Source organism: Dreissena polymorpha, chromosome 9 (genome assembly GCF_020536995.1).
Source record: "Dreissena polymorpha isolate Duluth1 chromosome 9, UMN_Dpol_1.0, whole genome shotgun sequence".
Classification (NCBI taxonomy): Eukaryota; Metazoa; Mollusca; class Bivalvia; order Myida; family Dreissenidae; genus Dreissena; species Dreissena polymorpha.
The window spans coordinates 49,310,815-49,371,762 of NC_068363.1; the positions used below are offsets into that span (position 1 = coordinate 49,310,815).

Genomic DNA, 60,948 nt, shown 5'->3' on the forward strand with positions numbered 1-60,948 from the left:
TAGTGGTAACTGTTCGCGTGTAGCTTGGTAACTAACGTGTTTTGTCACGTTTTGATTAATTTTTTTTGGTTACTGTAACCGTATTATAAGATGGGTTTTTTAGAGTTGGTCCATAGAAGGTTTCTAATGCGTGTTATGTTATGTTGGTTACTGTTAGCGTGTTATGCCATTTTTGTTACTGTTTGCGTGTTAGTTCATTTGAGTTACTGTTTTGGTTATTTTTCCCTATCAGCAGGGTTTATTTAGAAGGGTGCGTACTATTGCGAGGAGGACGGGTCTTATCAGAAAGGAGAATAAACCTCAGTGATGTTACAGGTGTGAACGAAGGACAATGAATAGAACATAGCAACGGATGGTAGGTTACACAAAAGCCGGAATGAAAATGAAAGGCAAAGACAACAGTATGCAAAATGGAAAGGGTTGAAATAACGAATGGACGAATTACGAAAAAATACGATTGGTCAAACAAATGATCTTACGAAGAAATCAATACATAAAGCAGTGTATGATACAACAAAACATATTCTTTGCCGCTATGCTGTCACAATTTTCGAGGAACATAATTGAGAATTCCTGTGCTAGCCCCCAGTCACAGTATGTTGGGGTATAATAATAGTCAAATTTTGTTTCTCTTCTCAAAAGATTGTCGTAGATTATACGTTGAGGAATATATCATCCAAGACTGCAGTAGATTATACGTTGAGGAATATATCATCCAAGACTGCAACTTTTAGAAAGCCATTTTTTTTCATTTATTTTTATTGATAAACAAGGTTTTGTAACAATCTATACTATACATAGATAGCTTTAACAGCACAATGTGGCTCACCTGAAACTGATTGTTTCCTAGTGGTGTTATTTAATTTTTCATGAAGATCTAGAAAAAAGGCATTGTGAGTGTGAACAAACTATTTGCGTCTATCCGATCTAGTTGAGCCTTGTTACCGAGTTCCTACTTTTTTTATTTGAACATTCTGATCAACTGCCATGAAGATCAGGTAAAACATGTAAGTTTTAACATAGATTTTAATGATTTTAGTTATTGATAAATGCTTGGAAGCACATCACCCAATTTAGAACGTGACCTGTTAATCACTGAGACTAGACCTTGTGACCTAAATGTTGAATATGCTACTTTCAAGCTTGAAATCATTTAAAATAATGTTCTAACCAATTTACAAGTGGATCAAAGAGAGAATGTGACCACTAAAGTATTAACAGACCTTTTCTTATATTTGACCTAGTGCCCTAATTTTTGATAGAATATGAAACCCAAAATGACATAGAGGTGACTAGTTTCATAAGAATCTGGCAAAGAGGTGACACCCAAATTTAAACATTGTAAAATGATATCTTATGTGTTCACAATAAACTTTGGATAAAATACAACAGACAAAGAGTGATAACAAAAGCTCACCTTGTCACATCATAACAATTGAGCAAAATAACCAAAACTATGACATCATATAATTGCTCAGTTACTTCCAATAACAATAAAATGTTACTTTTGAAACAAATACAACACCTTCCCTTTCTTACTACAGGCTGTTCTAAAACAAGATAGCCCTGTATCGCTTACCCAAAACTCCTTCTATAGTGTCAAAAACTTGTGTATGATTTGACTAAGTTGTAAGCTAGCTTTAGCCTGCACATGACCAACTTGCAAATTCAGCTTTTGATTTGATTAAGATGGACATTGTAAGCAATTTTCATGAAAATCAGGAAGATAATGTGACCTGTAGAAAGGTAAAGGAAGTTTTCTATATTTTGACCTAATGACATAGTTTTTGACAAACCACCAACTTTCAAACTGACACTTTATTTCATCGAAATAACATTCTGTCCAATTTTCATGAAGATCTGGAAGAAAATGTGATCTCTGGAGTGTTCACTAACCTTTTCTGTGATTTGGTTTGTTGACCTAGTTTGGACCACATATGACCTACTTTCAAACTTAACCTAGAATTAACCGAGATGAACATTTACCAACATAAGACAAACTAGGGCTGTTTGTAAAACATGCATGCCCCCATATGGATTGTCAGTTCCAGTGGTAGCCATTGTGTGAATACATTTTTTGTCACTGTGACCTTGACCTTTGACCTAGTGACCTGAAAATCAATAAGGATCATCTGCCAGTCACGATCAATTTACCTATGAAGTTTCATAATCCTAGGCCTTACTATTCTTGAGTTATCACCGGGAAACCTTTTTACTGTTATGAGTCACTGTGACCTTGACCTTTGACCAAGTGACCTGAAAATCAATAAGGGTTATATACCAGTCATTATCAATGTATCTATGAAGTTTAATGGTCATAGGCGTAAGCATTTTTGAGTTATCATCCGGATACTATTTTACTGTTTTGAGTCACTTTGACCTTGATATTTGACCTAGTGACCTAAACATCAATAGGGGTAATCTGCAAGTCATGATCAATGTACCTATGAAGTTTCATGCTCCTAGACGTAAGCATGCTTGAGTTATCAACCGGAAATCATTAAACTGTTTTGACTCACTGTGACCTTGACCTTTGACCTAATGACCTGAACATCAATAGGGGTCATATGCCAGTCGTGATCATTGTACCTATGTAGTTTCATGATCCTAGGCCAAAGCATTCTAGTCACTGTGACCTTACCCTTTTATCTAGTGACCTGAAAATCAATAGGGTTCTTTTGCCAGTCATGATCAATGTACCTATGAAGTTTCATGATCCTAGGCCTAAGCGTTCCTGAGTTATTACCCGGAAACCATCTGGTGGACGGACCGACTGACGGGCTGACCGACATGTGCTAAACAATATACCCCGAAAAAGCCACATAAAAAATGCAGCAGAACACATTCTAAAAGTAAAAGACATCTGTGCAATGATATCTTTTCTTAAAATGGTAAGATGAACAAACAAGAGGGCCTGAAAGGCCCAAACTCGTTCACCTGAGATAACAAGATATTATTGGGACAAATATTGTGACCAAAATTCATGAAGATCGGAAAACAAATGTGACCTCTCGAGTGTTAACAATGTTTTACTATAGCAATATAAGGAAAAATGCCCCACCCCCTAGCAGCCATGTATTTCAACCAATTGTAACCATTTTCGAACTTATCCAAGATATCATTGAGACTTTTATTCTGGTCAAATTTTATGAAGATTGGAATATAATCGTGGCATCCACAGAGTTAACAAGGCAAATGTTGACGGCTCACGACGGCCATAAAGCGATCACAAAAGCTCACAATGAGCACGTTGTGTGATTACACTCAATGCGTTCAAATTTTTCTCACAGGCTTTGCCATTGTCCTTTATAGTATGGATGGCTTTGTTATTATTTATTGCTATCATGTACCTGCAATATTGTGTGTATGTTTACATTACACAAAGCATATGACATAAATAGACTAATTGAGCTTATAATAATCTGATTACTATAGCCAGGTCAATTAAGGACTTCAAAACAGTTTTGTTGTCTTGATTTCATAAAGACTTGATATATTTATGCACATAGAGATTCAAGATATGGGATAATCCACAAATAAAAAGTATTTTTGATCTGTGTTGTGCAGGCTCTTTTTCCATGACTGTCAAAGTGAAATTTCCATGTGAAAAGGATGTCAATTTTTTCATTCAACCATTGTGTATTAAGAACGGTTCTGCATATAATTTGCCATTTTGATAGGAGATGACCAGGGTGACAGAGAAAAGGGATATGCATTTGAGATCTGGTCCGGACTACATATAAAAGCGGTTATATTTAAAAATGTTTAATTACCACATGACCGCGGACTCTAGATCTCCGTGACATGACTAAGGTTCTTAATTAATCTAGTTTGAACATTTGAACTATATCTTTTAAAAACAATTAAAAAATAATATTTGATGTACAAATTTAATCAAGCAATGTGTACAGATGCTACTTAACATATATTTGACTGTATTGAATGTAGGAACTAGTTAAAATATACATTAGAACAAGAGGGCCAATATGGCGCTAGTTCGCTCACATGAGAGGAGTCGGTTCATTCAATCTTTACCAAACTTGACCAAGATATTGTCCCGACGAACATCCTGGTCAAGTTTCATAATTATTGAACCAAAACTCCGGCATAGAGTGTTTTTGTTTTTGTATGAATCGACCTGGTGACCTATATTTTGAGTTGACCCCCCTTACCAGACATCAAACTTTTGCTTACAAAAATAAATATTATGACCACGATTCATTAAATCTTAAACAAAATTGTGACCTCTAGAGTGTTTACAAGGATTTTGTATAATATAATGAAAATTTTGACAATCTTATGGCAATAATTATGGCATTAATTATGTGATATATATAAAACCAATCTTTTCACCAAGTTTCATGATGATTGGGCAAAAGATGTGACTTCTAGAGTGTCCACAAGCTTTTTTTACTATGTATAAATATAAGAAATCTGCCTCCCTCCCCGGCAGCCATGTTATTCAACTGACCGGAACCATTTTTGAACTCAACTCTCATATCAAGGAAACAAATGTTCTGACCAAATTACATGACAAGAGCACTGCATAACGGGTGCCACGCTCGGCTGCGAAAGCTTGTCAGAATATTTTTTTAGAGATCACAGTGACCTTGACCTTTGACCTAGTGACCCAACAAGAGATGTGCAAGAGATGTGTTTGTCAGAAAAGCAATGCCCCCTACTGCGCCGAATTGAAATAAAATTTCTATTTAAAATATGGCAGGTATAGAAATCATCTCCCTTTAAAGGTTATTACTTCCCTTGAATTTTGTCCAATCCAACCGGGGGGGGGGGGAGAGGGAGGGTCTCACAGTCAATTATGACCATGTCAGACATTACTGACAACCAAGGCCTGTGGTTTAAAAGAGATCATAACCAGAGTTGATCATGTATCTATGGACATGAGTCCAGAGGTATGTAATGAACATCAAAGAAATTATAAGTATATCATTTAAAAAAAACTTTGACAAATCAATCATTTGGGTAATAAATAATCAAAATAATAAATCTGTACAGTAACTGTGAAAAGAACTTCAATTCTTGGTAAGGAAATATATAATATGAGATTTATAATTATATTAATTACTTGCCTTGAAAATAATTGTCTGTAACAAATCTCTATTTTTAGTAGCAAATAATTAAAAGCCACTACTGTGACTGTAGATTCACCACTCAAAATGTGCAGCTCCATGAGATACACATGCATGCCAAATATATAAAGTGGCTATGTTCAATATTGAATAATTTTCTCCCTTTTTAAAGCTTATTACTTCCCTTAAATCTGTATTTTTTACCATAGACCGTAGAGGATGACCTTGACCTTTTACCACAATGTGTTTGTCAGAAACACAATGCCGCCTACTGCGCCGCTTTGATTTATTTAACAAAAGAGGGCCAAGATGGCCCTAGTTCGCTCACTTGAGAGGAGTCGGTTTATTCAATCTTGACCAAATGTCGAACTTGACCTAGATATTGTCCCGACAAACATCATGGTCAAGTTTCATCATTATTTCATCTGCGAGTCATGATCAATGTACCTATGAAGTTTCATGATCCAAGGCGTAAGTATTCTTGAGTTATCATCTGGAAACCATTTTTCAAAGATGAGTCACCGTGACCTTGACAGCCATTGTGTAAATACGTTTTTTGGCACTGTGACCTTGACCTTTGACCTAGTGACCTACTAATCAATAGGTGTCATCTGCGAGTCATGATCAATATACGTATGAAGTTTCATGAACCAAGGCATAAGCCTTCTTGAGTTATCATCCAGAAACCATTTTACTATTTCAGGTCACCGTGACATTGACCTTTGACCTAGTGACCTTAAAATCAATATGGGTCATCTGTGAGTCATAATCATTGTACCTATGAATTTTCATGATCCTAGGCATAAGCGTTCTTGAGTTATCATCCAGAAACTTTTTTACTATTTCAGGTCAACGTGACCTTGACCTTAGACCTAGTGACCTGAAAATCAATAGGGGTCATCTTCGAGTCATGATCAATGTACCTATGAATTTTCGTGATCCTAGGCATAAGCGTTCTTGAGTTATCATCTGGAAACCATTATATTATTTCGGGTCACCGTGACCTTGACCTTTGACCTAATGACCTAAAAATCAATAGGGGTCATCTACGAGTCATGATCAATGTACCTATGAAGTTTTATGATCCTAGGCCTAAGCGTTCTTGAGTTATCATCCGGAAACCATTTTGCTATTTCGGGTCATCGTGACCTTTACCTTTGACCTAGTGACCTGAAAATCAATAGGTCATCTACGAATTATGATCAATGTACTTATAAAGTTTCATTATCCTAGGCCTAAGCGTTCTTGAGTTGTCATCCGGAAACCATTTTACTTTTTCGGATCATTTTGACCTTGACCTGTGACCTAGTGACCTGAAAATCATTAGGGTTCATCTGCGAGTCATGATCAATGTACATATTAAGTTTCATGATCCTTGGCATAAGCGCTCTTGAGTTATCATCCGGAAACCATTTGGTGGACGGACGGACCGACATGAGCAAAACAATAACCCCCTCTTCTTCGACAGGGGGGGTGTAATGAGAAAACTGCCCCCCTCCCAGCAGCCATGTTATTCAACTGACCTGAACCATTTTTGAATTCAACTCTTGTATCAAGGAAACAAATGTTCTGAGCAAATTTGATGAAAATTGGGCCAAAAATGTGACTTCTACTTTGTTCACATGTTTTAACTATATACATATAGAGAAAAATGCCCCGCCCACTGGCGGCCATGTTTTTTCACCGATCCCGACCATTTTCAAACTTGTCCGAGATATCAATAAAACTAATGTTTTGACCAACTTTCATGATGATTGAGCAAACATTTAGACTTCTAGAGTGTTTACAAGGTTTCTCTATAGATAAATAGGGAAAACTGCCACAATATACATATAGAGAAAAATGCCCCGCCCACTGGCGGCCATGTTTTTTCACCGATCTCGACCATTTTCGAACTCGTCCGAGACATCAATTGAACCAATGTTTTGACCAACTTTCATGATGATTGGGCAAAAGTTGTGACTTCTAGAGTGTTTACAAGGTTTCTCTATAGCCAAATAAGGAAAACTGCCCCGCCAAATGACGGCCATGTTTTTCAACGGATCGGAACCACTTTTGAACTCAACCAAAATATCATTAAGACAAACATTTTGACAAAGTGCAATGAAGATTGGGCATGAAATGTGACTTCTACAGTGTTTACAAAGTTTTTCTCTTTTTTTGTCATAGTGACCTAGTTTTTGACCCGGCACAACCCAGTTTCGAACTCGGCCGAGATTTCATTGGGACAAAGCTTCTGACCAAGTTTCATGAAGATGGGACAAGAAATGGCCTCTAGAGTGTTTACGAGTAAATGCTAACGGACGGACGGACATACGACGGACAAAGACCGGTCACAAAAGCTCACCTGAGCAATCAGGTGAGCTAAAAAGAGATCGTGATATGAAATATTCATTGCCTGAAGCAAAGACCCTGGAGCTATGTTTATATATCTTTAAACACACTGATTAAAGAAGTAAAACAATACATTGATACAACAGAGGTAAAATCATCCCCTCTGAACAATATGATACATAATTATGTATCATTTCTTTTTATCTGGATCTGGATAGGTACACAGCAGGATGTTTAGGTGTGCGCGCTGCGGGAGAGATATAGGAGTTACTTATATTTTGGATTTAATTTAATTCACTGAAATTCATCACTGAATTTACAGTATGATCTCATTTGATATAGATGTACATGATTGTATCAAGCAAAATATATTAAATAATTATCAGTATTAATTCACAGTCATGATTTCGGTATCATTAAAATAATTTCAGTAAAGTCTATCATTCATATGCATCAATTTTGTAAATATCAATATAAGTATACTACATGAAAACATTTTTGAAACAAGGGCTGTTTGTTAAACATGCATGCCCCCCATATGGGCTGTCAGTTGTAGTGGCAGCCATTGTGTGAATACGTTTTTTGGCACTGAGACCTTGACTTTTGACCTAGTGACCTGAAAATCAATAGGGGTCATCTGCGAATCATGATCAATGTACCCAAGAAGTTTCATGATCATAGGCGTAAGCATTCTTGAGTCATCATCCGGAAACCATTTTTCAAAGTTGAATCACTGTGACCTTGACCTTTGACCTAGTGACCTGAAAATCATTAGAGTTCATCTGCGAGTCATGATCAATGTACCTATGAAGTTTCATGACCCTAGGCATAAACGTTGTTGAGTGATCGTCCGGAAACCATTTTACTATTTCGGGTCACCGTGACCTTAACCTTTTACCTAGTGACCTGAAATTCATGATCCTAGGCATAAGCATTCTTGAGTTATCATCCGGAAACCATCTGCTGGACGGACATACGGACATACGGACCGACATGTGCAAAACAATATACCCTCTCTTCTTCGAAGGGGGGCATAATAATATTATACTGTGATATACTGTAAATAATGTAACTAAACATCCAAGTAGTGAGTCCATCAAACTTTTGCAACCGAAACACCTGGCGTTCCAAGGCACCAGCCGAAGTCAAATGCCTTCTGACTTAGTGCATTTTACTATTTATATTTGTATGCATTTGTATGTGTTTGAAAAAATGTATAATCTTAAATGACATCTTCTGACTATGCATGTCCTAGATTTTAAAATCCAGGCCCTGGTCTGACACATTGGTAACATTAAGGTCGCGGTGGTGTAGTGGATGAGGTGTGATCGCCTAGCGATCGGGAGTTCGTGGGTTTGCTCCCTACTCGGGGAGCAATCTCATTATCTCCTCCAGAGACACCAAGTACTGGTTCTTCCCAGGAAACGGACTCGACAATGTCCACATCTGCCTATAATAGGCAGTCCTGTAATAGTCAGCAATTGACTGTAGGAAGTACGAAGTAGAAGTTAACGTTAAACTGTTACCAGGCTTCTGAATGTAATTAGCCAGGTCACAGGAAAATGACAGTCTAATCAGTATCCAATTAAACTATTTGTCATTGTCAGAAAACCGCTCTTAAGCAAACAGCTTTCAAGCAACTGCAGGCTGAACTGGATCTTAACTGGCCACAATCGCCTTAATGTCTCTTTTACTGGGATACAGTTCATTTAAAGTGATATTATGGGCATCTAACAGTTTATAGGTGTCTATCGCAACCGTTGTTTATTTTTGGTGTTTTCACTTCATATTCACTTATATGTTAATGCAGCATTAACATACTAAAACAATATTCCGGAAAGAGAAAAATAATGCATTTGAATATCGACCGTACTTTCATTTGACAACTGATCATGCATGTACGTTTTGAAACTAAATTTAGTTTTGGCACAATTCGTTCATACTTGGCAGAATAGCCGAGCAGGCTAATGCGTTTTTACTCCAGGACTAAGGGGGTCACTGGTTCGAGCCCTGCTGCGGACTACTTTTTTTTTAAGAATTTTATTCTGGATTTTTTACTGGAGCTTTTAAGATCCAATGTTTACATTTATCAATTTATAGCATTTAATGACTAACTTAAAAACATGTCAAAATTTGTGAAAAGGCCCCTTTAACATAATATCTACTCCTATAAATATGAGGTCGATATACATGGACTAAACGGTAAATTACGTCTAATTATTTGGACTATAATGATATCAACTACTTAAATAGAAAGAAGAAAGAATTCATACAAACCAGAAGTTTGAGTAAAGAGTTTGTAATCAATGTTGTATTTCAGGACAGCTTGGGGATATGCAAATCCCATATGACATGTTGATATCGGGTATCATAGCCATTCAATAAGTCGCAAAATGCTCGAACAAAAATTATAAAGCAAAATGTGACTTAAATTGATAACTAAAATTACCAGTATCATCAGTATGCCAGTTTGCCTTGTCAAGCTGTCGAGAAAAGTGCTTCAATCACATTGAATATATCCTTCGAATTCCATTTATTGTTGCATTACTAAAAAGCGAAACAAACCGATTTAAGCTGTAAGAAAGTTTTGACACCAGTGTTATCAACTTCAAGTCTCTCATGGGCGAAGCCATTGTTGTAGAAAGTGATCCATTCACATCGAATATATTCTTCGAATTCCATCCATCGTTGTCATTAGCGGAGATTTAGTGAATAAATAATTCATATATCATTAATGACAGCTTCTAAATAGCGAAACAAGCTAATTTATGCAGTAAGAAAGTTTTGACTCGAGACTCTCATGGGGGAGGCCATTGTCAACAATTGAATTGTTGAAACACGAACGACAACTCTGCTAGGACAATGTTATCAATGAAAATCAACGAGGTCGAGGTATTTCGAGTAGAAAAATCGAGTTACCTCAATCGGACTGGCTCGGTCTTTTACATAGGTCGCCATTATGAAGAAGTTTTTGAGGGTTATCATACCTTAGACGATGCTGTTCCACCATCGTCAAAAATTCGAATATTCTTCACCATAGCAGGCCGTGTTCTGCTGTTTAATCGTGTCTACACAGCATTCAAACCAAATCCCAAGTGTGTTCACTGCATGAACACTTCGATCCATCCGTGTTCAAGTGTCGGCAAAGTCACTGCGTCCACGCAGCGTTTTGTGCGTGTCTTGTACGACTCTACTGTATTCATGAATCTGCTGTTTGCTTGGCGTTTGTACTGCGACTGTTCTACGACCATAAACTCGACAGGTCGAAAAAACAATCCGGTAATAAAGGAGTAGTGTAAAAGTTGTATGGTCGCCGCAGAGTCTCCGGGCGTCTTTGAACTAATTCATTTGGTTTCCACGGCGACTATTTTAGACTGTACAACGTCCTTCTGGCGTTCTATGTGTTGCTATCGTTTTGCTGCTGCCACTATAGCGTCCTCGGGGCGATCTTACTGCGTGCAAGCCAAGACGCCATTAGAACGCCGAGCTCTTAGTCCCAAGTACTTGCCGTTTGGTCTCCGCCTTCTGCGTTATTGGCGTTTGAACGCTGTCTTCTTGTGTTATTACGACGACCCCCACGGCTTCCATGGCTTTGTTATTGCCTCCTGTGTCGTCCCAATGGAAAAAAACAGAACGTTGTGACGGTGTAATAAAATGGGAAAACATTCGTCCATACTGTTCTGCTCGAGGTAGCTGTTATCATACCTGAGCATGAATCATGTAGTTCCGTTCGTGGAGTAAACATTAAGTTTATAAAGGTAAAGGACAAAAACTTACGTGCAATAAGGAAACTAGGTCGTAAATAAGGGTTTTATTAAGAGATACAAATAATATTTTAAGTTCATATGAATAAACCTTAATTAATGTTGGTTTGTTTGTGTGTTCTAGTCTCTGTTAAATAAAATGGGTATGAACAATTAATATGGAATAAATTTACATTTGTCGTCGGTCTGATCTTGTATGTTATCATATTACAACAAGGTAAGAAAGAACTGCTAACACAGACATTTATATTTGACTTGCTATCGGGATATATATTTAAAATAATTTGTCAAACATATTCTACTATCGACATGGACGTAAATGAAATGGATGTATATTTTAGCGGTATGTTAAATATGAGAAATATTAAAACATTATGTAAAAATGTGTAACCAGTTCTCAGTATGCAATCAAGGTAACGTTGACAAGAGTTACTTTTATGGGAAATTGACTATCAAAAAGATGCCTGTATACTCGTATACCTCTCTGATGCGCTGTGTTTAATGTATTTCTAGGCGTGCAATGTGCAGGTGGCTCAAGCGGAGGCGGGGGTCGGGGTGGCTCGAGCGGAGGCGGGAGTCGGGGTGGCTCGTCGAGCGGAAGTACGTGGCGGCTACTCGTACGGGGGAGGCGGAGCGGCAGGAATCAGGTAACATCCGAGACTTAAAGGAAGTCGCACAAATGTTAAGTGTTCTCGCATGTTTTTAACAGAAATGTCATCAAGCGTAGTGACTGTTTAAACTAGCAACACAAACTCTCTATGCATGATTTCTCTTATTATGTAAATGATTAAATGGACTTCTCAGTTTGGCAAAATGACGACTTTAACACAAAAATCTAAGTTTCCAGAAGCAATGACCCTTTATTTAAACAAATTTGATAATATGGATTCGGGAAGCTTGTCATTGAGATTTTTTTAAATATTTTTATATCAACCACAAGGAAATTTTTACGTATAGTTTTCGAGGCCTGAATGGTCAAGTGTTGAAATGTTAGATTTTTCGACAAAAGTTCCTGAGTAAAAAAACAACAGGTAAAGTTAATATTTTGTTACTCTACAAATTTCTTTCTTTTATACTTATTCCGTATAGAATAGTTTTGCTAGTGAAAACATATATTCGTCATTTGTTATAAAATACCGAAAATCTGTGAACTCGTCTCTGGAAATCATTTGTCAAATAAGCTTCAGTCGTTTAAATGGTGCTAATTTCTCAATGTCATCAAGTATTGTTTTTAATATTCTCAGATACTTCAAAGTATATGAACATCATTTTGATTTCAAGGTCAACGTCATTGAAGTCTCTTGTCAGGCAGATGTTAATGTACATCACAATTTCCAGTATATGATATTCTAAGTCAATCAAAACTGTTCAGCATATAATATTCCTTTTCATGTACATGTACAATGTAGGCCCATCTTTGCTATCTAACTGATGCATATAACAGATGGAAATTACTATAACATTACGTTTATATACCGGGCACCTAATGCTCACTGGATAGAGTCTTTGTCACATTTTCATCATTTGTGTCTTGTTCTGTGAAAATTGGGCAAAATGCATGTGCGTAAAAAGTGTCGTCCCAGATTAGCCTGTGCAGTCTGCAATGGTATTTTTCGTTTAAAGGAAGTACCTTTTTACCGAAAATCTAGTTTAAGCGGAAAGTGTCGTCCCTGATTAGCCTGTGCGGACTGCACAGGCTAATCAGGGAAGACACTTTACACACATGCATAATGCCCAGTTAAGAGGTTAATAAAGACGCATTATCAAGAAACCTTATTAATTTAAGTTAAATCCTTTTGAAGATATCTTAGACAAAGAACAAGACGCAGCCTTCTATCAATTGTAATTGGTCAATGCTAAGTCCGACATTTGTGACAGTCCATTAATTTCAACAAGGAACCACGATGGGCACTGTTCACTGTTTTAAAACTTGCTAACACCCATTTTATTTCACAAATATTTACCTATTTTCACTTGAAAGCTGTTTACCAACTTTACATAATTTCTTTGCAGCGATTCTTCAAGTAGCGGAGGAGTTGTTACCGAAGCTGCGTGGAGTTACATAGGTGCGGTCACGGGAAGCATGGTAATCATGTTTGTCATGGCGTGCACGATACGGATTTTAATTCAGCAAATGAGGGCGAATCGGGAACTTCTGAGGCAGAGGCAATCAGGAGACCCTCACCAGAATTACCCTTGTGCGATCGAGGACAATCCGAATGGTGTTTACTGGATTCGATCGACTAAATTTTAAGAAATACGTTTGGCGTGGCTGTTGGTGCATGTCATATAGACGTTCAATGCGTGTGATACTGTTTTATTTTGTAAGCCCTGTCAAGAATCATGTGGAATTTAAAAATCCACGAAACGTGTTATTTTTTTGTAAAAATATTGAGATGAACCCTTTTTAAAGACATTTTAACGGCTTAGTACTAGGGTGGTTGTAGTTATATCAAAACGAACCGACTGCAACACCAACACATTTTCAAATTAGCTGTTCCACATATTGCTAAAATGACAAGTATCGCATAAATATTTCATTCCAAAATTAACGAATACATTACATCGATAATTTGGAAGGTATGCCTGTTGCCAGCATACAGCGTTTATTTTCATATAAACGTAAAGATATTTAATAATTTTAAGTCTGACTGACCCAGTCGAATCAAGCTACATTTACGCAGCCTTGACTTCAATCTTCTTTTGATTATTTTAAATAAATGTGTTAATCGACAGGTGAACTTTTTCAAAAACTTTATGTCGATGAAACAGTTACCGTAATGCAAGTCTAATAACTGTTACTTTTCTATGAAAGCATATTTGTGCCACTATTTAATTGATGAAATAACGTGAAAATAATGGCGGATTTCGCGGGAAAAAAAATTTCTCGATAACAGATATATTTTCACGAAAAGAAAATAAATTATGTTAACACGAATTTTTCCCTGTTAGTGCTCTAAACTGCCACCACATAAAGATAAATTAAAGTTTTCACGAAAATAAATCACTTTTCTCGAAAACAGATAACTTTTCATGAAACCTTGGAAATAATACATTTTAACGAAAAGAGTAAAATAACGGAAGACTTTTCTTGAAAACTTTTCACAAAACCTTAAAAAAATCGCGAAAGTTGCCAGATCTAAAAATAGATGCACTTCAGAGCCTTTAACGTGAATACCTAACGTGGTGTTCTACGCGTGGTCTGTAAGTATGTTTTAATTAACTAATACAAAGTAGATCTATTAATTGTATAAACGAATGATATTAATTGTTATTAAAAATGTTTGAAATGTTTTTGATCTACACTTCTTTTATAAATATAATTTGGGAAGGCAGGTATTCATAAAAATCAATGATTTCAGTGGTAAACTTTAATTTTTTGTTACAGCTGTCCCAGAGCTTTTTTTTACTTTTTGCTGTGTCGTAAATATACTGCAATAGAGGTTACCAGTGGGGAGGGGGGGGGGGGGGTTATCAGGCCGAACTTTGGTCTTTTGTGAGTGTTTTTCGTTTTTTCCTTTTCAAAGTATTACCTATCCTAGAATTCCAACATGCCAGATTTGCAGAGATATATATTGCGATACCTTTTTAGCCTGTGGACACATACTGTGCTACGTTTGCCGCTGCGAATTGGAAGAAAGGGGTTCGGTATGCCCCATTTGCAGGTGTCAGTTCAAAATGTCAAAAAAACTGTTTTACAAAATAAAACTATGTTTCTTGGACTGATTTATGGCGAGGGAGTAGTTGGGTACGATTGATTAACCAATGAAAACCCAGATGTGATTTGTATACAACCGTAACCAAGCTCATACTATGTAGTTTTAATCAATATTTAATGAAAAGTATTAAGAAATACCCAAGGAGGGTGACACTCATGATGTTATGATGTTTTTTCATTATTTTGGAAATTAGGTTTTACTCACTTGAGCGCAAAGTATTTATTCTTTTGATTTCCTTGTTGTTCTGTTGGTAAATAGTTTTACATAGACTTATTAAGAGCCATCTTGGCCTTGTTTATTTGACTTGAGTGTTTAAAACATGAGATACCAGCATATATGTTCATGTATACTTGTGTACTGTTGGATTGTGTTTTATAATTGCTATGTTTTTACAATTCTTATAGAGCACTTATTAAACCAGGGTATCTTAAGTGTGGATATTAATTGGTCAAATCAGGATATTGATTTTAAATTTCTTAATGTCAGATTGACATTACATGTGTAAATATTTGGATATTTTTATATATAACATAGTTTGTTTAAATTTTTCCAGATTTCATTTCTTACACAATGAAAGTGTATATTTTAGCAATAGTGTCAAAGGAACAAATATAAGACAATTGAAGTCATTTTTGATAAGGCTGAAAATAATAAATATTGTAAAATTACCTATAATATATATATATATATATATATATATATATATATATATATATATATATATATATATATATATATATAACAAATTTCGTGTCTGGGGTGAATTAAAAATGCATTTTTAATTCACCCCAGACATTGCTTGATTGCTGGTAAATATTCCTGCTAATGAAAGGGAAACTGTGTCCCTTTATGTAAAACGGTATTTTTTAAAGATTTTATCCTTGAGAACAAAGTTAAAACTTAAGTTTTCTGATAAAAAACGTATACTTTTAGTAACATTTAATAAAATATTAATGTATACTTTTAGTAACATTTTAATAATAAAATAGCAAATACCAATGAACATAAATGTTATACATTGTCATCTTTGAGATTATTATTTAATAAAGCTTACTCAGTTTAAAAGGCCTGTCTGTGAAGAGTTTGAAATAGTTCTGTATTACACATATTTTAAAGTTTTTTTTGCATTTTATATCCTTCAGTTTAAGTTGTTATACCCCCCCCCCCCTGATAGGTCGGAGGGGGATATGGGAATCGCGATCGTCCGTCCGTCTGTGTGTCCGTCCCCTTTTTGTCCGGATCATAACTTTGCCATTTATCACTAATCAAATTTCACTCATCTTGCTACAAAGGCTCCCTACTATTAGACGATGTGTCTCGCCATAAATTAAGATTGCTACCCCCAAGATCAATGTCACACTTATAGGTCAAATGTCGGTATATGACAATATGATAGTGTTTCGCGTCCAGAGCATAACTTCGTCATTTATCAAGCAAATTTATTTAACTTGGCACACATGTTTCCCATCATTAGATTATATGTTGCTTTTATACCCAGGTCCCTACCTCTAAGATCAAGGTCACTCTTACAGGTAAAATGTCCATATATGATTATATGGTACAATGTTTCGTGTCTGGAGCATAACTTCGTCATTTATGAAGCGCATTTCATTTAACTTGGTACTAATGATCCCCATCATTAGACGATGTGTCGCGTTAAACACCCATGTACCTACCCATAATGTCAAGGTCACACTTATAGGTCAAATCTCCATATATGATACAGCTTCATGTTTCATTCGTGTCTGGAGCATAACTTCTTCATCTTTCAAGTGAATTTCATTTAACTCGGCACAAATCTTCATCATCATTGTCCAATGTGTCATGCTGAACAGCCAGGTCCCTACCCCCAAGGTCAAGGTCACACTAAGACTTATAGGTTAAATCTCTATTTATGGTACAATGTTTCATGTCCTGCCTGCGTCCGTAGCACAATTTTGTCCGCGGAGTTCTTGTTTTTTTGTGTTTTTTTCTTATTTTCTTAACTTTTTGATAACATTGTTTTCACATTGATTGCTATGCTGTGATATGACAAAAAGTCTGTCTTATTTTTAATAAATGATTTCTAAAAAAAACAATGTCATTATTAATTTTATTTGCCCTTGCTTGACTTAATCATGTCAACGTGTTTTAGCTCTACTTTTCGACGCATGTTGAGTTATTGTTGTCAGACCATTGTAGTTGAGGACATCAGTCTTGTTTAAGTGTGTGACTGGTGTCCATTTTTCAACAAATATCAAAGGTTTTCACCTCTAACTTTGAACACTTGCAGCAAGTTGTGTAAACTTTGATAAAGGTTATCATTGGTTATCTTTTTCAATATCTCTGGTTTTTGGATAATTTAATTTGGATTCCAATTGTATAAAAAGATTAACGAGACCATCACATGCTTTGGATATTGTTTTGTTTTTTGGTTAAAGTTAACCAAGGTCTTAACCAATTTGGACAAATTTAAGCAGTGGACAAAGATAACCGGCGGATAAGATATCCAAGTTTTATACAATTGGCTGTTGTTAACTATCAAAAGGAGAACACAAACTTGCAAGACAGATAACCCAAAAAATATTTTGGCAGAATTATGCCCCATGTTCAACGTATATTTTTCAGTTAGATTTTCATTTTAAAATAATAATCTAGTACTGCCCTGAGAAAAGTCGAGTGTGTGGATGTCGAACGGTTCTTGTTTAAATATCATCTTGATTACCATCAAACAAATTCAACTAATACAGCCACCTCTGACTTACCTTTGCACTTTCGCATTCTCTGTGTAGTTGTACCTTAACAAATAGTTAGTTGTACATAACTATTAATGTATTTATCCATATATACTGGTGTGTTTGAGGTATGTTACTCAAAGGTCAAGGTCACATGTAGACTACTGCATAATGAAAATTAGTTTGGATATGAAACACTCTTATTGTATGGCATAAAACTGCTATTCTCACCCCACATTGGCGTAACAAGGCAAGACTAGAAGTGCCTTATGACAACCCCTGCATTCAAGGTAACACGAGAAAATGACACCTGATAGCCCTCTGACACGATTGCAAGACACAATGATATCAAATTTGACAGTCGTAATGAGTCAGTTTCTCTCGTTTATCTTTAGTCTTTACAGAACCGTCTCAAGGCGCACCTTGTGTTGCTACACACAATCATACATGGCAATGACAGCGCATACAAAGCCAACAGCTTGTTTACACCTAGTACTGGCTCTGCTTTCAGACACAATCTATATCTATTAATTGACATTTTGTCAACCAATGCACAAGTTAGCCAGCTTGCAAGAAAGTATCATTAAGTTCATTTTTGTTTCATTTCCGTGTTAAACGAGGCGTTCAATGTACATGGTTATTGCAGCAAAAAGCTCTGTTCCTTCTTCTCTGTTTCTATGTGGGTATTGAAGATTCAAATCTCCGACAGCTGCTCTTGCAATTGTCAGGAACTCTTGTGATACATCAAGTTCTGGAGGGCGTTGAGAATACTCCCGTTCCACATCATTTAATTCCCTATTGTCAACCAGTGGTATATTACAATCTCTTGCACCATTTACTTCTGGCTGAAAGAACAGCACCTCAGATTTTCCTGCAGGACATGAAATTCGGTTATTTCGACGAACACGATGAGTATTCCAAATATTGCAAACTTCATTCATGTCTTTATTAATGACAAGAAGAAAACAGTATCTAATGCATTCTAAGTGCACACTATCAGATGTGTCCAGTAATCCGAAATCACTCATATCTTTAAAATGGTTCATCCAGACATTTCCACACATTTCTCTAAGACTTCGCCAAAACCTCTCAATTCTGACATTTCTGGTAGATGAAACATAGACGAAGCTTAGGATCCCCTGGTACTGATCTGCGTCTGTCCATCGTAATGCTATTTGCACATCACGGACAATAGAATTTTTTGTACCGCGGTCATAGTAAACCCGAACTGAAATGCCATTAATTTCCCTAATGTAGTCTAAATAAAAGCTAAATATGTACTTCGGCTTTTTGTTAGAATCACAATATTTCAGCCACAATACTCTACGGGAAAATCCATCCACAGCTCCATGGATTGACAAACCGTATGGCTTCAATTTGTCCCAGCCATCTAAATGGATTGCAAAATTGGGTCCATTGTTTATATAAATTCTCCGCCTTAACCTTCCCGCCTGCCTTAATGCAACACCTTGTGGATCAATAAGTCCTAAAATTAGACGAACCATCTCAAATGTAGCTGCAAGTCATTGATTAATTAGGAGTCTTTGACGCATTTGCCGGTAACCAGCATTTTCACCGGAAGCTGATAACTCACGCAATATTCATTGAATAATTTCTTCGAGACTGTGCTGACTTGGGCCTCTAGTCAGGCGGTAACGTCTCAAGACTCGGAAAATTGATCGTTCGCTTGTTATTTTTCCATGTCGTATGGCCATAACTCCAAGAATTTTACGTATAGAATAACCTCTCTGACGATACAAAAACAATAAGCTGTGATGATGACATACCCTGAAGATCGGCGTCCTGAATATCGTATGCGGGCATGATCTGGAATTTCCATGAGAAAATTAGAGATCTATTATTCAAATAAAAAATCCAAAGGCCTAACAAGTGGCTTTCCAAAGGGGGACATTGGTACTGTACCGTGTTCGACCTTTGAACTCTAAATGTGACATTGACACTGTATAGACTGTTGCATTAATGAATACAGAAAAATAGCACATCCATTTCTCACCCAGTTATTTCCATGTTTGTGTCTGAAAATAAATATGTAAAAACAGCTACATGTATTTTCGTCAACAAAGATGCATTTACATTAAAAATAAAACAATAACAGAAAACTTACTACTTGCTATAGTATGCACGTACACTCCAGTTCTTGGTCTGTAGGATAAAGACAATGTTCACCGATTAAAGAGCATCTATTTTTATATAACTGGCATCTTTCGCGAATTTATATTCATAATTTCATGAAGTTATCTGATTTCGAGAAAAGTTATTTGTTTTCGCGAAATATTCCATTATTTTCACGAAAATTGTATCTGTATGTGTTGGCAGTTTAGAGCACTAACATGAATAAATTCGTGTTAACATAATGTATTTATTTCCGTGAAAATTGATCTGTTTTCGCGAAAAGAATTTCTTTTTCGCGAAATCCTCCATTATTTTCATGTTATTTTAAGTTTTTAAGTGGTGGCACAAATATGCTTCCATACTATCTTTTCAGACGAGTAAAATATTGTCTTACTCTTTGCTTTGAACCTGCGCATGTAACACCCGTATTGCATTACGGATGGCAAACGACCAATACGTGCGATATTTTGACAATATTGAACATGACTAGACGAATGCCAAGGGTAATCTCAAGCGATGATTTAACCCTTTGCATGCTGGGAAATTTGTCGTCTGCTAAAATGTCGTCTGCTGAATTTCTAAAATAAGCATTTTCTTCATTTTATTTCAAAGAATACTATCAGAATAGCAAACAGTTTGGATCCAGATGAGACTGCCACGTTCTGTGGCGTCTCATCTGGATCCAAACTGTTTGCAAAGACCTTTAAAATTCGGTTCCCGCACTGAAAGGGTTAAATAGAAAAAGATTTAAAAATTTAAATATTTTAACACCTTTCTTTTGAAAATATATGTAAATATTTCATATGCATTATAATTTACAAAGCTCTGCACAATTATTTACCTCTATTTATTGACGACCTAAAATGTGTAAGTAGCACATACTACAATTAAAGATCGATTGCAAATAGCGATATAACGCATAAAAACACCTAATTCAAATTTTATGAAAGGGCGTTTTGATACTTTGGTATGAAAATATGGAGAAAAACATCCAGTCTGTTTCAGTCTGAATAATTGTAACTGTACAATCTTTCAAATGAATCTTAAAAAATATTGTATTTCTAATGCGCAAAAGAATTTTCTGAATTAGGTTACCTCATTCGAGTGTAAAATACTTAACACCAGCAATGTTTTTTATTGTATTACATTTACTATAGATTGTCAATGATATAGATAGTCCGATGAAAGTTCTTTGACCGTGCTTGATAACTAAAAACACATTGGTACACGAACGCTGTAAAAAATATTTTAGACATTTTAAGACAAGTATATAAATCTTGTTTGCCGTCTACTATGTACAAGTTCCTAAACTGAATTTGATTACCGATATAATCACGATTTCATTACACTAAAAATCTTTTTATTTCAAGTTGTTTATGTTTCCGATAAAAATCATGCATTCTAATTTCTATCTATATAAATTGTAAACATGTGTATGAACAATTCAAATAACCAATACATAGTAGTTTATTTCATATAGGCTCCGGAACTGTTGTAGACCTGGTGGAATGTTATGATAAGTTCTATGCAGAAACAGTTGAGTTTATAAATTTAATCCGTTTAATTGGATATTTAAATTGTATTGTAAAATTGTAAAATATATTTAAAAATAGTAACTTTAACCATCGAAGTAAGTGCTACAGAATAAATACTTGACTGCGTGACAGTTGTTTACGTATTATACCCGTTTTTAATGCACTACATATATACATGCACATTAGTATTACTGTTCCATGTCTATTTGTCCGTTTTTCACAAAAACGACATTATTTATGCACGTCTGTAAACAATTATTGCATCACACAAGGCTTGTTGCTTATTAGATTTTATAAGTTCAAACATTGCAGAATAAATGTAATTATGACATAATTATATACCAAAGGCGATGGAGACTGTTTTTGTTTTTTACATGTAATGAATTCTGTATCGAACTCCACGTTCTATGCGCTGTCGGATGTGTCTACAACATTATTTATTATGATGCCACATAAAACTATCACAAATGTTATTTTCAAAAAAGGCACTTTTCGAATATGTCGTCACTGCCAATGAACATAACCAATGGCTTATTCCGAACTATTTTTGCATATCAAGGACATGCTGATAAAGTACGACAATTTGCCCGCACTCGGATTCATTAAATATTAGCTGTATTTATTTCTAATATACGCAATACTATTGTTTTTATCATTAAACGTCTTAATCGTCTGAATGCCGGGCTAAGCCTTTATTTGTCAGTCAGTATTCCGCTGAAACATGACTGGCCTGTATGTGCCCCGACCCGGGATCGAACCCGGGACCTCTGGAATTTCAACGCAAGCGCCTCATCCACTGAGCTACGGAGGCCACAAGACCTGCGTTCGTAAAACACAATGCCCCCTACTGCGCTTTGAAGCCGCAGAGCAGCAATTGTATAGCTGTTTTATAGCAAATTTTTAAGTCAAGGGCCCATAAGTTCGCAAAAAATCAATGGACCGGAACGAAACTCACACATCATCTGTAAGTCATGTAGGCAGACTCGCATAACAAATATCCGGAAAACGTTTATTATTGAGAAAATGTCTAAGTCAAATGCCCTTAACTTCGCCAAAAATCAATTGAAAGAAACGAACATCACACTTCATCTGTGAGTCAAGTAGGTTGGCTCACATACCAAACATCAGCTCAATATCTGAAGGCGTTGGGTAAAAAACCTTCGGAAAACGGAATGCCGAACGGACAGACGCACAGAAATACGTACGGAGAGTCCGACTGCTATGTGCCACTTTACAGGGGACATGAAAAACAATCGAACACATCGGAAATGATCCTTTTAACAACAGTTTCACTCGAAACAGACGTCTTTGATAAGGTCGTTTACCACGCTCTTCGTGTGAAAACGTCGACAGCAGATTTCGCAATAAATGAACTGTATGTCGCACTACACTTCTCAATTGTCGGCAGCAATTGCAGTGGAGTCATCTCTATCAGTCTGCAGTTCTGTTAAAAGTTTCTTCTCAGTGACCGTGTTTCTCCTCTCAATATAAAGAAGTGAAACTTCAGCTGCTGGAGCAGTATTGAATTTTCATTAAAACAATTAGTTGGTCCTTTATTTAAGGCAAGTGACCGATTGCCCAAACAGTACAAAACAGCACAATACAGCACAATACAAACCAACATAAACACAAAATATGAATAAAGCTGGGGTCACCGCCTTGGAACGGTCAATGCAAAGCATCGGGGGTTTAAACCTGGTTATAGAGCGCTCAACCTCACACTTGGCCCAGCAATATTCATAATACATTTAAGTGTAAATAAAATTTAACGTCATAGCAATGTAACTCAAATTAAACAATAATAAAAGGGAATTAAAACGCATTCAATTTAATTACTATTTAATTACTCAATTGCATTGAAGATACAAGAGTAACAGAGTTACAACTTTTTGACGAACGATCAAATAAAACTATTAACAATTGTCAACTACATTCCTTCTTTATAGAAAAGATTTGAGAATATAGCATCATGGAGTTAATATCTCAGATAATCATCGCGCAAATACAGGAAGAAGCAGCAATAATGGGTGTAAAAATTCCATATTACATAGCTTGGTTGTTTGTGTGACTGCTAAAAAAAAATTAAAAAAATAAATTAAACAAGAAACGCCTATCAGAGAGAAAATATAAATAAAATGGAACGTTATAAACCCAATGACCTATGCATGTAGATTACAACTGGGAAAGTCGGTCGTATGACGTCACACAAATCCATAATGACATAATGACGTGAACAAATTCCAGGGGTAGTACTAAATAAAAATATTAATGGGGCTGTGCTACTAATAAAACAAATTTAGGTGATTTAATATTAAGAAGCAAATGAATAAAAATGGTAATTCCATTAAAGCGACATTATTAGAATCAAATAGTATATAGGTGTTTTGACAACTGAAGACAGAAATGATTTGATGTACGATTTGAGTCCAAATGTAGTTCACATGAGATTTGTTCATACGACACAATGACACAATTTTATTCAACAGTGAAAAATGCCTATAATGTAGTATTCATGCAGATTTGTTCATACGACACAATGACACAATTTTATTCAACAGTGAAAAATGCCTATAATATCACTAATGATTCCAATTTTAAGGGAAGAAAGATATAGTGAATTGAAAACCATCAAACACGTGTTTGTAAGTACATACGCATCGTATCCTTTTGATAAAAACAAGTTAAATAAATTGAAAAGTTTAATATGAACATTTGGTTTAACATATTTTAATTTTCGGACACGCTTCAAAACATCTCCGTAAAATGATGGATGGGAGATTCCATTATTTAAATGCCATTTTGAAAAACATTATATTTGAAATTAAATCACCATACTTAGAGTAAAATCTAGCAAATTTATTTCTTAGGTTATGATACAAAAAGCCTTGTTTTAGCAATTTTTTAGTTAATATTAGATTACGATCATTAAAATCTTTAATACACGAACATGCTCCGGCATAACGTACCAACTGCGAAATGTAAATACCATAGGAAGGTCCTTTAGGGATGTTGCCATCTAGAAACGGAAAATTCACAATTTCAAAGTTAAAATCGTCCCGTTTGTCATATAAACTAGTTTTGATCAAATTATTATTAATAGTTAAATGTAAGTCGAAATACGCAGCGTCTGTATTGGATATACACGATCTATTTAAGACTAGTTCTTTTGGGTAGATTTTGTGAATATATTGTTCAAATAATGGATTATCTAAATTAAGAATGCCATCAATGTACCTACTAGTAAGGTTAAAACAATTAATCAAATCTACTTGCTTAGTTTTAGATAATTCTAACATAAATTCTCTTTCATAACAAATTAAAAAAAGGTCAGCTATAAGTGACGCACAATTAGTACCCATAGGAACGCCAATAATTTGTTTAAATATTTCACCATTAAATTCAACAAACAAGTTATCTAAAAGAAAAGTAAGTGCTGCACAAAAGTCAAGACCCGTCCAAATGATGTAATTATCTAATATCTGATTAGTAAAAAAAGCTGTTTTAGTGTTTAAAGCTAGATACAAACACTTCTCTCTAGCAAAAGTTTTTTCAATCAAAGAAACAAGTTTGGATTTTATTAAAGCGTGAGGAAGCGTTGTATATAGTGTAGAAAAATCATAAGTACTTACCTGTGACACCTTATATTTTTTATTTTCAATTTTATCAATAACTTCTAAGGTGTTTTTGTATTGACCAAAATAGGTTAATATTACTATTTTCATAAACTTTATTACAAAATTTAGCTATATGATATCTAATAGCACTCAATGCAGATGTAAGATACACTGATAATTGTTTGGTGGTACAAGACACTGAATTAGCGATAAAACGACTTTTATATGGCGTCTTATGTAATTTAGGTATCCAGTAAAGTGAAGGCAATTTCTTGTCAGTAATATTAACTATTACATTTAACTTTATGCATTGGGCAATATGGTCGGTAATAATATCATTAGGTTGCTTATTGTACTCACAATATGATGTAGTTTGTGAAAGTTCTTGTGAAATTGTTTGAACATAAAACACTCGTTATATTATGATAGCATTATTAGCAGCCTTATCAACAGGAACGAAGACGAATTTAGATTTTAAGTCATAACAACATCTGAGCACGTTTGAACGACATTGAAGAGAAGGCCAAAGCGACTGTTGCAATCGACGAAGAGCAGGATGCGAAAAAGCGTAAGAAACGGCAGAAACTATTTCGTGACGAGAGTACGACACCAGATGCGAATTCGGAGCTAAGTGCACGCGACAATTTTCGAATTCACACATTCTACAGCTTAGTTGATTGTCTCACTGTTGAACTTCCCAAGCGGCTGAGCGCATAGTTTGGTCTTCACAAACTGGTTTAATGACAGAGCTTGAGTCTCTCACCATGGATGATCTACGTAAATGTGCAACGCATTTAGTGGAGTCTTATCCAGATGACATTGAGGCGTCTTCTGTTGACGTGCTCGTTTAGTTCAAAGTCGTCTTAGACGCGGACCAATACAGAACCATCACCCACATAAGTGAACTGCTGAAGTTAGATGGAGGTCAACTACAGACAACTTTTCCAAACGTTGCCATCGCTTTACGAATAATTTCAGTTAATAACTTTCAAGGTAGGATGTCATGTTCAATATTATCACGCGTGAAAAACTATCTATGGAACATCATGAGTCATGAAAGGTTGACAGCATTTGCTACTGTCTACTGAATGTCAAGTCCTCTGAGAACTAGACGTCACACAGCTGATCGATGACTTTGACCAGCTGAAGTGTCGTAAAAGATACTTATAGGCTGGACTCTGTTACATGTAATATGTATTTTAAATTGAGGTAATACAATTGTTATAAGTTGTTTAACTTGTTTTTCTCTATATATAATGTAACTATCAACTGTGTACAAATGCAAGTTTTCTGATCTTTGTAGTTGTAGTATCAAGTATAATTTTCAATATACAGAAGCGGGCTAGAGGAAGGGGCCCCCGTAACATATGCAGCCTTGGGCTTAATCCGGCCCTGACAGCAACTTCAAAACCCTCAATTGGCTTATTCCAAATATCTGACCTGGATAAACAATCATGAGTTGACGAAAGAGCCCTGAAGCACTCGCACATGCCATCACAAAAAGCTATTCATCGCTGCTGTTCACAAACATTGCAGTACTTTTGCAACAAATGACCTTTTCCGAGGTAGTACACAAACTGAAGACAGAGATGTCGTCGTTGATGTTCTAATGTTATCTTATTGTAGTGTAGAGGTTTGTAATACAAATGTATATTAGTCAGATGACATAATAACAAGTGTGAGGTTATATATTTAATAGCATTCTAATGAAGCTTAACTCTACAACCACTATAATGATGTTACCCCAAGCAATACATACAAGAGACTAAATGTGCGGGCTGCCTGCATCTACGTTATGACTATCCCTTCGGTATGTGAATTAGCTTTATCTGAATCATGGAACAGTTGAAAAGCCGAGAAGGACCATTTAAGACGCTCTCGCCATTCACCCAATCCGTGTTGTATTCAATGCTGTAAAAAGCGAACCTAAACGGGAGTGTTGTTATAGTGGTAAGTTGTAAGGGGTGAGTAATGAAGCCGTTGAACAGGCTTTCCCTGGTGTATTAGTTTTTAAGGGGGTATTCATCGTCATAAATCTTTTTAATAATCTTTACCAGCTCATTTCTCCTTCAACCATATCGAATCCATTTAAAATACATGGCCCAGACAGTATTACGCTGCTCTTCTGCCTCAGACAGAGTTCTTCTTGGACCAGGTCTACTAGTCTAATACATGTCGTGGACATGAGAAAAAGTCAGATCGTTAGACTGTTATTTGTCAATTATAAAAAGACAAAATATACTAACCTGAAGTGGATATTTGGACCATTTAGTGGCTTAGATCTTTCAATATAAAAGTATACATGTTCGACCCTTGGTGAAACACATGGTTTACATGTACACATATATTTTTATTGAAAACGCAATCGTTATTATCTCCATAATCGCAATTGATATTAATGAATTATAATTATCTATTGATCATCAGAACAATTATTCCAGATTTTAAGGCCTCTGATAAGGAAAAAGTATTTTAATCTCGCCTTATTTTTTATGTTCATGATTAAGAGATCTATAAGGTATCTTATCTAAAAAATCGATCAATAAATATTCATTGATAGATCATCGGTTGTTTCATTCCGAGTAATCAAATCAAATTTTCTTATCAAGTTCTTGTACGAAATGATTTTGAAAAAAAAAAGAAAGTTATCGATCACAACATTCCGTCAACTAGCTGTTACTCGTGTGCTAAATGGATCGTTCGTTATATGTACTAGCAATCAATTGTTGCAAAGCATCAAAGGGCGTCAATTAACACATTATAATAAAATACAAAAAAAACTGTGTACATGTTATTGTATTTGCAAATACCTCCGGGATAAATATTGTTTGAGCGCAACAATAAATCACTTTTGTAAACTGAGTTACCTTAAATCATTTATGTTGATATTGACAATGCCATAAAGACGTGAATACTCGTCCTATCATGTCAATTTATATTATGTTAATATGAACAATAGTTCTGTTTATGAATGAATTGGAAATCAACACCTCGAAAGAAGCCATCAACATTACGTTACTAGGTTTGACGATCAATAAAAGAGTATATATGCTAACATCCAACCATTTGTAGTAACATACCAATTCAAATCATATCTGTTCTTGTCTTCAGCAAATTTAAAAAAAATACATCGATTTCATAACAAACAGGATAAGGAGCCTGGCGCACTGAAATTATTAACGATTCGGAACTATTTGTAACGATGAATTAACAAACTGGGAAAGTAAATGTCCAAAAACAACAAACTTCATAAAGAAAATTACTGAAAACTATCTATATATGTGTATATATAAAACTCATTAATTGTCGGCTTTCTATTCACGCATTCTTTGTTATTTATAAAGTTGATGTTATTTAAAGTAATTAAACGAAATGATATTCAGTCTTTGCAAACGTAAGGTATAGTATTGTGTGTTTTTTTAATTAGAAGATTGAGTCCTGATCAATACGTTAATGTAAGCCATTTAAAAGCTGAATACTACTTTGTTACAATAACAATTATTAGCATGAATAAACAGGTTTCATTTTCTCTTCACAAATTGGAGAGCTTAATTATTGATATTGGAATATCGGTGTGCAGTATACAATTCACATTTTCTAAAAACAAGCGAATATGTTACTTGATATTACATGTATAAGGTTCCCTGTTAGCTACTTATCTGGTATACATGAGCAAAACATTACTCAACATATTTCGCTTTTGATGAGACGGTTGGTTTGCAAATGTCGCGGAAAATTCTACACTAGTGATCGATACATAATTGTATTTTTGTTTCATAAGAATCCTAACCACAGACTGATTGCGTACCATGCAAGTGCATGCTTGTCCATAAATCTGAAAAAGCTCTAGATTGTGACTTTTTATACCAAATATGGTGTTGATTTTGAACTTCCTAAGGTACCGGGTACTTCCGCGACTGAAGCTGAGATATTTGAGGTGTGTCCTAGCACTTCGTATTAATTTACCAGACTTATGAAAGTTGGGACGACTTTGAAATGATCTCTGCAGCTTCCAGTTATTTAGTGTTAACCGAAAGATATTCAACCTTGGTGTGTTTTTGGTTGTGGTGGAGTCGAAGGAAATCCTCAGGGCACTCCGGCCTCCTGATTGAGTGGCCTCATGTCTGGGTGGGAAGTTAATAAAATCGAAAGAAAAAAACTTACACTTCGATTCAGTTGCAGTTTCATTTCATTTAGCTGCGTATTAACAAACTAGATAGATTTATCTGTTAACTTCATTCAAAACAAAGATTTATAAATATATATATATATATATATATATCGATTTTTGTTCAACACTATAGACAAAAAGTTATTTTTACAATAAATAACGAAGAAAAGTCCGACTTCAAAATCGTTTGGTACGAAGACAAACTGAACAATATATTTAATTTGGTACCCCGCTTTCTTTCATTTTTGAACCAAATATTAGTATCAGAACGGATATCAACGTTCACTTCCTGATTCCGATTCAGATAAGGAAGCCGGCAGTTTGCTGCTTATTATATCGAAGGTAATGCTGTTTTTACTTGTTGTCTCGCATTGTCAATAGCATAACATGCTTCTTCTGTACATTATACGATACTAGATTTGTTTCGAAAAACTTACGCAAAAGTAATATTTCAAGGCGATTTTCAAAGCTGTCAGAACCGGATTTTCCTCCTGGGGCTGGGTGCATATGATCATGATGATGCGTTGTTGCAAGCGCATAATTTAAATTTTTGTTATTATAGGCCTTTTTGTATAATATGATTTAAGCTTAATCGTTTACATTATACTTGTAAAATGTTATAAAAGGTTTATTAGGTACTTCCGATTTTTACGTGCATAATGGACTGTTTACGAGACGGCAAAACCGGCGTTTTGCAAGGTTGTCTTAAAATAGCATTAACGTGAAGGTGAAGGTTTGTCTATACATATATGATTAGCAAAACGGCCTTGACAGTGATCAAGGACAGTTCAGTTAAAACAAGGCTTTCCTAAGACAAACAGCAAATTTTGTAAAAGCATTGGAAAGAAGTGTGAGTAGATTCTTTTTTATATTTTTTATTTGTTTATGTGAATCTAGTTTTGTTTTATTTATGGATGTGGCTATGAATCAGCTGTTTAAACCAAAGCTACTTAAAACAAATGGTTGGTCCATATATTTTTTCAAGTACCTGTGGTTTAAAGTTACAGCTTGAGTGTGGCTGCTGCAGATTATTTAAGATTTTATTGAGGAGTAATAATGCTTAGATGTAAATGATAGTAGCTTGGTGAAGCATAATAAATTACTAATGATTTATTTAGGAAATGTGAGACTCTGTTAATAATCTTAGTATCAAAAATTATGTCTTAATGTTAAGCATGAACTACTGAACTGTCTGCATAATTCAAGGTAAATGTTATATGTTCTTTAGTATTTAGTTGTTTTTAAAGCAGACTGTTATTTTTATCAAATAAGTTTTTACTTGACTTAAGTGTGTTTCATAAAAATAATACACCTAGTTAAATCATTTGAACACATGAAATGCCAGTTTCATAATTGTCCTTAAAACAACTGCGTAACAATGATAAAACCAACATAAATGAAGCCATAACAGGGCTCAACATTAACCTAAAAATCAACTTGCCCTGCCATGGAAGTACTTAGAAAATCTACTTGCCCTGGACGTAAAGCCACTTGCCCAAACTGTGAAACATGAAATATCACATTAACTGTAAACCTCAATAACGATCAAAATGATACACCACAAAACCTTTTTTATTTTTGCACATTTAACAAAATTATTACAGCAATTAAAGTCTAATTAAAGTCTAAATTAAATGCTTTGTTATTTTTTGCACTTGCCCGGGCGGACAACTAGATTATAAAGTAACTTGCCCGGACCCAACTTTTACTTCCCAGGGGCAATAGGACAACCGTTAATGTTGAGCCCTGCATAAACATTCTTGGCAATCTCAATTATATGACACTCTTCAAATGCATTCTACAAATTTATCTAAAATTGCAGTTAATTCTCACAGTGCAGCTCTTTAGGATTTGGTGGTACATGATTCAGTATATTATTTTGAGATTTTCATGATCATGACAGATGCTATTCCTATGGCTTATTGTCCCCTACCGGTGAAACCGGACGGGACTTATGGTTTGTGCTCCGTGTGTCGACCAGTCAGTCTGTCGGCCCGTCACACTTTTCTGGATCCTGCGATAACTTTAAAAGTTCTTAATATTTTTTTATGAAACTTGAAACATGGATAGATGGCAATATGGAGAGTATGCACGTCATTTCATCTCGTTCCTATGTCAAGAATTCTGGTTGCTATGGCAACAAATAAAAAAAATAATTTACTGACAATGGTGGAGTTTCACCGGTAGGGGACAATATTGTTTGGCAATCTCTTGTTAAGGTGTGAAATTATACAGTATTTAAGCATTTTTAATGAATGGTCAATGGCATAGATTTGTAACCAGAAATATGTTGGAACATTTGCAAAACTCTTTGAAAACAATTTAAATTAAAATGTGTAGGGCCTGAACTGGGTCCTGTATGTTAAAGCTGGATGCTGTAACAGCATCACTAAAAGTTAAGATTGTGTTTAAACGAAGGGACTGCCAAGGGTAGACGGTCTTGCTTTTGTTCTGTTCGGTGATCGAAGATGTCAAAGAATTGTAATTTGATTTAGGTTGCGCTTTGGTTATGTTCAGTGATGCAAGATGTTAATGACTTTCTATTTGATTAAGGCCATGCTTTTGAAATTTCAGTGATCAAAGATGTCGAAGACTCGCCACCAGGAGGAGATTGAGGAGGAGGAGAACTTGTTCTACGAAGTTCATGAGGTTGTTGTCCGCAAACTGGGTCATGTCCCCATTGCCAAGGGTGATTTCCACTACCTCCCCAAAAAAGTACAGAGATACGTCGCCAAGTGGGTAAGTCCCTCATCATGGCAATCCAGGGTTCCCTCTGGGCTTTAAAAAGTTGTCGCCACTTATTTTCACCAAATTCAAAAAGTTGTCACCAAACAGGGGCCATATTGGGACAAACAAGATTTAAAAATACCAACAACAAATAAGCATTTCACAATGTTTAATAAGTTGATTTAATAACAGAACATTAAACAATCTGATTTTAACAGCACATTTTACAATTTTATTTTATATCTGCATATTTAATAAGACATGAAAGAAAATTATACAATCATTGTATAATGTTCTTTCATGCCTTATTAAATTTGCAGATACAATACAACAGTTAAATGATCAGCATATTTAATAAGGCATGAACTAATACAATACAACAGTCCAATAATCAGCATATTTAATTTATTTTGAAAGGAGTTTCAAAATCATCTGATTCTAAAGTTCGCTTTTTTCTAGGGGTGATGCACTGTGAATTTGCCATTTTGACGAGTGAAACTGAGAATATTAGGTCACGTTTATATAGCACTAATAAATCATTTTTGGTTAGCCACGCAAGAAGGGAAGAACTACTTACAAAACAAACAGACTAGCCAACCGCTGTTTGTTTCCCTGCATCCGTACATGTTTTTTTATTATCACCACAAATCAAGCTGTGTTTTGATGGGCGTTTCATCCTTCCAGACTTGGTTATTAAGATAACTTGCAACAACACCCCAGATAATGGCAATTATCACCATAACATGCCACTTTGAAGTAGTCTGCAGTCAGCACCACGCTCCTTTGATTACAGGTGTATCGCTTACATCATGGAAATCTATAGTATTACGACTGCTGTAAAGCGGCTGGTAAACACAGCTTCTTTTGTCATTTTAAGAAAATATGAACGCAGAAAAATGCCGATTTTTTTTAAATTGCCATTACGAAATTTTGTCGCCAGATTTTTTATTTTGTCGCAAATGGCGCCAATGGCAATCGACAGCGGGAACCCTGGCAATCATTATTTCAATGAATCAGTTGTTTTTAGTGTGAAATCTGATCATCTGGTAGGCAGTATTTAAAGTATGCAGGCTCCTTTTTTGGGAAATTATTAGGTGATAAGGGATGTTTGAAAAAAATTAACACTTGTCTCCATATTTTATACCGATTATAAGTTATTTGTTTGAAGTGGTCTACTTTAATAAATGAGATATAAATTTGCAGGTTTGTGCAGTTGTAAAGCTCCCTCTGTATATATTACACTTTTCTGAACATAATTAATATAGGCAGGGATCATATTTTTGTCGGTTTTGTCGGTCCTAGACCGATTGAGGTCATGAAAGACCGATTGAAAATCTCAAACAGTCGGTCTGATTCTGTTTGCTAAAATTCCCATATCATGAAATCGATTACAAAGTGCACACCCTAATAACCTTCTTATCTCGATTAGGTGTGAAAAACCATTCGCTGCAGTCTCTAAACCAGTCAGGACCAGATTATTGCACGTCAGCCAACTAGTATCAGAGTATGGCCCCAAGCAGCGAAGATTCGCGCGGCTGTGTCCGTAAGGTGTTCTCGTCCTGGATAAAATCGTTTACAGTTACTTCGGAGATACAAAGCTCGATGTTATCCTCGTGGAAATTGTGCATTTCATGCATGATAAAGTAAACTGTCATATAAACAAAGAAGAAAATCGGATAGTCTGCAATAATTGTGAGCGGACCTTATACACTGAAAGCACGCGCTGTAATTAAACAAAATATGCCGATACATTTTCCACCAGCGTAATAATTTGGCAATAAAAAAATAAAAGTCGTGGATCTGATCGACAGAACAGCCGAAAGTTATTTTTATGGGCGGAACTTCACATAAAATAGTACACAAGAAAAATAATATACATTGTATAAATCTTCAGTAAAAATCGTGTTAGAATCGAAATAATTTGTGTTCTCTATTGTTTGTTGTTGAATAACCCACGACCGAAAGTTTAGATGCGTGGTTTCAAATCAATTAATCCCTATGCATCTTTACTATCGGCCGTGGGTTATTCGACTACAAACTATACCGTACATGAATTATTTCTTAACTATTTGGTTTTGTTATTGTCAGTAACAAACCTACGCACAGACATTTGTATGGTTCAATGCATGTTTGTAAGCTATTATCGAGTTGACAACGATTTAAAACATCGGTATAGATTTACACAGACTAATAATATTGACAACGATGAAAAACAGTCAGATAAAACAGAACACGAAACAACCAATGTCAATGAAATAGCAAATGATAAAACGTTTTAAAATAAGGCCTAACGGAATTTAACTTGTACATTTATTATACCATCTTCATGAATAGCAAAATCAATGGTATATATTTTAACGTAATTTTTCATGATTTCGGATAAAAATTTTCGGACACTTTTTCCCCATTTAAATCCGGACCGATTGATGTTGCGGGAAAATATGATCCCTGAATATAGGACATAGAGGCTCACAAAAATATCTATGAACTCAACTATGATTAAAGCAGCAAATTGTATCAGGCCCAAGAGATGATTTTTTTCAGTTTTTAGTTCTTAACTAATCATCATGCAATGATCTTCTGTAAAAAGGTTCAAATCTGCAAGCCAAGAGCTATCTACATCTGTGACGGGTCTCAGGATGAGGCCACAGAAGTCATTCACAAACTGGAGGAACGTGGAATGCTGCACAAACTCAAGAAGTATCAGGACAAGTAGGTCTCACGAAACCAGCAAAATTTAAGTTCCCTATATACTTGTTAGCTCAACTTGCCATATGTGTTTTTTGGTCAAATTTCTGCCTGAAATTTCAAATGAAGGTTTTTAAAATGACAACTTAAACAAGTTTCAACATTGAGTTCATTTCCCTATACAGCTCTTTAAGAACCTAAGTAGATGTAGTATTGAAAACATGTTAAGTTACGATTTTTTAAAGTATTTGTTTGTAAATTGAAGGTTTAAAACAACCTAAAACAGATTTCAGCCTTTAGTTAATTTCTCTATCCAGTTTCATAAGTACCTAAATACCTTATCATTTTGGAAGGAATTTGACTGCAACCAATTTTGGCCGTTTGTCTTTTTGTCTGCTCTTGAATACAGTATCTAGTGGATCTGTGTGTGTCCATATATGCTATGTAGGGGCAACAGTGTAGCTGTCTGTGACTCATATATGCTATGTAGGGGCAACAGTGTAGCTGTCTGTGACTCATATATGCTATGTAGGGGCAACAGTGTAGCTGTCTGTGACTCATATATGCTATGTAGGGGCAACAGTGTAGCTGTCTGTGACTCATATATGCTATGTAGGGGCAACAGTGTAGCTGTCTGTGACTCATATATGGTATGTAGGGGCAACAGTGTAGCTGTCTGTGACTCATATATGCAGGGTTCGACATTAACTTTTTTTACAGCCAGACCATCGGACCAGCTCCTCTTAAAATGTACTAGCCCGAATATGATGTCTACTAGACCATAAATGACATAACAAATAAACACAATTGTGTCGTGTAACTGTTTAATCAATTATTTATCAGTAAATAATTAGTGAACACAAGAAAGTCATTTTGATGCAAAGAGTAAAAAATAAAATAAAACTATTTAACAACATAAATTGTTTGTTATAATTTCACTGTTTATCACCAGTTAAATAAATGATGTCTGTACAGCAGGTGACATTTATTCAAGGTCCTCAAATTCTGGCCTCCTTGACCGCTGTGCTCCATGCAACCACAGCTCCAAGGCTCTTTTTCCAGCATAATCTGTGTCAGTTTTACCGTCGGATTCTTCTTTATTAACTTATTTGTCGGATGAAAAATCTTGAACAAAGCCATTCTTTAAATAACATTCTCTCGTCTGCTACGCCAAAATGTTTACATTGATGATACCTATTGTCAATAGAAGTCGTAAAAACATGATGTTAAGTTCTAAGACATTTCAGAAAATCATTAATATTCATGACAACTTGACCAATGGAAACAAGCAATTTCTGTGGGAAGCTCTCCTTCGCGTCTAAAAATAGCGATGAATCATGTGAATTCTCCGCGTTTATTTATATACGCTAGTTTGGTTCTGATGTAAATAACGGATATGAGAGTTATTTTACACATTAAGAGAAAAAGGTTTTCGGTTAGGTATAGTTATATGAATCAGTATAGATTTGTTATGTACGACCAGTCGGACAAGCTAGCCCACAGTTTTACTAGCCCGACCACCGATCTTACTAGACATAGACAATGTCTGTCGGACGTGCCTTAGTGTCGAACCCTGATATGCTATGTAGGGGCAACAGTGTAGCTGTCTGTGACTCATATATGCTATGTAGGGGCAACAGTGTAGCTGTCTGTGACTCATATATGCTATGTAGGGGCAACAGTGTAGCTGTCTGTGACTCATATATGTTATGTAGGGGCAACAGTGTAGCTGTCTGTGACTCATATATGCTATGTAGGGGCAACAGTGTAGCTGTCTGTGACTCATATATGCTATGTAGGGGCAACAGTGTAGCTGTCTGTGACTCATATATGCTATGTAGGGGCAACAGTGTAGCTGTCTGTGACTCATATATGCTATGTAGGGGCAACAGTGTAGCTGTCTGTGACTCATATATGCTATGTAGGGGCAACAGTGTAGCTGTCTGTGACTCATATATGCTATGTAGGGGCAACAGTGTAGCTGTCTGTGACTCATATATGCTATGTAGGGGCAACAGTGTAGCTGTCTGTGACTCATATATGCTATGTAGGGGCAACAGTGTAGCTGTCTGTGACTCATATATGCTATGTAGGGGCAACAGTGTAGCTGTCTGTGACTCATATATGCTATGTAGGGGCAACAGTGTAGCTGTCTGTGACTCATATATGCTATGTAGGGGCAACAGTGTAGCTGTCTGTGACTCATTTCAAGATTTAATATAAATGAATTGCGCTCTGAGTTAAATGCATTTGCATTAAGTGTCCTCCCAGATTAGCCTGTGCAGTCCACACAGGCTAATGAGGGATGACCCATTAAAGTTTTAAAAGTGCTGTTGATGATAGCACAGGCTAATCTGGGAGTGAGAAAAAGTGAGGCTCAAATTACATTTCCTTCCTATATATGTTGTTTTTGTTTCATAAATTCAGCTATATTGTCCGCACTGATCCGGCTGATGTTGCTCGTGTCGAGTCGAAAACCTGGATGTGTACGGAGCAGAAATATGACACAGTGCCCCACGTACAGCCGGGTGTGGTAGGAATCCTGGGAAAATGGATTTCCCCTGACGAAGCCGCAGAACATTTGGAAAACTATGATGGCTGCATGGCGGGTACGTTTTTTCCAATGGCGTTTAAGCCAAAGTTTAAACCCTGTGCTGAAACTTCTAAAGCAATGGCACCCCAGTGTCTGAATATGAACACACCTAAATGTTTAAATATCTGTGTTACTTAAGCTCTGGAGTAATATAGAGTTAATTTAGTACACAGTAAATTAAAACAAGTTAGCCAATTCTTTTGTCCAATCTTCATGAAACTGTCTAAGAAAAATTCTTGTTATTATATATTGATGTGTTCAGAAGTGTATTTTGTAAAAATCAATAAATGTGATCAAAACAATTCAGTTCATTTTGGTTTCAGGTATGCGACCTAGAGACTTTGGTCCTCTTGTTTCAAGTTATTTGTTGAGGAAATGTTTTAATATAGTGCTTTTGTATATAAAGCAGTTTGCCCCACTACCAATTTAACTGCACATCATTTTACAAGCAGTAATAGTCATACATTTAAATGGTAACAACCTTCTCATAGATTTGTAAACATCTTTGGCATAAATACATGCTTCCTTCTTCTAGAACAGTATAATTATTAAATAAATGTATGTGATCAAAATACCATGAATATCCGTCATGGCAACATAAAGAGTGAGTGAATCCAGGGCCCGTTTTTACAAACCAATTCTTAGACTTAATAATAAAAATAGCCATAGACTTAATAATCAGAGTTTGCATATATACAGTCTAAAATGGTGCTTATATCTTAATTGTATAATCCTGATCAAAGAATAATGTAATAAAAGGTTTTAATTGCCACGCCAACCTTGACTCTCAAGTACTTTAACTTCATTAAAGTTTTAAAATTATTTTAGATTTTTAGGCGTAAGTTTAAGAATCAGTTGGTGAATACAGGTCCAGATGCTTGCTACTACTTTCAGGACGTATGCTGTACGTGATCCCGTTCAGCATGGGCCCTATCGGATCCCCCCTGTCCAAGATCGGAGTCGAGCTAACGGACTCCAACTACGTGCTCCTCTGCATGAGAGTTATGGCCCGCGTGTCCAATGACGTCTGGCACTTCCTGCGGGAGGGAGACGGAGAGTTTGTACGCTGTCTGCACTCCATGGGTTGTCCCAGACCTGTACAGAGTAAGCCTGGGTCAACTTGGCGTAACGCGTGTGTGTAAAGTGTTGTTCCAGATTAGCCTGTGCAGTCTGCACAGTCTATTAATCAAGGATAACACTTTCTGCCCATTCAGGATTTTGGCTTAGAAGGTACATTCTTAAAGTCCATAAAAGCTAAAAGTGTCGTCCCTGATCTGTGTGTGCATACTGCACAGGCTTATCTGGGAACATACTTTACACACCAGGGCTTTTTTTCCTTCTTTGGGACCCGCCGAAAAACGGCCCTTTCCCCTCGAATTTTTTTTTCCCTTCAGCAGGTAAATTTTCCCCCAGACTTCATTTTTAACTTTAAATACATAAGTTAACCTTATCCAGTGTAGAAAATATAACATATTGCATTAAATTATCTGTTGCCTTTAATTTGTTTAAAAAACAGCAAAATATGTTAAATTGATTATTTAAGACTTTCCTTTTTTTCCCCAAAATCCGGCGTTTCGCTTGATTTTTTTCCCCCAAATCAGGCATTTGCGCGATTTTTTTTCCCCTCGGAAAAGGCCAGGCCCATTCCCCAAAATCAGATAAAAACCCCTGCACACATGCGTGAAGCACCTTTTTCTCGGAGCGCGTTTCATATGCTATTTTCCATTATACCTTTTAACTCCCCTTGATCTGTACATTTTACCAAGGGTTTGTTGAAATAGTTTAAACATATGGTATTCTGTTATTTATATCAGATGGTAATACAAAAAAATAGTAAACTATATGCAAACAGATAATAGTTTTATATGGACTATTTTTGAGATAATAGAGGCAGGGATTTAACTGCAAAGATTTTAGTTTATACAGGGGTTTTTTTAGAAAAAAGGGAAGATGCTGGACGCTGGGTGAAAGTGGAAAATAGAGTGCGAAAGAGACATATTTTGGGAAAAAATTAAAACAGTTTTAATCAATGTCTATATTATATCTATATACTGGTTTATTTTTCTTTTAATGACAACAAGGGCATATCACATATCATAATATAACATACAGTTTTCAATATAGAAATAATGATTATGGTACTTGTCAAAGTGCAAACATAAGTTATTTTTATGCATGTTCATTTAACAGTGGTGTCGATTGTCTCAAATTTTAAATCCTGAAAATTAGGCCGGGGGTCTAGAAACCACAGCCGTAGGAACCCATAAGAAATAAATGGCAAAGCCCCCCACCTCACCCAGAGCCCTTACTTATTGTTTTTTAATAGTATTTCCAATTGAAATTTCAGGTTAATACAATTCGAAATATTATAAACCACACCGTCCGTATCACCGCATGTTTATTCATCATTCTATTTCTTCTATAAAGAACTTCGAAAATAAATTATAATCGACGAAAAATAATGTATCCGAAAACGACCGTCTGAAAAATTGTGTGCGTTTTGCAAATGAAATAAAATGTGCATATTGTTTGACTGCAGACAATGAAAACCAGTTACCTTGAAGATTCGTAATTAATATACAATTTTATTGACATATTGCTTTACAATAGCATAGTTTGTGAGTAAAAAAACAACTTAATTATCACCTTTTAATTAAAAAAAAATAATCAGCAAAAACTGAGAAAGGTGTTACATCATCAACATAGAACTAATTATTAACCAGGTTTTCCGAAGGAAAAAACTGGTTATTAGATTGGCGAATGCGGGCGGGCTGTCGGGCTGGATGGCGGGCGGGCGGAACAAGCTTGTCCGGGCCATAACCATGTCGTTCATTGTCAGATTTTAAAATCATTTGGCACATTTGTTCACCATCATTGGACAGTGTGTCGCACGAAATAATTACGTCGATATCTCCAAGGTCAAGGTCACACTTCGAGTTCAAAGGTCAAAAATGGCCATAAATGAGCTTGTCCTGGCCATAACTATGTCATTCATTGTGAGATTTTAAAATCATTTGGCACATTTGTTCACCATCATGGGACGGTGTGTCGCGCGAAATAATTACGTCGATATCTCCAAGGTCAAGGTCACACTTTGAGTTCAAAGGTCAAAAAAGGCCATAAATGAGCTTGTCCTGGCCATAACTATGTCATTCATTGTGAGATTTTAAAATCATTTGGCACATTTGTTCACCATCATGGGACGGTGTGTCGCACGAAAGAATCACGTCAATATCTCCAATGTCAAGGTCGCCACGACTAAAAATAGATTTTTTTTTAAACAAACTTACAAAGGGGGTTAATTTTGTTTGTTCATTTCAAAAGTTCAGTTTGAGTTTTCTCCCTTTATCAGATTTTTTTTCACAATGAAAACCTGGTTTTGTGACAATTTTGTCCCTTGTTTATTTATCATCCTTTAATTCAGATCGGAAGTCGGTAGAAAGGTGTATAAGTGATCAGCTTAGAAATTATTTATTTATTGTTACGCTTCTTTTTCATTTGTTTATCTTTAAAAACGAATATTGCCATCAGCCGCTATATTGTTGGCAGACGACAATATAAACTGTGTATTCCATGTAAACATTGTCTGCGCATGAATGACCCAATATTAGACTATGTGTGAGTGAAACTCAATGTTGATTGTGTGCTTCATTTACAGTAAGGTAAAGCGATGGCTCATGTTCTGGTGCAGACCGGTTTTCGTTTATTGTTCAAATTGCGAACAATTTCATTGAAACAAAGAGATAGATAGATAGCAAGGAAGTACAATCAAGTATATACATTTACAGCGATTAAGTGCGAAATGTTCTGCATGACTTTGCAAAAATTAACAGGAACTGCACACTACACATTCTAATCCAACTCAATAGACGCTTATTTCTATTTTAACGTATTTTCGCGACCACCGCAAATGAGCTAGTATTATGATGGATAATTAAGCAATCAAAATTAACGATATTCGATTTAAAGCTTAAATAAATGTTAAAAAAAGATGTTTTGGTTAAAAGTGATATTCTTGGAGGGGAAATTGTGTTTTGAGGGGAAATAATTCTGGTAGGGGAGACGCCGACTATCGGTGTCACTTTCTTAGTAAAAAAAAACACCCAGTTATATAAATTATTACTGTTGGCCTAGAAACAGTTTATAAGCTATTTGCTGTTCATTACAAACATATCCATATATAAATAAACAAAACTGGCTAGAACTTCAGAAAGAGTTGGCAATAATGTATCAAAACTTTTGTGGTTAATAAACAAGATATATGGGACATAACTGCAACAGAGTTGTGAAATGAATTATACTATTTGCCTCCCTTGTTAACAGTACAGTTAAGACAATATGTAAGAATTGGAATACCTTATGCTTTATCATTTTAATGTCAACGTTAATTTTGGAAGGAAATTCCAGACACTTTGTACAGATTTGTTTATCCATGCCAGTAAGTTGAGTAAGGAAAAAGAAGACTGACTGTAAAAATAAGCTCAACTGTTTTCATCAAAATTTCCAGGAAAAACAATCAATCACTGGCCATGCAACCCAGAGAAGGTTTTTATAGGACACTTCCCGGATAAGCGTGAGATCTGCTCGTTCGGTAGTGGTTACGGTGGAAACTCAATTCTTGGCAAGAAGTGCTTTGCCCTCCGAATTGCCGGCTGCATTGCTAGGGATGAGGGTTGGCTCGCTGAACACATGTTGGTAAGTGATAGCCACAGGCCCCCGCTAGAATGCGTGCGGGGCCACTAGATTTTGAGAGAAAAAAATGTGTTCTCATTACATGACAAAACAAAGACGTAAGAATTTTAGTGACATTCAGGGTGGATGGTGATGTATTTGTTTGTAACTGATCAAATATATTATTTTGTTTAAGACATTTCATAACACACTACATGTTCACACCACTCATTACTGATAAATTTGCAGTAACATTGCTTTAGATTATTTTATCTCTTCCCTTGAATTGAATCTTTTTAAAAGTACTAATTTAATGTAACCTTCAAACAATTTGTATAAATTGTGCAACTCATAACGTTTCTTTATTTATTCCTGGAAATCTTTTTGCCTGAACTTTAAGCATTCTATCAGTATGCTAAAATAAAGAGAACAATTCATTATTGGGCACAACTAGTTAACTTTACTTGTGATGATTTTTTTTATAAGATGGACACATTGTCCCAATACAAATAATCTTTCAGAATTTACATTTTAACTTTAATTTACATGGGTGTTGGATGATTTGTTTTCAGATCATGGGGCTGACAAACGAGAAGACTGGAAAGGAAACTTTCTTGGCCGCAGCTTTCCCGAGCGCCTGTGGAAAAACCAACATGGCCATGTTGACGCCATCCATCCCAGACTATACAGTTCGATGTGTCGGTAAGCTGTAGTTGCTGTTTTAATTTCAAGGAGCATCTTCACATATGGATCTTGATACAGTTTAAAACATTTCGGAAGGTGTGCATACAGGAAGAAATTAACTGCATATATTTTTAAAAAACTTGAATATCATTTTGTTGAGGAGTTAGTTGAAATGAAAAAAACACAGAATGTAATCTTCTGGTTTAGCAAATAGATGAACAATAAAGTTAAAAATGCAAGGGAAAATGAGTATATCATTTTGTCATGCAGAAATGGGTGTTATGCCATATGCGACCAGCTATAAAGTCACGCAAGGTTTTGTGGTCTTATAAGCAGTCATAATGATTATGCTTTCCATATTGTTAAATAGATATATTAAAAATAACATTTTTTAAAAGACCATTATTAGTATTTCTTTACCGCTGTATCATAATAGTCGAGAGGTAATCATTTCTCTTTGTAATTTGGAGGAGTAAAATTGTTTTTGAAATTGATAAAAACCTGAGTATCTTAGAATGAGGGTTAAGTGTGAAACTGTCGCACCTTCTTCACATTTCTATGATATATACAATAGTTTCACTCTCAAACCATGAAAACGTAACAAATGAACGACAATTATGTCAAATCAGAATGGTAGAGAGGTTCAAAAAATTTCCCTTGTTTTGAAAAAGCTGGGTATATTGCATGTGCTAAAGTGTTGTCACTGATAAGTCTGTGCAGTCCACACAGACTGATGAGGGACGACGCTTTCCGCTTATTCCACTTATATGGGTTTTTTTTCATTTAAAGGAAGTCTCTTCTAAGCGAAAATCCAGCTTAGGCAAAAAGTTTCGTCCCAGATTAGCCTGTGCAGAGTTCACAGGCTTATCTTGGGCTACACTTTATGCACATGCATTAAGCCGAGATTTTCCAGAACAGAAGGCTCAATTCAGTGCTTTGTCAGGTGATGACATTGCCTGGATGAGGTTTGACAAGGACGGAGTCTTGCACGGCATTAACCCCGAGGCCGGGTTCTTTGGCGTGTGTCCAGGGACAAACATGAAGACAAACCCCAACGCCATGCTGACCTGCATGAAGAACTCGATCTTCACGAACGTTGCAGAGACTGCGGACGGAGGTTTCTTCTGGGAAGGACTGGAGGATGAAACTGACCCTGTGAGGCTAACTGGACTTTTGTCTACCAATTGCGTTTTATGTTTGAGTACTTGGGGTTTATTATGCTCCCCCTAAAAATTTTTGGGGGAATATATAGTCGCTGCTTCGTCTGTCCGTGTTTTCGTCCGTCCGTGCACAATTTTTGTCTGGGCTATTTCTCAGCAACTAATGACCAGAATTCAATGAAACTTTATGGGTAGCTTCACTACCAAGAGGAGTTGTGCATATAATCAGCGGGTTCTGGTCAAATGATTTTTCACAGAGTTATGGCCCTTTGAAATTTTCCATTAACTGTACATGTAGTGCAATTCTTGTCCGGGCTATTTCTCAGCAATTAATGACCGGAATTCAATTAAACTTTATTGGAAGCTTCACTACCAAGAGCAGATGTGCATATTATCAGCCGGTTCTGGCGGGATGATTTTTAGCTCTACTGGACGAAGGCCGGAAGAGCTTATGTCATGGCGTGGTTTCCGTCGTCCGTGCGTGCGTTATTCTTTTTCTTGTTTACGCGATAAAGTCCACAGTTTTCATCCGATTCTTTTCAAACTTGTTCAGTGTCTTTATATTAATGAGGACTGGAACCCTATTGAAAATGGGTTACATCAGAGTAAAAAGTCCAGAATTATCTCTCCTTGAATTTGAGAAAATTGTGAAATAAGGCTTGTTTACGCAAGTAAGTCCACAGTTTTCATCCAATTATTTCCCAACTTGCACAGTGTCTTAATTTGAATGATGAGTCAAATCCTATTGAAAATGAGCAATATCGGAGTTATAAGTCCAGAATTATCTCCCCTTGAATTTGAGAATTAAATGAAAATTAAGTTTTTTTATGTGGTTAAGTCCAGAATTTTCATCCAATTCTTGGCAAACTTGCACAGTGTCTTTGTATCAATGAGGACTCAAACCCTTTTTAGCGAGGCTGTTTTCGGAGAAAACCCGAGGTATTGTCATAGCCTGCTCGCGTGGCGTCGTGCTAAAACCTTTACATTGGCTCTAAAATCAAAGTGCTTCCTCCTACAGCTTTGAAACTTCATATGTAGATGCACCTTGATAAATTCTACATGCCACACCCATTTTGGGTCACTAGGTCAAAGGTCAAGGTCATTGTGACCTCTAAAAAAAAATAATCTGACAACAGGGCTATAGATAATTTTTTGGGTAATTGGGTTTTTCACCCCCTGTTTTGACATCAATAGGGTTTTTGTAAATTCAATAGAGTTTCAGCAAAAAAAATTACCCCCTACTTTTGAGCTTAATTGGGTTTTTCGATCCCGGTTGTTAACTCAATTGGGTAATTTAGGGAATGACATATATAATATAATAAAAATCTACTAAGATTATTATATTATTATGTGTATGTGAAAAATAAATCAACATTAGTTTTAATTTACTTTTCATGTTTGTGCATAATGTACATTTCATAACTCCACTTTCCATATCCATCACCAGCCACGGGTGTTTGTTTCACCACTATATTAAAGTTTTTTTCACTTACACTCCCCATAACATCCATTTTTGGGGTTTAAACTTAAATCTCCGATAATAACGGGCAAACTAAATTCTCGGGAGAAATGATCACATCTTGCAACAGATCGTTCAGCAAAGCAGCCCAGAAGCTTTCGGTTTCCCCAATATTCTTGCATAAATATCTGTCCAAATATTTGTTTGTGTGAGATTCTCTTTCTACGGCTTCGAATGGTCAGTTTGATATATTAAGAAAATAAAAGTATAAATCAGACAGTTCCAGGAATAATTACAGTAATTTACCCCAAAGATTGATAAGCACTGGAAAGACTACCTTCTTTTCTTCATAGGACGGCATTTAAACTATTTGGTACATTTTTGTACGGGAAATAACCAGTCTAAAAAATACGCCCGGTGTTTTTAAGAATTGCATTTCGCAAGGTTTTTTATGGGAATTACGTTATTAAATTTAAATTTGTGTTTTTGTACGCTTGATTGTGAATTTTATTACGTTTTTGGTTGTTTTAATTGCGTAATAACGCACATACGCTTGTTATCTATAGCCCTGCTGACAAGCTTTCACAGCCGAGCGTGGCACCCGTTATGCGGTGCTCTTGTTTAAAATTAGCAATATCGAAGCAATAAGCCCAGAATGACTTCCCCTTGAATATGAGAAAAATTTTAAATCTCGCTTGTATACGCAATTAATTCCACAGTTTTCATCCAATTATTTCCAAATTTGCACAGTAACTTAATATCCAATGAAGACTTGAACCCTATTGAATATGAGCAGTATCGGAGAAATAAGTACACAATAATCTCCCCTTGAATTTGAGAAAATTCTCCTTGTTTGCACGATAAAGTACACAGTTTCCATCTTATTCTTTCCAATCTTGCACAGTGTTTATAGCAGTAGAGCAATTCAGGCCCTCATGGGCCTCTTGTTCAAAGAGTTATGGCCCGGCCCTTTGAAATTTTCCGTTAACTGTACATATAGTGCAATTCTTGTCAGGGCTATTTCTCAGCAACTAATGACCGGAATTCAATGAAACTTTATGGGAAGCTTCACTACCAAGAGGAGATGTGCATAATATCAGCCGGTTCTCGTCGGAAATTTTTACAGAGTTATGGCCCTTTGAAATTTTCCATTGTACATATAGTGCAATTCTTGTCCGAGCTATTTCTCAGCAACTTATTACGGGAATTCAATGCAACTTTATGGGAAGCTTCACTACCAAGAGGAGATGTGCATATTATCAGCCTGTTCTCGTCGGATGATTTTTCACAGAGTTATGGGCCTTTAAAATAATTTTCCATTGTACATATAGTGCAAATCTTGTTTGGGCTATTTCTCAGCAACTTATTATGGGAATTCAATGAAAGTTTTTGTGAAGATTCACTACCAACAGGAGATGTGCATATTATCAGCTGGTTATGGTCGGATGATTTTTCCCAGAGTTATGGCCCTTTGAATTTTTTTTTAAACTGTACATAAAGTGCAATTCTTGTCCGGGCTATTTCTCCCCAACTACTGACTGGAATACAATGAAGCTTTATGGGAAGCTTAACTACCTTGAGGAGATGCGCATGTTATTAGTGGGTTCTGGTTAGATGATTTATTTTTATAGAGTGCAATATTGTAACACAAAAAAACTTTGGGGAGCACCACCCGTCTCCGATAGGATTGAAACTTGGATTTCAGCACAAATTATTAATTTTTATAAAAAAAGTTTTTTATCCACTTAATTGCTCACATCACAATTTTTATCTCCTCCGTATTGCAAACATAACATTAATAATTTTTCTTTTTTATGTTCACACATTTAGTTGTTACATTTAGCATATCACACCTTTGTTATGAGATTATAGTTTTTAGTATTGATCCTGATTTTAGTATTTTATGACTTGTTAGTACTTCATACACTTTACTAAAAAAACAAGAAGTCAATATTTTGAAAACAAGTATTTGTTTCAAAATTCTGTACATTTGACCATGATTTTACATTTTACAAATGGCTGTAAACTTAACAATCATCACAGCTAAACCCTTTCCTACTCAGAATCAAAATGAAAATGTCTATTGCGCAACAAGCAGAAAAGCAGAACAGCCTGTTAGTAACTCACAGACTGTTGAGGTTTTATGCTGTTTGCTGCTCATTGGTATCTTATGCTTGGAAATGGAGCCTTTAAATCATGATCATGAATCTATCAAGAAAGGTCTTTAAGTTAATATAATCCTTGTTTCAGCATGTCACGATTACCGACTGGCTGGGCAACAACTGGAGGCGTGGTCAACCCGGCAAGGCAGCGCACCCTAACTCTCGCTTTACCTGCCCTGCTGGCCAATGCCCGATCATCCACCCCAAGTGGGAGGACAAGAAGGGCGTGCCCATCAGCGCCTTCATCTTTGGAGGACGCCGACCCACAGGTGAGTGGTTAGTGACCTGCTGGTTAGTGGTTGGTGACCCACTGGTGACAGGTTGGTGACCCACTGGTGAGTAGTTGGTGACCCACTGATGAGTGGTTGGTGACCCACTGGTGTCAAGTGGTTGGTGACCCACTGGTGATTGGTTGGTGACCCACTGGTGAGTGGTTGGTGACCCACTGGTGATTGGTTGGTGACCCCACTGGTGATTGGTTGGTGACCCACTGGTGATTGGTTGGTGACCCACTGGTGAATGGTTGGTGACTCACTGGTGATTGGTTAGTTACCCACTGGTGATTGGCTGTTGACCCACTGGTGATTGGTTGGTGACCCACTGGTAAATGTTTGGTGACCCACTGGTGATTGGTTGGTGACCCACTGGAGATTGGTTGGTGACCCACTGGTGAATGGTTGGTGACCCACTTGTGAGTGGTTGGTGACCCACTGGTGAGTGGTTTGTGACCCTCTGGTGAATGGTTGGTGACCCACTGATGAGTGGTTGGTAAGTGGTTGGTGACCGACTGGTGTCAAGTGGTTGGTGACCGACTGGTGATTAGTTGCTGACCCACTGGTGATTGGTTTGAAGACCCACTGGTGACTGGTTGGTGACCCACTGGTGATTGGTTGGTGACCCACTGGTGAATGGTTGGTGACTCACTGGTGATTGGTTGGTGACCCACTGGTGATTGGTTGTTGACCCACTGGTGATTGGTTGTTGACCCACTGGTGATTGGTTGTTGACCCACTGGTGATTGGTTGGTGACCCACTGGTAAATGGTTGGTGACCCACTGGTGATTGGTTGGTGACCCACTGGAGATTGGTTGGTGACCCACTGGTGTCAAGTGGTTGGTGACCCACTGGTGATTGGTTGTTGACCCACTGGTGATTGGTTGGTGACCCACTGGTAAATGGTTGGTGACCCACTGGTGATTGGTTGGTGACCCACTGGAGATTGGTTGGTGACCCACTGGTGAATGGTTGGTGACCCACTTGTAAGTGGTTGGTGACCCACTGGTGATTGGTTGGTGACCCACTGGTGAGTGGTTGGTGACCCACTGGTGAGTGGTTTGTGACCCTCTGGTGAATGGTTGGTGACCCACTGATGAGTGGTTGGTGACCCACTGGTGTCAAGTGGTTGGTGACTCACTGGTGATTGGTTGGTGACCCACTGGTGATTGGTTGGTGACCCACTGGTGATTGGTTGGTGACCCACTGGTGAATGGTTGGTGACTCACTGGTGATTGGTTGGTGACCCACTGGTGATTGGTTGTTGACCCACTGGTGATTGGTTGGTGACCCACTGGTAAATGGTTGGTGACCCACTGGTGATTGGTTGGTGACCCACTGGAGATTGGTTGGTGACCCACTGGTGAATGGTTGGTGACCCACTTGTGAGTGGTTGGTGACCCACTGGTGATTGGTTGGTGACCCACTGGTGATTGGTTGGTGACCCACTGGTGAGTGGTTTGTGACCCTCTGGTGAATGGTTGGTGACCCACTGATGAGTGGTTGGTGACCCACTGGTGTCAAGTGGTTGGTGACCCACTGGTGATTGGTTGTTGACCCACTGGTGATTGGTTGGTGACCCACTGGTAAATGGTTGGTGACCCACTGGTGATTGGTTGGTGACCCACTGGAGATTGGTTGGTGACCCACTGGTGAATGGTTGGTGACCCACTTGTAAGTGGTTGGTGACCCACTGGTGATTGGTTGGTGACCCACTGGTGAGTGGTTGGTGACCCACTGGTGAGTGGTTTGTGACCCTCTGGTGAATGGTTGGTGACCCACTGATGAGTGGTTGGTGACCCACTGGTGTCAAGTGGTTGGTGACTCACTGGTGATTGGTTGGTGACCCACTGGTGATTGGTTGGTGACCCACTGGTGATTGGTTGGTGACCCACTGGTGATTGGTTGGTGACCCACTGGTGATTGGTTGGTGACCCACTGGTGATTGGTTGGTGACCCACTGGTGATTGGTTGGTGACCCACTGGTGAGTGGTTTGTGACCCACTGGTAAATGGTGACCCACTGGTGAGTGGTTGGTGACCCACTGGTGAGTGGTTGGTGACTCATTGGTGAGTGGTTGGTGACCCACTGGTGAGTGGTTGGTGACTGACTGGTGTGTGGCTGGTGGATATTGCTGAGAGGGGCATATTGAAAAGCTGGTTTGTTTGTTTTCGGGTTAAATAAGGCTAATCAGAGACGACACTTTCCGTCAAATCTGGATTTTCGCTAAGAAGAGACTAGCTTTAAACGAATAAAAACATTAAAGCGTAAAGTGTCGTTCCTGATTAGCCTGTGGGGACTGCACAAGCATATGCTTAAAACCCCCTTTTCCCAGAGAGCGGATTATGTTTATTGTTTATCAGGTGTTTCCCAGAATACATCTGTTTGTGAATGTTCTTAATTTTGGTAACGTTAAATGTAAGTTCAAAGTATGAAAAATGCAATTTGATTAAATACTTGAACATACATGTACCATTACCAAAACACTAACAAAAAATAAGATTGACTTAAATAATTGGTTTTGTTTTTCCATGCAAACAAAAAAAATCTGCTATGCTCCAATATTTCATTTCAACTGCCTTGTTGCATGCTACAGGTGTGCCACTGGTGTATGAGGCCTTCAGTTGGCGACATGGAGTCATGATCGGTGCCACCGTCAAGTCCGAGGCAACAGCAGCTGCTGAGTTTGCAGGCAAGAGTATCATGCACGACCCCATGGCCATGCGCCCGTTCCTCGGATACAACTTTGGAAAATACCTTGACCACTGGCTGTCCCTGGAGAAGCCACCCCACAAGGTAAACATGTTATTATTTAACTCATGGCTCTAGGGCCTGTATCCATAGAAGAATTCTAATTCTTAAGTCTAAGAATATACTTTGGAATGTTCAAGACTAATCAAATTTAGCATTAAGCCCATCTACCTACACCATTTGTCATAAGAACATTTTCTTAATTACATAATTACCGGTTGTAGCCTGTATATGTTCAAACACTTGACGTATGTGTCTTGGTGCAAAGTCTTTTCTTATTTCATAAATCTAAGAATGGGTTGGTGAATAGGAGCTCTCACCTGTCATGTAACAGCCACAAGATGGATGCTCACCAGTAGAATCAGTGCGAATTTCCTATGCAATCGCCAAAGTCCCTATCATCCTCAGAGATTAACATCTTTTTGTGTGTCGTCAGTCATGCGCAAACTTTTTATTCAAACAATGTCTCCTCCTTAACTGCTTGGCTTATTATACCCTCATTACCATTGGTAATGGGGGCTGTATAGGAGTCACTTTGTCGGTTGGTCTGTCTTACCTGAAAATTTCATCCGATTTTCACCAAACTTGGTCAAAAGTCGTATCTAGATGGTGTCTAGGTCAAGTTTGAAAATGGGTCATTCCGGGTCAATAACTAGGTCACGGGGTCACTAAGTGCCTTTTAAACCGAAAGTTTGTCCGGACCATAACTATATCATTTATTGTAAGATTCTTAAGTGACATGGTACATTTGTTCACCATCATGGGACAATGTGCGAAAGAAGAACGTCCATATCTCCAAGGTCAAGGTCACACTTGGAGTTGCCCATAAATGAGCTTGTCCAGGCCATAACTTTGTCATTTATTGTTAGATTTTAAAATGAGTTGGTACATTTGTTCACCATCATGGGACGGTGTGTCAAGCGAAAGAAGAACATCGTTATCTCCAAGGTCAAGGTCACACTTTGAGTTCAAAGGTAAAACATGGCCATAAATGAGCTTGTCCGGGCCAAAACAATGTTGTTCATTGTGAGATTTTACAATCATTTGGCACATTTGTTCACCATCATTTGACGGTGTGTCATGCAAAAGAATTACGTCGATATCTCCAAGGTCAAGGTCAAATTGATTTCAAAAGTAAAAAATGGCCATAAATGATCTTGTCCGGGCCATTAATATGTCATTCATTGTGAGATTTTGAAATAACTCATTGTATTTGTTTACAATCATTGGGCAGTGTGTCATGCAAAAGAATTACGTTGATATTTCCAAGGTCAAGGTCACACTTGGAGTTCAAAAGTCAAAAATGGCCATAAATGAGCTTGTCCGGGCCATAACTATGTCATTTATAGTGAGATTTATAAATGACTCTGTATATTAATTTTGTTCACAGTCATTGTACGGCGTGGCATGCGAAAGAATTCAAGAGTTCAAAGGTGAAAATGGCAATAAATGATAATGGCATAATAATTGTTAAAAATCGCCATAAATTAGCTTCTCTTGTTTTGTGAAGACAGCATGCAAAATAGTCTGTATCAATGCAGCATGTGGGGGTATACTGACGTCACGTCTGTGACAAAGCTCTAATTTTAATCTGACTTCATATGAATGATTGGCTTTCCTCTTTCAAAGATGTCAAAATAGTTCTGGTCAGCTGCATAGATAGATCAACAGAGTTACAAATATTTTATTTTATTGTATGTGTATAGTGAAGTGGTATTAAGTTTGATGTTCAACATCTTTAAGGGTTCCTTAACTAAGTTTGTTTCAATCATGCCCCTGGGTTCAAAATTAGCCTTTTTCTCTCTACCTCCGATTCAAGTGAGGCAGTTGTCAGTTCCTGGCATAAGTATGTGCTCTTAAGTACTGGTAAACCATCTAACTCAGGACATGTGTGAGCAGATTAACTGACTGCAGTGATATCACTGAAATACTGTTGAAAACAGCCAAAATTCAAGCAAGCAAACCTTATTCATAGAATCATTTGATGGAAAACAATTATATTCCCAGGAAAATTATAATCATAAATGGAACTTGACAACACTTCAAAGTCTTAGTCACGTGTCTTAGTAACGCTCTGGGTAACCAGGTTAAGCAGTCCGCATTGACTAATCAGGGACAACATTTTCCGCCTTAACTGGATTGTTGTTATTAAGAGTCTTCCTTTAAACCAAAAATACAAGAAAAGCGGAAAGCCTCTTCCCAGATTAGCCTATGTGGTCCCTGATTAGCCTATGTGGTCCCTGATTAGCCTATGTGGTCCCAGATTAGCCTATGTGGTCCCAGATTAGCCTATGTGGTCCCAGATTAGCCTATGTGGTCCCAGATTAGCCTATGTGGTCCCTGATTAGCCTATGTGGTCCCAGATTAGCCTATGTGGTCCCTGATTAGCCTATGTGGTCCCTGATTAGCCTATGTGGTCCCAGATTAGCCTATGTGGTCCCAGATTAGCCTTTGTGGTCCCAGATTAGCCTATGTGGTCCCAGATTAGCCTATGTGGTCCCAGATTAGCCTATGTGGTCCCAGATTAGCCTATGTGGTCCCAGATTAGCCTATGTGGTCCCAGATTAGCCTATGTGGTCCCAGATTAGCCTATGTGGTCCCTGATTAGCCTATGTGGTCCCAGATTAGCCTATGTGGTCCCAGATTAGCCTTTGTGGTCCCAGATTAGCCTATGTGGTCCCAGATTAGCCTATGTGGTCCCTGATTAGCCTATGTGGTCCCAGATTAGCCTTTGTGGTCCCAGATTAGCCTTTGTGGTCCCAGATTAGCCTATGTGGTCCCAGATTAGCCTATGTGGTCCCAGATTAGCCTTTGTGGTCCCAGATTAGCCTATGTGGTCCCAGATTAGCCTATGTGGTCCCTGATTAGCCTATGTGGTCCCTGATTAGCCTATGTGGTCCCTGATTAGCCTATGTGGTCCCAGATTAGCCTATGTGGTCCCAGATTAGCCTTTGTGGTCCCAGATTAGCCTATGTGGTCCCAGATTAGCCTATGTGGTCCCTGATTAGCCTATGTGGTCCCAGATTAGCCTTTGTGGTCCCAGATTAGCCTTTGTGGTCCCAGATTAGCCTATGTGGTCCCAGATTAGCCTATGTGGTCCCAGATTAGCCTATGTGGTCCCAGATTAGCCTATGTGGTCCCTGATTAGCCTATGTGGTCCCTGATTAGCCTATGTGGTCCCAGATTAGCCTATGTGGTCCCTGATTAGCCTATGTGGTCCCTGATTAGCCTATGTGGTCCCTGATTAGCCTATGTGGTCCCAGATTAGCTTATGTGGTCCCAGATTAGCCTTTGTGGTCCCAGATTAGCCTTTGTGGTCCCAGATTAGCCTATGTGGTCCCAGATTAGCCTATGTGGTCCCAGATTAGCCTATGTGGTCCCTGATTAGCCTATGTGGTCCCTGATTAGCCTATGTGGTCCCAGATTAGCCTATGTGGTCCCAGATTAGCCTTTGTGGTCCCAGATTAGCCTATGTGGTCCCAGATTAGCCTATGTGGTCCCTGATTAGCCTATGTGGTCCCTGATTAGCCTATGTGGTCCCTGATTAGCCTATGTGGTCCCTGATTAGCCTATGTGGTCCCAGATTAGCCTATGTGGTCCCTGATTAGCCTATGTGGTCCCAGATTAGCCTATGTGGTCCCAGATTAGCCTATGTGGTCCCAGATTAGCCTTTGTGGTCCCAGATTAGCCTATGTGGTCCCAGATTAGCCTATGTGGTCCCTGATTAGCCTATGTGGTCCCAGATTAGCCTATGTGGTCCCTAATTAGCCTATGTGGACTGCTCAGGCTAATCTGGGACAACACTTTACGCTCAAGCATTAAACCCTTGTTTCACAGAGCTAGTGCTCATGTCTTTTCCTGTCCTTTACAGCTTCCAAAGATCTTCCATGTGAACTGGTTCCGAGTAGACGAGGAAGGTCAGTTCATGTGGCCCGGTTTTGGTGACAATGTTCGAGTCCTGGACTGGATCATCAGGCGATGTGAGGGGGATGACAGCATAGCCATCAAGTCTCCCATCGGCTACTTGCCAAAGAAAGGTATGCTTAATCCTTCAGAAACAAAGTGAAAATGTCCATATGCAACCAGTAACTTGCAGTCTGCAAAAAATCCAAGTACTATATTTAACTGCAAACATGTAAAACGTGTCCCCTGTTTTGTTGTCAAATTGGAGAAAAAATATTTCATTTACTAGTAAACTAGCAAATTACACAAACAATGACAGCCATTTTAATGTTGCACAATCAATTTATCCACGTTTTGGAAAGCTTTACTTTCTGTTCAAAGATGGGAGTGTTTTTATGATCAGGAGCATGGGTTGCAAATCACCAACTAACAACATACCATTTTGCAGGCTCGATCAACATGGACGGCCTTGGCAAGATCAACTGGGAGGAGCTGTTCAGTCTGCCCAAGCACTACTGGACCTCGGACATTGAGGAAAACATTCGCTTCCTTGACCTGCAGGTATGTACAAACATTACAAAGCTTTACAGGCTTAACATCGTTTCATCAGTCAATTTGAAGCTTTTCACATATTCATACTACATTTATTTATATACCGTAATTACTCCTAGAAAATTTAGATACGAAAAATATTTAAAAATTACGAGCGTCCAAAATTTTAGAGACATACATGTTATGGTTGTTTGTCAATTATTATAATTAAATAAAACTAATTAATATATGTGCAATAATTTTATTGTCCTGTGCTCTCCTTTCCCTGCTTTCAATAAAGTATAACTTCAATTTCTTACCTGAAATGGTATAAAAAAAACATACTGCTTCCTGAATACGAAATCATTTCAAATGCTGTTGGGTGAAACCATTGTTTATTTTACAGGTATACATGGTAATCTAACCAATAACGCAATTGTAATGGGCCATTGCCATCAGGTTATTCTTTGCCAGGTTTTATTACGATAATCCGGTTGTAAAACTTCATGATGGATAAGCGAAAGCAGAAATCTAGTAAACTAGCGCTGTAAAATATACTGTCCAAAAATTGGAGTCATTAATTATGGACGAAAATCCGTATGTCTGAAAATATAGAGTCATGAAAAATAATTATTTTGGCTAAAAAAGAGGGTGTCTGAGAACTTAGTGTCTGAAAACTTAGAGTAATTACGGTATATGACGCAAACCATGGCATGTATTTTGTTCTTTCAACACATTGCCAGTCCTGTTGGGCAGATATATCTGCGGCAAAAATTGAGAGTGTCTTGACAAATATTATGATTCCTAATTCATTTATGAAAAGTTATTCACACCAAAGAAAGGGTTTATATTGGAGTCACTGTATATCATTTGGTCAGTCCAAATAGAAGGTTTGTATTTTTCAGATACAGTACAAGACTTCAACATAAAACTTCATGAGTGTATTGATATTAATGATGAGAAGTGCCATGCAAAAAAAAATAAAAAAAAATCACTTTATTAAATTAGAGTAATTGCTAATGTGTTGTTTTTTGTATTGTGTCACTTTTTAGGTCTATATCATAGATATGCTACAATATTTCAATATGAAACTGCATGGGTGTATGGATATCAATACGGAGACTTGCATTTACAAACATTTACACTACACTTAAATATTTTTTTAGGATTATACCGTATATCAAGAGATTTGCAACCATCCATAAAAAAACTTGATATGGCCGGGGATATCTATTCAAAGAATTTGCTTTTCTTAATATGTAGTCCAAGTTTAATTCTGAATGTAGAAGGTAAAAAACTTGATCACCAGGTCAGGTCTTCAACAATTGGTGTATTTTGAACTCTGATGAGCGCTTTTAGGCCATCATGGACTTCTTGTTTTTGCACATAATTACCTCCCTTTTTTATTTGCAGCTCATTAGTTCAATGAGTAACCCTTTCTCACTCAGAAGCAAAGTGACAATGGCTATATATAAACAGCATGAAACCAGAACAGCCTGCAAGTAACTCTTAGTCTGTTCATGTTTTATGCTGTTTGCTGCTCATCAGTAACTTAGTGTTGGAAATGAAGCCTTTTAAACTTAAATATTAAGATAGCCTGCAAGTAACTCACAGTCAGTTCATGTTTTATGCTGTCTGCTGCTCATCAGTAACTTAGTGTTGGAAATGAAGCCTTTCAAACTTGAATATATTAAGAAAGGACTTAAATTTAATTTGATTTTGTAAGGGACTTCAAAAGCGTCAAAGTGCGTTTCTAAGTGGTAAAGGATTAATTCATAGGACCAGTATTTGCTAGTATTACATTCAACTGTTCTAAATCTTGACTGCACTGAGTTACCCCCCTTTATCACCACTTGCAGGTTGGTGAGGATCTTCCCCAGGCGATTCGTGATGAGCTTGCCGTTCAGAAGAAGAGAATCGAAGAAGAGCTTTTCGCGTAAGGGGGAATGTGCTTGTATTTCACAAGATTCTTGGCTTTGAAAAAGCCCTATTTTCAAGGACTGACCTGTTTAACAGAAGTTCAAGTTATTTTTGACATTTTTTGTGAGATTCAATAAAAATTACTTATTGTTCAAGGGGTGACTTTTTAAACAGTTGTTGTTATTAGGAATGTACTTTTTAAAGATGATTAAATATTTTCCATGCTGTTCTTTTGTTTTTTAATCTTCTTTTAGTGTTTTGTCTGATGTTAATGTCAGGATCATATTTTATTTTGCAAATATGGCGGTTTTGGTGCAAGTGATGTTACCAAATACTAAGTTTATATGTTTTTCAATGTAACCTATTTACTACTATGATTAGCATAGTTAAGGTATAAAAAATTAAGAACTATTGTAATTCGGTAGATTGTAGATTGGCAAGTTGTTGACTTTTGTGTGCTTATGTGTTTATAGTATGTGTTTTACAGGTAACTAAATTCTCCTATAATTTTATTTCAGTGATGATGGCAAATAAAAAATTCTGAGGACTAGCTAACCGATTTGTGTATCAGTTGATTTGCGTAAGAAAAACACATATTGATTGGGTCGAAAAGAAAGCAGTTTTTTAACATTTTATGTCACAGTGTGCTATAAAAATGCTTCTTTCATTGCCAAACTAAAAAAACATAACTATAATTACCAATGAAATTATTGAAAGTGACTATAAATCAACATGTGTTTCTGTAATAAAGACTAGATGCTTGTATCTTTGCCTATTTATTATTAAATAGAAGACTTCCAACAGAAAACGTATGTAAGGGCTTTAGTCGCCCAGTTAATTTGCATTTAAAAGCCTCACATGTGGACAGTGTTTTAATTACTTGTTAGGTGTGTTGATGTTGTTTTGTTTAATTTAATGTAAATGATCTGTTCATATATATGTATAATATAATTTCACATATTTACGGACGCATTCTACCATTCAAATGCAAGGGTTAAAGTATTTTTTCTGACTTTGACAGGTTTATGTTGATGTTCTTCTCAATCATTACTTGAGGTGTATCTATTAGTAAACAGAATGCTATCTTTTTTTTTCTTGACTATTGTTTCTTGTTTTGTTTTTACAGCTATCAACATTGATTTCATAATATTTCAAGTGTGACATTATACGCATAACTCGCCTATTGTAGCTGTTTATAGAGTGTGTGAGGGTTTGTATGTAATAAAACATGTTAGTCATATATTGCCTTCTTTATATTGGTTTATATCACAACACAAACTGTAAAGATTACTATGTTCTACTGTGTTATATAGCTTTTCATTCAAGACTAAGTTGTTTAAAATTTCAACTGTTTCTAAAATTTATCATGGTTAAAATTTGGCGACATTACTCTGTACTTACAAACATGAACTTTGCTCTTATTAAGGCTCAGATTTGCTATGAAGTTGCAATGTTAGACAGTGACACGTTTACAGAGGATTGTCAAATTCATGTGCCTAGAAAAATTAAGCATGATGCGGATTGAAATTATGTTAATGGGTATATATTCCACCGGTTAAATTGAATTTCAATGTATTTTGTCTGTCCTAAATAATTTTTGGAAAACAATAAATAGCGGCTTTCTGTGTGTTCCGGCGCGCACTATTGCATTCAAAATTAAAAAACAATATACAAGAACAATGATATGAACTACGGAGACATTTTTAGCTCACCTAAGCACAACCTTAATAACTCTAGAGGCCACATTTATTGTCCAATCTTCATGAAATTTGGTCAGAAGATTGGTCTCAATGATATCTTGGATTACCTTAAAAAAGGGCTACGTTTGCTTGAAAAACATGGCTTCCAAAGGGCGGGGCATTTTTCCTTATATGGCTTCAGTAAAATCTTGTTAACTCTCTAGAGGCCACATTTATTGTCCAATCTTCATGAAATTTTGCATCAGAAGATTAGTCTCAATGATATCTTGGATGAGTTCGAAAATAATTATGTTTGCTTGAAATACGTGGCTTCCAAGGGGTGGGGCATTTTCCTTATATGGCTATAGTAAAACCTTGTTAACACTCTAGAGACCACATTTACTGTCCGATCTTCATGAAACTTGGTCAGAAGATTCATCCCGATAATATCTTTGAAGATTTAAAAAATGATGCCGGTTGGTTGAAAAACATGGCTGTAAAGGGGCGGGTCATTTTTCCTTATATGGCGATAGTAAAACCTTGTTAACACTCTAGAGGTCACATTTATTTTCCGATCTTCATGAAACTTGGTCAGAATATTTGTCCCAATACTCAGGTGTTATCTCAGGTGAGCGACTTTGGGCCTTTCAGGCCCTCTTGTTGACGTTACAGTATCCCACTAGAAAAACAAAGCCTGAGCGCCAAATTACACGAGTCGAAACTTGTAATAGCAAGCTTAAATGACAGCAGTTCGTAACTTTTGAATTACAAACAAGGCATAAAACTGTGGTTGTTTTAAGATGTAGACGCATGTCAAGATTTTTCTTTAAAAAAAGCATGCAGATAAAATCAGTTAAAAGTATGCCTAAACGTGAAGGAAAATATTGATTAACCCATTTATGCCTAGCGTCTTGAAAAAAGGCCTTGGCAAACAGCGTAGACCCAAATGAGATGCCGCATGATGCGGCGTCTCATAAGGGTTTGCGCTGTTTGCTTAAAGGAGTTTCTGTAAGTAATATTCTAAATATAGAAATAAATATACTAGACATCCCTAATTTTGGAAATAAATTGATCCAATTTGGAAGGATTGGAGAGTCAACTAGGCATAAATGCGTTAATAATGCGTGAAATTTCGATTCGTTTGAAATAATTTATCAGCTGCGGTTAAACAAGATTTAACGTTTTGTGTCAAATGTTATCTCACATGGGCTTCAATACTTGGCCAGTCGTTCAAATAGTTAATTTCATGTAAGAATATCCTAACAAAAATAAGTTTATAGGAGTGGCACCGGTGCGATTGTATTTGATACAATAATAATAATACCACATTTATATAGCGCTCTTTTCATACAGTTGTGTGCGTTCGAAGGCGCTTTACAAAAGAATCAACTGGCAATCGCTTCAGTAAAAGAACACTGATTAAAGCCAATACTTAAAACAAGTATACAAATTTGTGTGATCCACTTAGATTCATATTTTGCCCGAAACCGAAATAAGCAAAATACAAACCGTGGATTCTAAGAAATTCACAAATACATTGGCTATACAATTACTCAAATAAAAGAACAATAATTATAGTCAATATTTAAAAGTTAAAACAAATATGCAAATATATGTGATCCACTTAGATTCCTGCTTTGCTCGAAACCGAAATAAGCAAAATATAAACAATGGATTCTAAGAAGTAAATAAAACTGACATTGACTATCCTATATGCAATAAGCGTGTCTTTGTACAAAAGTGGTAAAATAGTTTGATGTTAAAATAATATTTGTTAAACAACAATGTTAACCGTATCCAGTATCCGTACCTGAAAATGAATCATGACTGCAGCCGGTATAGTGGTAAAGGTCTTTTTTTATTGTAGTGACACCCCTATTTAAAGGGCCAGCCTATTTGACTTATGAGACACGTTTTGCGTGTATACCATGTACCTCCGAATTCCTAGCACTAGGCCAGGCGCCAGGCGGATAGAAGTCCGAGTAACCATTCATTTTAAACTAGCTCTCGGCTCACGAAGCGGCCATTTCGGAAGTCCCATGACAAACATCCATCCTTCGACAATCGGTCCCCATGGGGCTCGAATCTTCGACCCTCCCTACAGGGATTGGGTCAATCCCTACCTACGTGCTCTCAGAGCCCAGCACTATCCGGTTAAGACCGATAGCCCATGCCGACGTTTCACACATAAACTGTCAGTTTCACTTCATTCAAATTATTGTTGAGTCGGTGCTCTCAGAGCCCGGCACTGCTGCTTAAGGCAGACAGTCCACACCGACGGTTATCGTGCTAGATTGCACTTGCAAGACATGGTTGTCTTATAATATGTACCATAAGGGTCATTGTTGTGTACAGAACGGTACCCGATTTCGTGTTAAGTTTTGACCGAATTAAAACTACCTGATCTTTTGGGAGGCTAGGGCCATATGTCTTGTGCGCGATATTAATTTAACCCATTTATGCCTAGCGTCTAGAAAAAATGCCTTCGCAAACAGCGTACGACCCAGATGAGACGCCGCATGATGCGGTTTCTCATCTGGGTCTGCGCTGTTTGCTTAAATGAATTTATGTAAGAAATATTCTTAGTATAGAAAAAAAATATACAAGACATCCCTAATTTTGGAAATAAATTGATCCAATTTAGCAGGATGGGATAGTCCACTAGGCATAAAT

The 60,948-nt window shown here is 36.9% G+C and overlaps 2 protein-coding genes across 3 annotated transcripts; both read left to right on the forward strand.

Annotated features, from left to right (window-relative positions):
- The first annotated feature begins 11,214 nt into the window (after positions 1-11,214).
- Positions 11,215-14,482, forward strand: LOC127846497 (uncharacterized). The gene is made up of 3 exons (XM_052377788.1): positions 11,215-11,405; positions 11,702-11,835; positions 13,202-14,482. The coding sequence occupies exons 1-3, from the start codon at positions 11,385-11,387 to the stop codon at positions 13,440-13,442; spliced, it is 396 nt and encodes a 131-aa protein (XP_052233748.1). The 5' UTR covers positions 11,215-11,384; the 3' UTR covers positions 13,443-14,482.
- A 14,799-nt stretch (positions 14,483-29,281) lies between these two features.
- LOC127846490 (phosphoenolpyruvate carboxykinase [GTP]-like) lies at positions 29,282-57,836 on the forward strand. 2 transcript variants are annotated; one of them, XM_052377770.1, is made up of 14 exons: positions 29,282-29,416; positions 31,649-31,813; positions 34,392-34,513; positions 36,917-37,098; positions 37,977-38,186; positions 41,590-41,777; positions 42,326-42,455; positions 43,381-43,592; positions 47,307-47,487; positions 50,088-50,287; positions 54,114-54,279; positions 54,594-54,706; positions 56,536-56,612; positions 57,115-57,836. In XM_052377770.1, exons 2-14 carry the CDS (start codon positions 31,658-31,660, stop codon positions 57,128-57,130), a joined length of 1,953 nt encoding a protein of 650 aa, XP_052233730.1. In that variant the 5' UTR covers positions 29,282-29,416; positions 31,649-31,657; the 3' UTR covers positions 57,131-57,836. The 2 variants fall into 2 exon arrangements, with proteins under 2 accessions (XP_052233730.1, XP_052233731.1); XM_052377771.1 differs by lacking the exon at positions 29,282-29,416 and adding an exon at positions 29,760-29,924.
- The last annotated feature ends 3,112 nt before the right edge of the window (positions 57,837-60,948 follow it).

Coding starts and splice junctions, on each gene's coding strand:
- LOC127846497 (XM_052377788.1), top strand. CDS start 11,385: ATGTTATCATATTACAACAAG. Junction 11,406..11,701: donor TGTTATCATATTACAACAAG/GTAAGAAAGAAC, acceptor ATGTATTTCTAG/GCGTGCAATGTGCAGGTGGC. Junction 11,836..13,201: donor GGCGGAGCGGCAGGAATCAG/GTAACATCCGAG, acceptor ATTTCTTTGCAG/CGATTCTTCAAGTAGCGGAG.
- LOC127846490 (XM_052377770.1), top strand. CDS start 31,658: ATGTCGAAGACTCGCCACCAGGAGGAGATTGAGGAGGAGGAGAACTTG. Junction 37,099..37,976: donor CTATGATGGCTGCATGGCGG/GTACGTTTTTTC, acceptor TACTACTTTCAG/GACGTATGCTGTACGTGATC. Junction 41,778..42,325: donor GGCTCGCTGAACACATGTTG/GTAAGTGATAGC, acceptor ATTTGTTTTCAG/ATCATGGGGCTGACAAACGA.